Genomic DNA, 72,089 nt, shown 5'->3' on the forward strand with positions numbered 1-72,089 from the left:
CCAACAAAAGTACCTCTCAGAGAGGGTGAACACTTCAACTACGCTAATTAAGCTGAAAAGGACCTGATAAAATCCAAACAAGACGCAGCACACCCCTATATATATACATCTCTCTCTCTCTGTTTCTCTCTCCCTCTCTGTCTCTCTCTGTCTCACATTTCCAATAGACAACTAATCCTCTCAGCTCTCCTCAGGCAGTGTGAGCTCTTCTCTCCTCTCCTCCTTCCTCTCACCTTCCAATTCACTCCTCCACTCATCCACCCGTTCTATTCATCCGTCCCACAGCCTCTCGTCCCTCTAATCCTCTTTCAGGACATTTACCTGCTAATAAAGCCAGAGAGAGAGAGAGAGAGAGAGAGAGAGAGAGAGAGAGAGAGAGAGAGAGAGAGAGAGAGAGAGAGAGACAGAGAGAGAAAGAGAGAGAGAGAGAGAGAGAGAGAGAGAGAGAGACAGAGAGAGAGAGAGAAAGACAGAGACAGAGAGAGAGAGAGAGAGAGAGAGAGAGAGACAGACAGACAGAGAGAGAGAGAAAGAGACAGACAGAGAGAGAGAGAGAGAGAGAGAGAGAGAGAGAGAGACAGACAGATAGAGAGAAAGACACAGAGAGAGAGAGAGACAAACAGAGAGAGAGAGAGAGAGAGAGAGAAAGAGACAGACAGAGAGAGAGAGAGAGAGAGAAAGAGACAGACAGACAGACAGAGAGAGAGCGAGAGATTCACCAAAAGGCTGTTTAACACTGAAAGCACCTCAAAAATTCACTAAAACAGATCCAGAGGCAAATACATACAGTAATGTACAAAATAATATAAACTCGATTTAGTTTCAGACAAATGTATGAAAAGAGTCTTTAGTGACTTAACATGTTTTAAATCATCAGTCACTAGAAAACGCTGTGAAACCAGTTAGGAAATCACAGAGGTGTCCACAAAGATACAGATAGACACAGATTATAATAAAATGAATGAAAAACGCTGAATGAATATATCGAGACAGAAAACAAAACATCTTTTTAAAATAAAACTAATAATTACAGAATAAAATTTTATAATTTAATAACTACAAGTTGACCCTAAGAAACATGCATGAAAATATCTAATGACACTTTTCAGTGTCTACACTGTATAAGTTAATATTATATATAGGCCTAAAATAACAAAGATTACATAATAAGTGATTTTGGACTTGAATATCAGTGTAGAATTGTATGAACACTCAAAGCCAAATGACACGTTTTGTTGATTGTCTAAGTGAAAATAGTTAAAGCCCGTATTGATGCGGTTCCAAATGTTTAAAATTTTGTTTTAATAGTAAAGATACTAAGGAAAAAGAGTGTTAACAGTGTTATTTTCAGCTAATATATGTCAATTAACACAATTTAGATAATTGCTCCTAAACTGAGGAATAAGAACTGTGTGGGCATGTCAGAGTATGAGATGATTGACATTGGTGGCTCCCTGGCAATGTAGCCCAGCTCTGGTAGTCGTGAGTGGTTGAACACTACGCTTGAGGCCCCCCACCATCATACTATATTATAATAATATTTTATTCCTACAGTTAAAGTGGGCCCTCTAGTAAATGAAAATCGCTCATAGTGGGTTCCTGCAACAGGTGGCTTACGCAAGTAGGAAGCAGCATCTAGCTACGCTACAAACAACGGTGTAATAAACCTTCATAAAAGCACCATTAATAAACTTAGAAAACCTTAAATAACCTACTTTTTGGGAGTTTTATGTCGGAGCAGCGGGAGAGCTGTCACAATGTGTAAGGAAGAGGAACGCGAGTAGCTGACGTTACATATGGCTAAGTCTGATTGTTGCTTTGGCAGATCTGACATCACTTGTGCCAAATTTAGTCCCATCCAGCTGAACCTGGACTGAAGAAAATGGTAGAAATACACAAAAAAGACCTTCTTTCTCTGCCAGTTCTTAGTAAAACATCACAAAATGTATAGATAATTGTTAGAAGACTATCATGAAAATGAGTAGACAAGGGTTTTATCACACAAACTTAAAACAAACTTGGCATTTTTTAGTGCACAATTACTATTTATTTGCTGAGATTAACATAATAAAAAAAGGTCATCAAATATAAAATGTGCCATATATTTTGCACAGGCCACGTTTTATGCTTGGTTTTGTTTCCCAGTATGTTAAATTCAGCAAATGAAATATAATTATGTATTAAAAAACATGCAATTTGACCAAGGACGCCCAAACCCTTGCATACACTGTTAGAAATTAAGGTTCTGTTCAGGTACATTTTTCATTCATCGAGGTACAAACAGTGTAAATGTTCCCTCAAAGGTACAACAGTGGTTTTAAGGTCTGATTGTGAACCTTAAATAAGTTTTTCCAGGTGAAAAGTTCGTATTTGTACCTTTTCATAACCGAATGTTTTAAAACAGAACAGTAAAATAAAAGCCTGGAGACGAGACGGGGTGTGTGGAGTCAGTACAGCTTAGAACATATCATTTCAGTGGATTATGGTTCAGTTATGTTCCCTGACTAAAGGTACTGTGATGTACCCTTGAGGGTTCCACCCCAGTGACAAGAGAGGAACTGCCCCAGAGACAGTTTAGTACCTTTTTTATGAAAGTGCATGGCAGTATGTGTGAATATAAATCCTTCAGTATCCATAAATTCATCTAAATAATGGAGTTAACCACTAAGGTCATCACTGCAATCAGCATCTCTGTCAAGTCCATGTTGGACCGCAGACTAAAGCAAAATGAGACATAGCATTATAACTGTGAGCAGCAGCCACCAGTTCCGTTTTTGTCAATGAAGGTACTGAACCCGTTTCCACTCCGAGCTGGTCACTTTCCAAGCCTGGTTTTAAGAAAGTCTCCCTCTTTCACATTCCAGGCTGATCTACTTACATTCCAAAGCAACACTTGAAAGGTCATCAGTAAGATCACATTGTGCTGAGCTAAGAGACCTTAACTTGTGGAAAAAAGAAAAACTAAACCTGTAACAAATCACTCAGGAGGCGGGATTTGCTTTCAAAGGCCCGTTCAGGCCGCACTGCTGCACCGTCATGACTCAGACACTTCGGTTTCTGAATGCAATAAGCAATGTATCAAACTCTAATGAGCTACTTAGAGCTCAAATCAAGAATCGGTGCAACTGGCAGGCTTGTTATTAGCACTGGAACAACTCCAGTGAATACAGTAAAGCCTATAATGATTGATATGCCATCTCTGTGACAACTGATAAAGAATCTGATCATTTGGTAACACTTTCTGGTAACACTTTACTTGAACCCTGCTACATAGCGTTGACATACTATGCCATAAACATGTCATGACAGATGACATATGCAGTCATGAGTTATGACAGATTTTGTTCTGTAACACTTTATTTGAAGGGTGTCTGCATAACACATTCATAACATCTTACATAAACACTTCACAACATGTTCATGAATGTTTAAATCAGCATTAACAAAGCATACATGTTTTACTGACACTATATGGATTACTATGTCATTTTCAAAATAAAAGTCTCTTTTTTTTAAAATAGAAACCCCCATTTTAATACAATATCCTCTATTATTTTCAGTAAAACGTCTCATTTCTGGACAGCCAAAATAAAACTGACCTTGCTTTAGCCCATTCTTCATTAAGTGCTTTAACACTTGACTTCTATTTAATTATTTGTTTCTTCTTAAGCATTCGCATCTTGCGCTCTGTTAATCCTTCTCCTTTTTTACTCTGTCTTCTTCTTTATTTTATTGTGCCAAAGGTTTAATTCAACAGTCCATATGTTGTTGAGGAGAACATTATTTATCCTAAGTTTAACCCCCGCGAGGTTAAATGCCAGCAATGCTGGTGATGGTCTTTCTCACTTATGCTTTTGGAGAAGGCACAAGTATAATTGTGCATTGGTCAGCCTGTTTAATTGACACTTTTTGAGGCTAAATATTGCACTGTTACCCCAAAGACTGGCAAATTCTGTTTTGCTTTTACTTCAAAAGTGATGGAAGCTGAAAAGGCCGAAATGCATGTTATGTGGATCTTTGAATTGCAATGCAAAGTAGTCTAGTAACATTTATGTGGCGATCCAGCATCTACAGGGAACGGATGAATATTATGACCCTGTAAAATTCCTTCGATTCAAAAGACTGTCCATAATGTATATATGAGTAATTTACTGTCCATATAGTAAAGTGACATGCAAAGCGCCGAATGCTTCAGAAAAAAACAAATAAGAGGATATGTGAAATGTGCCTCAGTGTCTTAGCACTTCATGACAAAAGGGATAAAGCGAGGTCATTTTTATTTTGGCTGTCCAGAAACCGAAAATAATATACTTTTTCAAAATAAAAATGAGGACTTTTATTTTGAAAAATGTAATCTCAGTAAAATGACACAGTAGTCCATATTAATGTTATGCAAAGTATGTGTACTTTATAAATGTTGATTTAAATATTCATGAAATGAAGTGTTTATGTAAGATGTTATGAATGTGTTATGTAGACACCCTTCAAGTACTATAACAGTGTCATGATACCACTGCCGGTAAGTGTCATGACAGATATCATAATGTTTAATGTCATGATGGCTAACTAGGAGTACACAGCAAAAACTAGCATGTGACATAAGCTGTCATGACATCAGATATTATGACATCTGTCATGACATATACTGGCAGGGTTCAAAGTAAAGCGTTACTGTTCGTTTTTATAGATGAGAGTATGTCAAACTGTCCATGTTATGGATGTGAAAGCTGGTTAACCATTGGAACCCTAAAATTTTGGGGAATTTTTTTGCTATTTTTTGGGTCAATTACAGTTGCAATTATAAAGTATTTACATGTGACAGTCACTCATGCCATATGTCGTTATTTTCAGGAGACCCTGGGCTACTCAGATATGCCATTGTTTGACATGTAAATGCAAACAGAAATTTGATATCTTTATGAATTTGGGTCATTTCTGATCAAAAACTGTGCCTGCTAAATTCTGTTTGCATATAGAGATCTTGAAAACAGTGTAATTGTAGTTATCTTTTCAGAAATTGTTAGTCTGGAGTGTCCGTGAGCTGAAAGTGCCATAATTTTGATGATTCATTCTGTTGGTTAATATGAGTAAAAATAAACAATTAGCATAAGGCGGACATGTTTTTAATATTGTCTCCCCTCTTGGATTCAGGCTCAGTGCTAAAACTCTGATACACAGCAAGTCAGGCTTTATTTTGAATTATAAATTGAGTTACATATTTAATATCAGATATTTTTAATACTCAAAATCAATGTAAACTGAAAGACAGAGCTAAATATTATTCATTTTATAATCATATTTGTCATATTTATTGTTATTTATCTGTCAAAATGTGTTTTAGGGCCTGTTTGTGTGATTTTGAGGGAAAGAGGGAAAGTGCACTCATTGTGTTGAATGGGACACTGCAGTTTTATCGCCTTTTTTCGCCATTTTATGGCCTTTTAAATGGAGGTTAACAGGATCTGAACGGTTGTTTTCTGAACTGGATTACTGACTGAATCATGGCTAAAATCTACAGAGTCACTCTGGACACACAGGGTTAGTCCTGATGGTCAGCATGATGTGTGAACTGCTGTGTCTCTTCCAATAGCACAGAATGCTACAGTAGTTTTAAAAAGGAGCTATGAAGTTAACATACCTAACAAACACTAGAAGTCAATAGTCACCCAAATCTTTTCTGTAAATATATGCCCAAAACTTCTCTCAACCTGCTTAAAGTGGATCCAGGTCTTCAATAAGGTCGAGTGGACTTGTCAATCTGGTTTAGGACACAGTTCGACTTCATGAACAAAACAAAACTCTTAACTATAAATAGAAACAACAAACAGGAAAGTGCATCTTAGACAACACTTGGCTGCCAACAATGTTCAGCCACGCATGAAGTTTTGTTGTTTACTAAAGTTGACAGTAAGTCATACTGCGCCCTAAACTCCTAGACCTAGAGACCTTCATAAAGACCTGGATATGGTTTGAGCGGCTTGAGAGAAGTTTTTAGGATGGATTTAATTTGCAGAAAATATTTGGGTGACTATTGGCTTCCAGTGTTTGTTAGCAACAATAGCCTTGTAGCTCCAGCGCTAAAGTAAGACGCAAAATTTGGACACCAAATCTGGGCTTAGTGGAACATTGTGTGATTTTTTGGCCAAGCCATTCTTTAAACGGGTCGATGTCATTAACTCTAAACTTCTGAATCTAGAACTTAAGATAATACATGTTAGAAGTATAGAAGTATGTGGTGAGTGGGGTTCTAGGTCTCTTTTTTTGGAGGGAACAACTTCTCTGATCTGCTGAATTTCACCCTCTTTCACTCAGCTCATATATACAGAGCATGTTTTGAGCTTCAGCTCAAACGGGAAACAATAGCTCTCTCAGTGAGGCTACACCATCCCAGCTTAACCCCAGCAGTGACCTCTGAGGAGAGGCCAAACAGCACTTAACCGTGCCCTCAGGCCGGCGCCCAGCAACCGGCACAAGCATTATGGGATGCTGATGATGTTTTAATGAATCTGCCTGATAACTGATGATGGACCGACTCTAATTTCAATGGAGGAAGGAAATGCAAGGGCGCCCTCTAGTGCCTTAGGAAGAAAGGACAAACCAAATTTACGTCACGACAAGCATAGAACTTTGTTCTGGGTGCATAATGATGTTCCTGCATTGGTACTAAATCTAGTTTTGTACTGATCCTGAGACTTATTTAACCAAGAAAAACAGAAAGTTTCTTTGAACGGATCCACCCTGGTCAATAACTTTATGACTTTTTGTCACATAATCATGAAAATAAGTACTGACACAAACAACTGACACAAATATGAAATAACTGAACTTATGGTTCTAGTTCTAGTTCATTGTCCAGCTGCTCGAGAGACAGCTGGAACCGTTAAACTAACCACAATTAATGATTTAATGGCCTTTTTGGTCATTTTATGTCTCTCTTAAGCATATAATTTTACCCATTAGCTAATGCTACCTTGCTTGCCAACCCCCAACTGCTCCCTGGGCGCCGTGGATAGGGCTGCCCCCCGCTCTGGGCAAGTGTGCTCACTGCCCGCTAGTGTGTGTGTGTTCAGTAGTGTGTATGTGGTGTTTGACTGCACGGATGGGTTAAATGCGGAGATGAAATTTCCCCGTTGTGGGACTAATAAGGGTCACTTAATTTACATTTACACAGACAGAGGGGCATTTGGGCGAACTAGGCCAGTTTTAGGAGAGCTCTAGCCCCACCTCACTCATTTAATCCCTCCCAAAGTGAAAAATCTTCACTAGTTCAAATCATCAACAGTACTTTGCATTTATTCTTCATTATTCAACTGTGTGACTGTGTCTCCAAATGTTTCATATACTGCGACAGCAGAGTGCGAATCTAAGCCAATCTGGTGCTACTTTGCTACTCTGCAAAGTAGAAGCTGAGATAGGATTTCAGCTAAAAGTGTACTAAAATAAACATTAGGCCTTCTTCAAAATATACAATATACAGTCTGCATCAGTAAGTAGGTACAGAGTGAATATGTCTAACCACAATATGGACTACGGATAGCTGGCTAACTTTAAGTTCAGAGAAGGAAAAGAAAAGTGGATAGGCCACAGAGTCAAGTCAAGTCAAGAGGCTTTTATTGTCATTCCATCTATGTACAAGTACACAGCGGAGTGAAATTACATTCCTCCAGGAACAACACGGTGCAACATGGAACAAAAGAGTGCAGACATAAGTGTGCAAACAATAAAAATTAAACTAGAAACAATACGATAAATACTATAAATTAAACAGACATTAGACACAGTAAACAGACAGGACAGTGCAGCGCCGACACAGCACTCATTTCTGGACATGAGGTAGAGGAATAAGGTGCAGAGATATTTAACATGCTGTGATCTGTGAGTTACGCAGTCAGATAAGATACATAAACACAGCAGTTACTGAGGCAGTACTTGAGTAAACACAGTGTAAACACAGTGTTAGCAGCAATGTTCAAGATCAGAAGAGATGTGTGTGTGTGTGTGTGTGTGTGTGTGTGTGTGTGTGTGTGTGAGGGGGGTTTTCAGACTATAATTCAGAGTATGAACGTTAGCAGGCTAAAGAGCCAATTGTTTAAGAAACTTTATATATAGTATTAAGTCACACCATACATTCATTCATCTTCTAAGCTGCCTGTCCTCCTGGGTTGTGGGTGGTGCTGAAGCCTCACCCAGCATTTATAATATGCTCATAAAGCATATATGTATGGATATGTATGTTGTCAGAAGAAAACCTCGTATCACCAAAATGGTAACTTTACAGGAGAAGGAAAAAACCTACTTTACTTTTAATGTAAGTCAATGGAACCAGACTTTTTGGCCGTTTATTTCCTTTCTGATCAACACACACATGTATATTCCCATACATGGGGAGACACTGTGATGCTTTCCCAATACTGAATTGTAAATCACTTCAGCTGGAACCCCAAAGCAAACCATCAACCAACTGCTGGATGAAAACTACTGCAAATATTCAAAGCAACATTATGTATTAGCACTCAGAAATCAAAACAGGTATTAAATCTGGTTTATTGATTAGAACAAAGTAAACTTTGGCCAACCTGTTAAGTCGCTGATATAAACTGATCTTGGCCTATTAATTCTTAGAAGATAATCCTAAACAGCTGCTGTTATGAGTTGCCATGGACACTCAAATCAGCTCACAAACTCCATTTCAGTTCAGAAGAAGACAGTGATACAGCTGTTCCACCACTAGATGGCAGTGCTATTACATTATTAAAAACATGCCCAGACACAATGGCACATGCGTTGTGTCTGTATACACAATGTGTATGTATACACCGGTCAGCCATAACATTATGACCACCTCCTTGTTTCTACGCTCATTGTCCATTTTATCAGCTCCACTTACTATATAGGTGCACTCTGTAGTTCTACAGTTACAGACTGTAGTCCATCTGTTTCTCTGGTACTTTGTTACCCTGTTCTTCAGTGGTCAGGACCCCCATGGACCCTCACAGAGCAGGTGCTATTTGGATGGTGGATCATTCTCAGCACTGCAGTAACACTGACGTTGTGGTGGTGTGTTAGTGTGTGTTGTGCTGGTAGGAGTGGATCAGACACAGCAGTGCTGCTGGAGTTTTTAAACACTGTGTCCACTCACTGTCCACTCTATTAGACACTCCTACCTAGTCAGTCCACCTTGTAGATGTACGGTCAGAGACGATAGCTCATCTGCTGCTGCACAGTTTGTGTTGGTCATCCTCTAGTCCTTCATCAGTGGTCACAGGACGCTGTTGGCTGGATATTTTTGGTTGGTGGACTGTTCTCAGTCCAGCAGTGACACTGAGGTGTTTAAAAAACTCCAGCAGCACTGCTGTGTCTGATCCACTCAGACCAGCGCAGCACACACTAACACACCACCACCACGTCAGTGTTACTGCAGTGCTGAGAATGATCCACCACCCAAATAGTACCTGCTCTGTGAGGGTCCATGGGGGTCTGAAGAACAGGGTAAAAGGGGGCTAACAAAGTATCAGAGAAAAAGATGGACTACAGTCTGTAACTGTAGAACTACAAAGTGCACCTATATAGTAAGTGGAGCTGATAAAATGGACGATGAGCGTAGAAACAAGGAGGTGGTCATAATGTTATGCCTGATCGGTGTATATATATATATATATATATATATATATATATATAGCAAAAACTATATTCTTATAATCGGCAGTGGTAGTAGCAGGATTAGTAATGTCAAGTAGTGCTATTGGGACTATTTCACTACAGTACAGTATAACACACATACACTTCACACTGGCTTGGTCAGATGACACCACACAGTGCGTTTGTAAACACAGATGGCTGCGCTGCTGCACCGCGGCTGATATGGTCTCTGTGAAATAAAGCCACAGTCAGAGTATGAAAGAGCAGCTGAGGATAAAGGACAGATTTCAGGTTTGTATAATGGAGAAAGTCACTACAGTGGAAATAATGAAGGGCCATTTTTGGTCTGCACAAAGCCAGAGTTATTGTACCATGATGAAGCAATTTAGCCCACTGGACCAGATCTTGACCACATGCCCTGTGGCAATTGTAGGTCAGCCACTGCAATCAAGCATTCCTTCTACAGGTCAAGTCTATAAAAAAGCGATAGCACTGAAATGTAACCCAGACATTTCATAAAGCCAGCAGCAGCAAAAGAGATTGAAAAGAGTAAGTGGAGAAAGAATATGACTAGCAGGTTAAGCTCCACACATGCACACATACAGTACTTGGTTGTTTTTTTTTTTTTTATGGGTCACCTATAACCCCCCCACCACCACCACCTCCTTGTTTCTGCGCTCATTGTCCATTTTATCAGCTCCACTTACTATATAGGTGCACTTTGTAGTTCTACAGTTACAGACTGTAGTCCATCTGTTTCTCTGATACTTTGTTAGCCCCCTTTTACCCTGTTCTTCAGTGGTCAGGACCCCCATGGACCCTCACAGAGCAGGTACAATTTGGGTGGTGGATCATTCTCAGCACTGCAGTAACACTGACGTGGTGGTGGTGTGTTAGTGTGTGTTGCGCTGGTCTGAGTGGATCAGACACAGCAGTGCTGCTGGAGTTTTTAAACACCTCAGTGTCACTGCTGGACTGAGAATAGTCCACCAACCAAAAATATCCAGCCAACAGCATCCAGTGGGCAGCATCCTGTGACCACTGATGAAGGACTAGAGGATGACCAACACAAACTGTGCAGCAGCAGATGAGCTATGATCTGACCTTACATCTACAAGGTGGACCAACAAGGCAGGAGTGTCTAATTGAGTGGACAGCGAGTGGACACAGTGTTTAAAAACTCCAGCAGCACTGCTGTGTCTGATCCACTCCTACCAGCACAACACACACTAACACACCACCACCACGTCAGTGTTACTGCAGTGCTGAGAATGATCCACCACCCAAATAGTACCTGCTCTGTGAGGGTCCATGGGGGTCCTGACCACTGAAGAACAGGGTAAAAGGGGGCTAACAAAGTATCAGAGAAACAGATGGACTACAGTCTGTAACTGTAGAACTACAAAGTGCACCTATATAGTAAGTGGAGCTAATAAAATGGACAATCAGCGTAGAAACAAGGAGGTGGTCATAATGTTATGCCTAATCGGTGTATATTTACCCATAATTACCTGTATGTGTTGTATATATGTAAGCACTTACAAGTAACTTATATGTATGCCCCATATGCATTATACTCATACGGTTTTCCCCTTTCACTTTAAAACAATACAAACATGGAGCTTTTCTAAAAAGCAGTTCGGGACTATTTTGTTTTGTCCTTTTGTTTTTCTCTTGTTTACATTTTTATCCTGAAAAGGTACTAAAACAAACATACACACTTACACTCTCCGTCCACAGTCTTCACCTCATGCTGCACCTGCAAATGTTAAAGTGGGTAAACACACACGCTCTCACACTCATTAGAGGCTTGCTGGAACCTCTCGGAGATCACCGCTGTCCTCTGTTACCGTGGTAACGCCCACACTGTCTGGGGAGTAGGCGTGTGGAGATCCATCCCAAGATCGTATGTGACAGCACGAAGCAATCCGACCAATCAGGGGAGCCTTGTTTGTTGGGTCTTGTTTTTTTCCCTCTTCAGGGGTGATGCAGGGAAGGTTCTGACCAAAGAAAAATGCTTTTGAATTCCTTTAAGCACAGCTGAGTTGTTTTGTAAACAAAGTCAAGTTCAATAATAAAAAAAAAAACTTCCATACAAAATAAAAACAATATTAAAAATATAATAAAATATACTATAATATACTGTATTCCACTCTCCTATTGAGTCTCTTTCTCATTGTTGGCATAACTGTTTATCACTCATTGTACAAACCATGAAATGAATTGATCAGAATGACAATTTGGTCTAAAGAAACAATCAAAAAGCAGAAATTTGTTCATGTCTATTGGTAATATGCCTCAGTAAGGAGCATTGTAGCATTGTAAGTTAAACTGTCTCAGGAATGTCTTACCTTGCTTATTTTTATTTTCTTATAATTCTATTATTCAATTCTACAGGGTGATTCACTTGAAAGAGGCCCCGAATATTCTGGAATAACTCTCTCTAGAATGAAGCAACCTGAACTAAACAACGTGCAATGAGCTCTTCAGTAGATGGAGCTTCAAAGAAGCTGGGGTGCGTCGGAGCGATGAGGTAGGCGCCGGACAGGTCGCAACGTTTAACCTCTGTTTGCGACTTCTGGGTGCAGACCCCCGTACCCCTTCATATATCTGGCAGAAAATGGAGATCACTTCCAGCATTGCATGTACCGCAATCGATTACACAAACATCAAAGTATGCAGCATATTTTTTGGTTCTGATTGCTTTATCCTAACAGGAGTTACAGCAGAATATTCGGGGCCTCTTTCGAGGGAATCTCCATGTATTACTCTATACCAGCTCACTTCTATGATACTGCTGGGCTGACCTTCATGCATAGCATGAAGTTAAAGTCAGTGGATTCTGAGGGACATTCCAAAAGCTTCAGCTTGTGTTGCTTGATATAGTTTCGTGAAGTGGATTTTGAGGTATGTTTTGGATCATTGTCCTGTTGTAGAAGCCAGCATCTTTTCAGTTTAATTTTCATTCCTGTTTCTAGAATTTGCTAATATGTAATGCAATTTATTCTTCCATCTGTCTGTGCAGTGCTTCTTGGACCACACAACCCCAAGCATACAGATCCACCTCCACAGTTGGCAAGGTGTTCCTTTCATCAAATGCTGCTGCAAAATATACTGGTGATTGTGGCTTTACTCTAACAGTTCATTTTCAAACTGACTCTGGCTTATCTACATGTTGTTTTGCATAATTCAGACATATTATGATGAGGTCACAAGTAAGGTTTTCTTCTGATGACTCTTCAGTGCAGATAATGTTTGTGCAAGCATTTCTGCACAGTGAAACAGTGCACCACCACTCCTGCATCAGCTTAACTGTCCTGCAGGTCCTTTGCTGTCATATTGGGGTTTTGCTTTGCCTTTCTGTTCAGCATATGAGCAGCATTTTCTTGGTCTTCCAGAGATTTCCACAGTTCCCTTTAGCTGCCAACTGGAAGTGCTTTGATATCTTTTTATAGCCTTCCTATGCCGCGTAGGCATCCATGAGCATTATTTTCAGTACCACAGCCAGCAACTTCGAGGAGTCAGTGGTTCTTCAGTTTTAGCACAAGGCTGGAAGAGTCAGAGGTTATTACACTCTGGAATTGACATCAGCTTTAAATTCATAATGACTGACCTAACCAGTCCAAACAATGTCAATTAAGGCCTAACAGGTTTATTTAGTTCTGAAACTTCTGAAACATGATGAGTGTCTAAACGTTTGCAGATACAAAATAACACATTTTTAAGTTAATTCAATTTATAATAAATAAAAATGTACATTTTTTAAATACTTTGCTGCGGGATTACTTCTTTTTATTAAAATCCATTAAGGAAGTTAATGTTAATGACTGAAAAAAGTAAAAAGTACCTTACAATGCTCATAATTACATTAATAAAAGTATTAGCAGTAACACTGTTTTTAGATGTCCTGCAGAAGTAAACTTGACTTGATTTGCACAAGTAAAATGAAGGAAAAGGGGGTAAGTAAGTGAACAGCCACATATTATGTGTTGTTTCTCTTCATCGAACTTTAAATGAAACAATTATAAATGTAGAATTTCCACTTTAATTTGAGGATACTTAATAGCAGTGGGCAGTATGGAGGAAAAATATATCATGGTATAATTTCGATTATTGACAGTTTTATTATATATCACTGTATGGTGTATTTATTTGCACACAAGTTTTCACTTAAAACCATTTTGGATGCTTAAGCAACACTTTTGTAGATTAGCACTGGCCCATTATTCTGGACATAACCCTCACTTTTAAGAAGACCCATATTTAACAACTGAAGTATATCTAACATACTTTTTTGGGTGAAATTATAAACACAGAAATTAACAATATACAGATAAATATCAATATTGCTTTTTTTAATTCTACCAAGATAAAGGCGAGTGTATGTAAAGCCCACAGCTGCTTCCCTGAGCTTGGCAAAAACTGTGCTGAATATTGTTTTGCATCCAAAAGTCATGTGTCTCATATGTGCTTCTCAAGCTTTAATCAAATCTGCCAGATGCTGGAATTTTGTAAATATTATGAACCATTCATGCTATCAGTTTCAGCAGAGAAGCTGCAGAGCCTCTTGGCTTGTAAGCCGAGACCGCAGCATAGCCTGAAGCAGCTGGAGGAGCGCCACAGGTGGTGCACATAAATCGTCTGTATGCTAGGCTAATGGCTAACAGCTAACCCCAAGAGACCGGCTTTTCCTTCCACTCTCTTTTCCCCTGTTATCTAATTAACTCAGTGCAATCTGATGCCTGCACCTTTGACAATAAACTGGACTAACTCACCTCAGGCTGCAACTCGCTACATGACAGATGAGCAAATCAGCGTTTTGCACTGTTAAACTAATATCTTAAAAGGAACTTCAACTGGTACACTGGATGAACGAGTACATTGCCCACTACCAATACTTACATCTCTATCGGGTGAAGCACACAGCCCATTTTTATGGAATCACAAGTGAAAGTTGTCTGATTATATGTGCTTCTCTAAACAGAAACAGCCAAAACTGTGATGTTCTTCAATCTGTTGTTTCTTGCTCAGCTGTCTGTCACTAAGTGCGTTTACATGCACGTAATAATTCAATAACTGCAGAGCATCAGCTTTTGTCAGCAATCCGATCAACGCAAAAGAAATCTGAAAGAAATCAGAGTAAGAGTTTACATGCACTGAGAAATCTGATTACTGACCTAAAATCCAGCTCTCTTTATCAGATTTCTTAATTGATCTAAGAAATCGGAGTATGCTGCTTACATGACCATCTGAGTAACCGGATAACTGCAGAAATCCAATTATGATCGGATTACTGAGTGCATGTAAATGTACTCATTGTGCCATCAGGCTGCACTGAGAGTTTGCATATTCTACTGCTTCGTGACTGAGCTGTTGTTACTCACAGATGCTTCCATTTTACCATAATAGCACTTACAGTTGACCAGGGCGCATCTAGCAGGGCAGATATTTTACATATTGACTTGTGACGATAAACTGGACTATCTTACCTCAGGCTGCAACTCGCTACACGAGAGATGAGGAAATCAGCGTTTTTTGCACTGTTAAACTAATATCTTAAAAAGAACTTCAACTGGTACTTTGAATGAACTAGTATATCGCCAGTTGTGATGTGGTGAGCGTCACACCCCATCACCAGCCCTGATCCATCCTAGAGACTGCTAGTATAACCATCAAGAGTTTGGATATTTAAGTAAATATAAAATATTACTTACTTTTTCCTTTGATGCGCGTCCTTTAGGGGACGTCGGCGAGGGCTGGGGCTCCTCTTATCGTAGTCGGACGGATCCACCGACGTGGGGAGGGGGGGGTCCACTCTCGTGCGGGTCCTGTAAAGAAAAGGAAATATGTTAGAGGGAACATGATCTTTATATCGCTGTTGTCTGAAGAAAACCTTGTATCTCCATTTTTGACGTTTTTCAGTTTTTGACATAATTTGAAAACGCCTGTTGTCCTTTACATTGTATGTGAATTTCACGATGAATGGACCAAAAGAAATGACCCAAAATGACTTGGAAAAAAGTCTGGTTCCATTGACTTACATTAAAAGTCAAGTAAGTTTTTCCTTCTCCTGTAAAGTTGCCATTTTGGAGATGGAGAGGTTTTGTTCCAACAGCAGTGATATGTAATATTTGTATATTCTTACTGGTAAGACTGTCATGGGTTGCAACCAGTTGTATGTTGTTACTGTGTGTGTGTGTGTGTGTGTGTGTGTGTGTGTGTGTGTGTTAGTTATGTACGCCGGGGTTTGGGTTTGGTGTAGGCTGGGGCGCAGCTTAGAATACAAGAGCTCCGGGCCAGCCAGTCAGAAAAAGGTCTCACCTGTACTCACTACTAGCCAGCCGTGTAGCTCGGGTCAGCGTGTGTTAGATGTGTGTGGAGTTCCAGCCTCACAGCTGTTACTCAAATCTACTTGTAAATAGTGTATATATTATTACGTTTTCTTTCCGTTTTTGTCCAGTGTTTTGTTTGTTTGTTTGTTTATGTCCTGTCGTTTAATAAACTCACTTCTTGCACCTATTTCGAGTCCTCAGGTTAGTGAGTGCCGGCCCACCCACACAGACCTTAACCACGAAGCCCACGTAAAACCGAAATCCTCCATCTGAGGGGCATCACCATCTAACACCAATACTTACATCTATATCGGGTGAAGCACACAGCCCATTTTTAGGGAAGCACTAGTAATAGTTGTCCGATTACATGTGCTCCTCTAAACAAAAACAAAAATTGTGATGTTCCTCAATCAGTTGTTTCTTGCTCAGATATGTGTCATCGTTTCATGAGTTTGTGCACATTTGAGGTAACAACAGGTCTACTGTAAATGGGAGATTTTGGCATTTGCATCTAGAGGCTGTTGCTGTTGTTTCTCAACATGAGAATCAAAGAAGTGTCAGTTGACCTATCCATGCTCCGCCTTTTTTCACAGCAACTGACTTTACACTGGCAAAAATCCCATTGAACCTAATGAGAAATTGTTGCTGAGCAACATTGAGATTCCAATTTAAGGTGGTACACGTCCAAGCTGGACTATGTTGTTGTGGCTAAGCTGTGACAGAATTGGTTCAGACTCTTTTTCTTTCCTGGCAATAATTGATCCAGTATTTTCCACATCATATTTCACCCTTATGCAAAAGAAATCAGAGGTCAGAACACTTGAATCCTTGAATATTGCTGAAAAACTGTCAAACAGGCCAAGAACTATGGATATAACTATAGAAGAATGCCATCAGATATATATTTGAAAACCACATGTCACCCTCAAAACAAATACAGCTACAAGCACTTTTAAAAGCATGTAAAGTTCTGAGACCAAGTCTGTTCCAGCTGATGGTATTAAGAAAAAGGAGAAAAAAGAAACTATTCATGATCCAGTATGGACTAGCTTATCTGTGAAGCATGGTGACATGGGCACACATTGCTGCCAGTGGAGCTGACTCACTTGTCTTTATTAATGAGGTGATCACCAACGGCAGCAGCAGTTTGAATTCTGAAGTGAACAGAAGCAGCTTAGCAGCTCAGATCCAACCAAATGGCTCAGAACTCACTAGCTGGCTCTTTACCTAGCAGCAAAACAACAACACTAAATATACACCGATCAGCCATAACATTATGACCACCTCCTTGTTTCTACACTCATTGTCCATTTTATCAGCTCCACTTACTATATAGGTGCACTTCGTAGTTCTACAGTTACAGACTGTAGTCCATCTGTTTCTCTGATACTTTGTTAGCCCCCTTTTACCCTGTTCTTCAGTGGTCAGGACCCCCATGGACCCTCACAGAGCAGGTACTATTTGGGTGGTGGATCATTCTCAGCACTGCAGTAACACTGACGTGGTGGTGGTGTGTTAGTGTGTGTTGTGCTGGTACGAGTGGATCAGACACAGCAGTGCTGCTGGAGTTTTTAAACACCTCAGTGTCATTGCTGGACTGAGAATAGTCCAACCAAAAATATCCAGCCAACAGCATCCTGTGGGCAGCGTCCTGTGACCACTGATGAAGGACTAGAGGATGACCAACACAAACTGTGCAGCAGCAGATGAGCTATCGTCTCTGATTTTACATCTACAAGGTGGACTGACAAGGTAGGAGTGTCCAATAGAGCGGACAGAGAGTGGACACAGTGTTTAAAAACTCCAGCAGCACTGCTGTGTCTGATCCACTCAGACCAGCACAACACACACTAACACACCACCACCACATCAGTGTTACTGCAGTGCTGAGAAAGATCCATCACCCAAAAAGTACCTGCTCTGTGAGGGTCCATGGGGGTCCTGACCACTGAAGAACAGGGTAAAAGGGGGCTAACAAAGTATCAGAGAAACAGATGGACTACAGTCTGTAACTGTAGAACTACAAAGTGCACCTATATAGTAAGTGGAGCTGATAAAATGGACGATGAGCATAGAAACAAGGGGGTTGTCAGAATGTTATGCCTGATCGGTGTACACAGATATGCAATAATGTTATGACCACTTACAGGTGAAGCAAATAACTTTACCTCATAACATCGGTGAACATCAAGGTCTGGGATATATTTGACGACAAGTGAACAGTCGGTTCTTATAATCGATGTCCTGGATGCAGGAGAAATGGGCAGGTGTTGGAAGCATGTTGAAATTTTCTAAAATGTTTTTGTATGCTGTAGCACGACCATTGCCATTTACTGGAACTAGGGGGCGAACCCAAACCTGGATAAACAGCCCCAGCCCATTATCCCTCCTCCACCAAACTTTACTGTAGGCACTACACGTTCCAGAAGGTAGCGTTCTCCTGGCGTCAGTGAATGACTGTCCACATTTCCACGGCTCCAGAGTCCAAGGTTGGTGTGTTTATGTGCTTCCGTGCTAGGCTAGGCCACTCTTAGAGTTTGCATGTTCTACTGCTTAATGACTGAGCTGCTGTTGCTCATAGATGCTTCCATTTCACAATAAGAGCTCTTACAGTTGACTAGGACAGATATGTCACACACTGAGCTGTGGCATTCCATGAAATGCCGTGTTTATAGTCATCAAGCCGTTCTACTGCCAATATTAGTAAATGGAGCTTGCATGGCTATGTGCTTGATTTTTTGCACCTGTTAATAATGGGTGTGGCTGATACTCCTCAAAAATTTGGAGGGGTGTCTGTATATTTTTGACTATGTTTTGTATTTTTATTGACCCTACAAGGGAAACTGGGTGTTTAAGTACATCCAGTCTGGGAGCAGCAAAGCATAGGCAGTGGAGCAGCAAGGCCTGGGGTGGGGGGTTAAGTACCGTGTCCAAGGGCACAACCAGGTATACCCAGACAGTCCTGGGATTGGAACCTACGACCTTCTGATTGCTGGTTCACCTCTCCTGCCACTAGCCTAGTGGCTTGCCTCATAAAAGCAGCATTTGTAACAGAAACCTTCCTTTTTGTTATATATAATTACATTTCTAATAACACACATACATTCATGATATCCTGCCGGTGTGGGTTTCCAATTTCAGTGAAGCATACAAGAGATTTTAGTGCTAATAATGCCACCATGTGATGAATCTTCAGTCTTTATAATGACCTTGTTCATCATTCACATTGCGAACTAATCGCTAAGCCGATTAATCAAGGATGTACATTTTAATCAATTAATATTTTTAATAAAGTAATCCATTTTCATCAAGTAACTGTGAAAGCCTTACTTGCCTCGTCGCTCCAAATATGCCTTGAGTTGATTTTTCAACTATTCCTTTAATCTTTTGAACGTTGTTTAATTTCAAATGTAATGTTCTGGAGTGCAAAGCCCAAACTGTGTTACCATCCAATTACTTTTGGCTTGCACTGTATATGAAATGGCCACACACACACACACACACACACACACAGACCCAACAACTGTCTCTTACATCCAAAAATATTGGCCATTTGCAGCATTTCCTGACCACACGGAGCTCATTACCAAGCCCTGTACATCAAAGCGTAGGACAAACCTGATTACACTAATACACAAACAGCGCCAAAAAAGACAGACGACCCAAATCAAAGTAAAACAATTACAGTCCTTCCACAAACACCACTGCGAGATAATGGGGTGTGTCTGGCTCTCTCAGGCTCTGGACCTATCATACATCTAACAAATTTCAGCTGGACGGTCACCCCTAACGCCACCACCACCACCACCACAGTATGTGACCATTACATCACCAATGAAAAACATTCCACTGATTTCTCAAACTTTCTGCATAAGTAAATCTTTAAGAGAGTGGTTTGATGTGCAATGCTTCATTTTAGGGAAACGTCCAGAGTCAGAACTGTTACAGTGGTGGTGATAGGAACCAGACATCTAAAAGCTCCCTCACACAAAGCTATTACATGAAATGGTTATGAATTTGCTGCAGTTTTGAGATATGATTTTACCCAAAAGCATATTTTTTTTTTAAAGCACTCATAAAGGAAAGGTACATCCAGGGCACTGTAAGGCAAAGTAATACGCTGCTTTATTGCGATGTAGGAGATGCTACTGTGCTTTGTATTGTTTATAGTTACAGCTATTTGTTTACACTCATGTGCACATAAAATAAGTATTTGTATTTGTACTGGACTACCATGTGCACAAATTATCCATTTTTATTCTTATTATTGGTATCATAGATTATTTTGCTAATAGTTTTTGTTTAGTTAACACAAACCAAGCATTTTCTCAGACAGTTCTACTATTACGAGCACGTCTACCAGATGTGAGACTGATTGTACAGATACACCAAAGATAAACTTGTTTAATAAAAACTGTCTGTGAAATTCTGATTGATCTGGCTGTATGCAACACTGATGAGCAAGGGCCTTTATATCCACTGCTTTAGACTAGACCAGGGGTCGGCAACATGTGGCCCCGGAGCCGCACATGGCTCTTTTACTGCCCTGTTGTGGCTCCGCAGCAGAATCAGATTAGTAGGTAAAAATAAAATAATCCTCCTTTACAGTAAAATAAAACTCTGCTGATCGTTCAACACAGTTTAACAGTAAATGGTCTTAAACTCTGGAGTTCATGTAGAACTGCTAATTCACCCTTTAACCCTGAAGATCAGCACAGACTGCTGGTCACCATAGCAACACAGACAACAGTCTCGCCTAGCTAGTAGCTAACGAAACGGCAAAGAGAGAGATTTAAGACAAACATCGATAATTTGGAGATGAATGGACTTATTTGCATTTATAATCACTCCAGCTGGTTTCCTGATACGTTTAATCTGCAGTGAGAAACTGTCAAACAAGCTGAAGTCAGTTTCTCATTCGAACCGTTCTACCTTAAATAGTGCAGCAGTTACATTCTGGCGCCTCAGGCACCATTTAAGGTGGAACGGGTCAATTCGAACAAGATGATGTGAGAAAAGTGGTTACAGCTGAGCTAAAGGTTAAAGCAGAGTGAAGTAAGTCTGTGTTTTAGTCGTTATTAGCACATTAGCACATACTGAGACACTGAGTGTCTGTACACGCACTCAATAATCCAATAATCCAATAACTGCAGAAAATCAGATTTTGTCAGTAATCCGATCAACAAGTTACATGCACTTGAGTAATCAGATGATGGGGAAACTCCAGGTCTGTATGAGTCAGACAATAATTGGATTTCTGCTTTGCAACGAGCCAATAAACTCACAGAAGACGGCATGACGTAAACATAACGTAAAACTCAAACGTCATGTTGTGGCTTTTTTTAAAAAATGCACTACTTTACCTAAAAATATTAACCTACATCATCTAGAAAATGAAGAATATTTAAATCCTTTATTTCTTGTTTGGTTTCAGCATCACTCCAACAGTGTTTTGCTGCGTCTCGCGACATCCACCGTCTGATCTCGCGCATGCGCAGACTGAGAAATCCGAAAGAAATCAGAGTAAGAGTTCACATGCACTGAGAAATCTAGATCCAGCCTCTAGATCGGAGTATGGTGTTTACATGGCCATTTAAACAATCGAATAACTGCAGAAATCGGATTATGATCAGATTATTGAGTGCATGTATACATACTCATATTTACAGCCAACATGGTAAAATGGACATATGTTGTGGCTCGCAAGGTGGTTTGATTTGGGTTGCCGACCCCTGGACTAGGCTATTTCACTGCAGTACAGGTTCTGTTCAGCTTGGGAAAATTGAGTATACACAGGAAAATGAATGGTCATTTGGGTTTTTTTAGTCCAACACATATTTTGGAAGGGACTTAAGGTGAAAGAAGGGGAAGCCAAGTAGTCCATTTCATTCTGAAGTGGACCAGATCAATAAGTTTCAAGCTGTCATTATAAATATCCTTTTTATGAGACAGTTCTTTACCCTTTACTCCCTTGCAGAGCTGGCTGAAGGGAACAAATCGCTTGCTATTAATCTGATTCTCAGCTCGGCCTGGAAAATAGTTTAATATTAATGATTCCGAGCAGGAGAACGATTCTCGTCTGGCCTTTCTCTCAGACTTTTTAGCCGATGCTAATTGAAAAAGCCAATTTACAGACAAATATATGAGCTGCTCTTCGAGTTGCTTTCATTCCTCACTGATTATTACAGAGACGGAATCCTGAGGCTGAGACAGGCCGTCAAGAACACTACATTGATTTGGGCTGTTGTAGCTGACTTTGTCTTATACTGATCATTCCGTCTGAATAAGCATGTCGGAATCGATGCTGGTGTTGCTGTAGACGTTTGGTGGGCATATATGTGTGTGCGCATTGCTTGATTTTATAGCTGAATTTTAAAGGCTCATGACACATTCTGAGCCTCATTACTTAATGCGCACAGAGGACGGACATGTCACAGACAGCTGTCTGCTCAGTATTCACTGCTGAGGAGTTCTTAGCACAGACTTAATGCAGACACTTTGGAGAAGAAACTGAATTACTAGCAGTTTCTGTTGGTGAGAATGGCTACGGAAATGTAAATATTGAGACAAAATTATGTATTATATACAAAAAAACTGGGGCAGTATGTGAGATATTTAATGTTTTACCTTTTAAACGTTATTGTTTTTTGTAAATATACGCTCATCCTGAAACTGATGCCTGTAACACCCTTCAAAATATGTGCATTTTAGATGAGGAACTTTGTGAAATGTTCAAAAAAGCCCTTGAACACGCGACGCAGTCGTCCTTGGGTAATAATCCAGCATTTTAAAAACAATGGGCCTCATTCACCAACATCTTCCTAATTTCTTTCTTAAATTTGTCCTTGAGAAATATCCTAAGAAAAAGGCATGACGTGTTCCAAAACCGCAGAATTGTTCACACATTCGTGTAAACAACTTAGAATCTTCATGCGTAAGTGGGTTTTACGAAGAAATTCCTTCCTAAGAACGTTGGTGAATAAGGCCTCAGTAAGGTATTTTTAGGTACCTCAGCCTCTACGGTACATAACATCGTCAGAAGATTCGGGATTCAATCCAGAGAACTCTGTGTGCATAAAGGGAAAGGCCAAAAACCACAACAGAAAATCCTCAGATGGCACTGCATTAAAAAGCCAGCATGCTTCTGTGACAGACATCACCACGTGGTCTCAGGAGCACTTCTGTTTATTGCTGCATCCACAAAAGCAAGACTGTACAATGCACAGCAGAAGCCAAACGACAACAACGCCCAGAAAGAAAAACTGTTTCATGTTGCGGACTGGCCTTAGCTATATTTGGAGTTTTCCATAGACAACTAGCTATCAGGAGAGTTAAGTAGGTAGTATTGTTTAGCTTTGGTGTTATTTAGTTCGTTATGGTGGCGGAGGAGCATCTGCAGGCCGCAAAATACCCTGCTAGAAGAACTAGCACCGGCCAGCATGGCTGTTCACTAGCAAAACCAGCATGTGGATGCTGTGGGAACAAAACCTTGTATCTCCATTTTTGGCATTTTTCAGTTTTTGACATAATTTGAACGTTTCAGATGAACAGACCAAAAGAAATGGCCCGAAATGACTTGGGTAAAAGTCTGGTTTCATTGACTTACATTAAAAGTAATCTAAGTTTGTTCCGACGATATGTTATGTTTTAGACGCTGGTATGCTGGTCAAACAGTATGACCATGCTGGGTGACCAGCCAGACTGTTTTTTTCAGATTTGCCACTATTTTACCACTACCAACATCACACACACACACACACACACACACACACACCCACACACACTATCTAAGCTGCTTATCCTCCTGGGTCGTGTGGGGTGCTAAAGCCTATCTCATCGGTCACTGGGCAGAAGGCAGAAAACACCCTGGACAGGTTGCCAGTCCATCACAGAACATGGGTAGCAGTTCACTGGTCATTTAGAATAACAAATAAAATATCTATATTTCTGCTGTAGACATAGTGACCCCTGGTTCCTATCAGCACCACTGTAAAGAGATCAGAGTTTTAAGTTTCTCTTCAATGAATAATTTCACATCAAACCAGACTGAATGACTTTGTTTACATCTCAACGATCGAATTATGCAGAAATGTGGAATAATCCTTCTTTAATAGTCTTTAAATAGCAATTTCCCTTCCCTCTGAGAATTATAACGTTAACCTAAGCACAATGTTTAATCACAGTAGTTTACTGGGGGAGTTAAGTGCTTTAAGACCAGGTAGCCTGTCTTAAACCTCGTATCCCCATTTTTCTCAGTTTTGACACAGTCTGAAAATGCCTGTTGGTTCTGTACATTGTGTGTAAATTTCAGGAGGAACGGACAAAAAGAAACGGCCTGAAATGACTTGGAAAAAATCTGGTTCCATTGATTTACATTTACATTCAAAGTAATGTATGTTTTTCCTTCTCCTGTAAAGTTATCAGTTTGGAGGTACAAAGATTCTGTTCCAACAGCAGCAATATGTTGTATTTTGGATGCTGGTATGCTGGTCAACCAGTATGACCATGCTTTTTTTTTTAGATTTACCAATATTTTACCACTACCAGCATTACACATAAAAAAGAACATGGGTAGTGGTTCACTGGTCATTTAGAATAACAAATAAAATGTCTATACAGTGAATAATTTCACATCAAACCAGTCTGAATGACTTTGTTTACGTCTCAACGATCTAGTTATGCAGAAATGTGGAATATTTTTCTTTAATAGTCTTTAAATAGCAATTTTTTCTTTACCTCTGAATTATAACGTTATAAGCACAATGTTTAATCACAGTAGTTTATGATTTAAGTGCTTTAAGACCAGCTAGGCTGCTTAATCCTTTTTTTTTGGGGGGCGGAACCACGAGACCATGGGAGAAGCCACAAATACAAACGCATCTAAAAATACTCTCTCTCTCTTTCTCTCTCTCTCTCTCTCTCTCTCTGTGTGTGTCAATATTGAGCGTCCGCGACCTGAGGAATCCTGCGAGGCTGGTCACGTGGGGACATTTCCAATTGCGCTTGTAAAGGGGGGAGGAGGAAGATGAGGAGGAGGAAGGTGATGGTTTGGGTGGGGGGGTGGTGGGGGGTGTGACACTTCTGACATATAAGGCGCGCTCCAAGGACGAAACCCCCACAAGCGCATAAGCAGCGCGTGCAAGCTGGAGCCGGGGCGAGCTCGCGCACTGCGCAATTGCGCGAGGCTGAACGGAGACGGAGGAGCTCGAGGTGGACAAGAGGCGTCGTCGGACCGGACCAGAACGTAACGTAAGGCGCGCGCGTGCGAGGGTTTCGCGGGACTCGGGACACACCTGCATGGATTTTCCCGCCGCGGGCAGGACTAGCGGGAGCCGGGCGGCATGGAGAGCAGCGGATCGCGCGAGCCTGGACACGGCGCCTCGGAGGCAAGAGGGACTCGCGTGCAGCACCGGCGCGAGGGCTTCGCGATGGAGCAGCGTGTGAAAAAAGTGGCTTAGCATGTCCAGAAGTGCGGAGATCTGAGCGGACGACCCCACTCCCCACGCTCCTCCACGAAACCATGCACGCGGCGGACGTCGCGCTCTCCGTGCTGCTCGCGGCCATCATCGTGGTGTCGCTGCTGGCCAACGTGCTGGTGCTCGTGTGCTTCGTGTACAACGCCGAGATCCGGCGGCAAGTGCCCGGTCTGTTCGTGCTCAACCTCACATGCTGCAACCTGCTGCTGGCCTCGTCCAACATGCCGCTGACCGTGGCCGGGCTGCTGGGCCACGCGCCCCCGCCGGGCGGACACGTCCTGTGCCAGCTCGCCGCCTTCCTGGACACGTTCCTAACCTCCAACTCCATGCTGAGCATGGCGGCGCTCAGCATCGACCGCTGGGTGGCCGTCGTTTTCCCGCTCAGCTACCACTCGCGCATGCGCCGGCGAGACGCCGTGCTCGCGCTCGCCTACGCGTGGCTCCACTCGCTGGGCTTCGCCGTGGCGCCCGCGTGCCTCTCGTGGCTCGACTACCACCGGCCGACGGCCTCGTGCACGCTGTACAACCCGCGGGCGCGCGCCAGCGACGGTGCCGCCTCCTCGCGCGCGCACTTCGCCGCCTACACCGTGGCGCTGCACGCGCTCACCTTCCTGCTCGTGCTCGTGGTGCTGTGCGTCACGTACCTCAAGGTGCTGCAAGTGGCGCGTTTTCACTGCAAGCGCATCGACGTCATCACCATGCAGACGCTCGTGCTGCTCGTGGACATCCACCCCAGGTAAGGCTGGACTAGGGCTCGTGGGAGGACGTTACGGTGGGTTCAGGTGAAGTGGAACGTTTGCACTTGCTAAAAGACCCTCTTTGGTGTGTTAGCGTAAAGGGGTAGTCCACCAATGTTTCAAAATTTCGGAATAATTTAGTCCTTGAGATGTAAACAAAGTGGTTTGATGTGAAGCGGTTCATTGTAGAGAAACTTACTGACTGGTGTCTTTACAGTGGTGCTGATAGGAACCAGGTGTCACCATGTCTACAGTGTTAGTTACTATCCAGAACTAACACTGAACCTACACAAGTCTTCTGAGTTAATATGGAATGTTGATGATGGAAAAATACTCATAAATCTGAAAAAATAAAGTTTTCTTTGGGGACTGTTTTGCCTCACCAACACCTTGCATGTACATCTCTGCCATGAATTGATCAAAATACACTTCAAGCCAATCTATGTCAAATATCAAACCGTTCCATTTAATAACTTTCTTTGAGGGAGCTGTTAGAGGCGGACGTTCGGTTCCTATCACCGCCACTGTGAACGGTTCTGACTCTGCAAGTTTCTCTAGAACAGAGCGTTTCACACCAAACCACTCCGAATGACTTTGTTTACATCACATCCATTTAATTAGGTAGAATTTTTGGAAAATCGGTGGAGTTCCCCTTTAAGTTGGGCAGCTGGAGAGATTATGAAAAGCTTAAAGATATCATTCAAGTACAGGTAATGACATAACGATTATTTGCTTACTGTGCCATAATACATAAACTCTGCTTTTGTGACATAATTTGTTTACAATTTAACCCTGCCCTCAAATATGACATCACAATATGCAATGTATATGAATTCATATTCAGCACATATACTGTACGTTGTATAAAATGACAGAAATTACTAGTTGCATTACTAGTAACAGACTTCAGAGTCACCTAGACCACAAAATTACAGCAGTGTGGCTGAATTCTGCTGTACGCTTACAGTAATGAGCTGTAATTACAGTGAACACACACTCTAATACACACTTCACTCGCATCACAATAGGCAAAATCATTTGTTCATTAGCACACATACAGCAACACTACTTGAACCAGCTCTATGGTTTTAGTAGATGCAGGAATAGAACTTAGGCTTGTCTCAGAAAGTGAGAAGGGTCTGGCTGCAGACATGCCCTCTCAGCCTGACCTGCACTGCCAGACTACTGATGATATCAGTGCCGCTCTGCCGCGACAGTGTTTTTGTCGGTTTTTACGAGGAAAAACAGCAAAACATGAACTGCTGGGCAACAAGAGCTACACTGAACACATATTAACGCTGTCGTACTGACAATAAGGTAATTAAATATGGAAACTTTCACAGTAAAACCACAACGATAATACGTTTATTCGCAGAAAAAACAAAAAGGCTGCTGAAACTCATGAAAGCCAGGCTGATGATCAGAACCGGTTATCAAAAAACTGTAATATTTATTAAAACAGAACTTTAAGGATTCTAGGAGGTTGTGACGACGTACAGCCAACGTGGTACCGATTACTTCTGCTGTCTCATCATAACCTCCTAGAAAGTTGTCAGACAACGTTGTTATAACATTCTGAGGAATAACATTTCAACGTTGTGACAATGTAGAGACCACCAAGCAGACGACGCTGTGGGCACCAAAAGAGTCACAACGTCACAACGTAACTGTGTTTGCAGGGCCGTTAGGAATAAAACCTGATGGTTTAGCTTCCTAACGGGAATTGGCTTGATGGTTGCCAGTAGAGGCCATTAGAAAACGATCAAATGTATCTGGAATCAGTCCCAGAAGACCTGATTAAATGATCAGAATCCTTTACACTGTGATACCAACCCATCAGGAACACACAGGATACCATTAGCGACTACTAGACACCACCAGGAACCAGCAGACACTTTTAATGGGTTCTATGAATTTTTTCACCAGGAAGGTGCATTAAATGTAACTTTCTAACCGTGTTATGGACAAAAATGGATGAAGTGATGATAGAAACAGCCAAAGTTGGGCTGCTTCTGCCATTGTGGCAGAGAGTGCATGTGCACGTGACGTCACTGGGACTGAGAGCGCATGTCTGCATCCAGACTCTATTGCAGATAGTGGTAGCCTTAAGCCCAAAGTCCAGTCTGTACAAAAGAACAGAGCCAAGGAACTCTCCTATTGGGAAGCCCTCACTTTGGGCTTAATGGGTCCAGCTTACTGAAGAAACTACTCTGTGTATAACATTATGACCACCTCCTTGTTTCAACGCTCATCGTCCATTTTATCAGCTCCACTTACCATATAGGTGCACTTTGTAGTTCTACAGTTACAGACTGTAGTCCATCTGTTTCTCTGTATACTTTGTTAGCCCCCTTTTACCCTGTTCTTCAGTGGTCAGGACCCCCATGGACCCAGAGCAGGTACTATTTGGGTGGTGGATCATTCTCAGCATTGCAGTAACACTGACGTGGTGGTGGTGTGTTAGTGTGTGTTGCGCTGGTCTGAGTGGATCAGACACAGCAGTGCTGCTGGAGTTTTTAAACACCTCAGCGTCACTGCTGGACTGAGAATAGTCCACCAACCAAAAATATCTAGTCAACAACGTCCTGTGGGCAGCGTCCTGTGACTGCTGATGAAGGACTAGAGGGTGATTAGCTCATACTGTACAGCAAGAGATCAGCTATCGTCTCTGGTTGTACATCTACAGGGTGGACCAACAACACAGGTGCGTCTAATAGAGTGGACAGTGAGTGGACACAGTGTTTAAAAACTCCAGCAGCACTGCTGTGTCTGATCCACTCGTACCAGCACAACAGAGAACCATTATTTTGAGAGTGTATTATATTTATTAACTCCTTAAAATCCCAGGCTTATTATTCAGTAACTACGGGACGTCAATGCAAACTGGCTGAGCTATTCTGAGGTTATAGAAGTGTGTAATAAAACTGTGGGCCCGTCGGTGGTCCCTGGCCATTTAAGGGGTTAATATTCATATTTATAATGGCCTGATAGATTTCAGGAGTGAAAACAACAGAGTTCGGGCTGCCTTTAAAGTGTGGTTAGCGGGACATTCTAGGGGCACCAAAGAGACAGGGGCCCACAAAGACTGTACCATTTTTTTCCTTTTTTTTCATTTTGTTCAGATTTTCAATTGAAACATTCATTAAATAAGAATTAAAGACTAGTCTTACATAAAGTGCCAACAGTGTTTCATCCTGCATTCTGCCCCCCTCCCCCCCGCCCCACCCCTCTAGATAGTACTGGGCTTTGAGTAACGTTTCTATGCATTATTAGTCCAAAACAGTTCATTGAGTTTTGCTTCGATAGCCAAGATGCACCTCTTTTGAGAATCAAGAATTTCAGCCACTTGCAAACAGCACATTGATTATGCAGCTATATTGCTTATATTCAGGCCCAAGAGTAGGAATTGTGGAGCTATTACAGAAAAAGAAGCAAGGTTTGGAACATTTTGTCATGTTTTAATGCTGAGACAGGTTAAGGGAAATAAGGTGAGGTGAGGACCCCGTGCATGAGATTTTCAAGGGGCCCAAAATTCCTACACGTGTGTTTGGCACATTCCAGCTACATACACATCTGCCATAGGTACACAGCAACCCTACTGAAAGTTAACCCTCTTCAGTTGCCTAATTTATTTATTATATCACATATATTTGGTCAGTGAGGTAAATACAGCTAATTCCATGCTTAGATAGCGTACTGTGTGTATTTATAGCTTTGTTACGCATGTCATGTCAGGGTGTTTTCAAATTTAGATGAACTTAATTAATATCTAGTAATAAAAGAAGACATCTGGCTTTCTAACTGGAGCCAGTGAGAGAGAGAGAGCGAGAATAATTATACCAGCTGCTCCGATGGGAAGTCGTGTTGATAATGGCCTGATTCTCTTTGGATGGGAAGCTTGGGGTTTAAAGCTGTTCTGCCTGTTAAGCCGCAAAGGGGCACTTTGTCAGTCCAGTCTAACACACTGACGAGTGTGGTCAGCATTCTGTGGTAGATTCTCAACAAGAAGAAAACCAGATTTTCTTACCATTCTTTATGCATCTTTATAAACGTATGCTGTATTTCAGCTTTATTCAGAGTAGTTTTTAGCCCTGCGGAAACTGATCACGATGAAACTGACCAACTGAATGATCCTGTCACAGTCCCAACACGTCTGATTTGACCAGTGGTGAAACGTTACTATTAGAGCTAACGATTAGAGCCAGTGTTCGACAACCCAAATGTTCTTGGCTGTAAATGTGTCTCAGTATGTGTTAATGTACTAAACGAAAACACAGACTTACTTTGCTCTGCTTTAAGTTTTAGCTCAGCTGTAGCCGCTTTTCTCGCATCTCTGGCAGGAAACTTTTCTGCAAAAGCGTAACAGTTTCTTGTAAAATGTCTCTTAACGTTCGATTTTTTACAAGGCTAAAGTCGCTTTTCATTCGCCAGCTTCTTGTTCAAATTTTCTTGTTCCACCTTAAATGGTGCCTGAGGCGCCAGAATGTAACTGCTGCACTATTTAAGGTGGAACAGGACAGTTCGAACGAGAAACTGACTTCAGCTTTGCGACCTTTTAGTGTTTGACAGTTTCTTGTTGGAGATTAAACGTATCAGGAAACCAGCTGGAGTGATTATGAATGCAAATAAGTCCATTCGTCTCCAAATGATTGATGTTTGTTTTAAATCTCTCTCTTTGCCGTTGCGTTAGCTACTAGCTAGGTGAGATTGTTGCCTGTGTTGCTATGGTGACCAGCAGTCTGCACTGATCTTCAGGGTTAAAGGGTGGATTAGCAGTTCTACATGAACTCCAGAGTTTAAGACCATTTATTGTTAAACTGTGTTGAACGATCAGCAGAGCTTTATTTTACTGTAAAGGAGGATTATTTTATTTTTACCTACTAATCTGATTCTGCTGTGGAGCCACAACAGGGCAATAAAAGAGCCGCAAGTGGCTCCAGAGCCCTGGGCTAGGCCTTCAGCATGGGCCATAAATGTCAAAATTTGGTAAAAATGTCAGGAAAAAAACATGCTGACTTCTGTTGATAGCACAAAGGTAATAATGTTGCCTAAATGTGCCAGAATGTAACTGCAGCACCATTTAAGGTGGAACAGAAAATATAAACAAAAAACAGTTTGGATTAAAAACAGACACTTAAACCTCCTAAAAAAATTAAAAACATTGTGTTTTACTTGAAGATTGTGAACAGAAAGATTAGCCTATATTTCACCCATATTTTGCCCTGTTTTCCATTTGTAACAAACAAATGATTACACTGCTGCTTGTATTCACAATCAGTGACGCAGATTTTCCAGAAGGCCCAGATTGACATTTTTGGTAATAAAAACACTTCATGCATTACGACTTCAGTTGAGCCCTAGAAGTCCTAACCAATAGGAGACGTCACTTAACTATGTCTACGTAGATACCACAGAGAAAACCAATTCCTGATTGTCAACACTGCCAACTATTAATTAAAAGATTGTTTTTAAATGAATGAGTAATACAAGTTGATAGGAGATTTGTTACATGTAAAAATATTACTTTCAAAAATATTTAGTGGGTTTTTTCCACCCTGTTTCATTCATTATTTGGACACACATTTTAGCCAATTTTAGCTTTTTGTAGATTTCAGACAAAATTCTGGCTGCCGATTTGGTCATAGTCTGGCCTGCTGGTCAGCAGGAGGCAAAAAATGGGATTTAAGGTTTGACCAAAATAACACCTCTGTAGGTGGAGCAAGGACTGGTCAATGTAGGTGGAATTCATTCCTTATAACCTGTAAAAATACAGTATTAGAGATTAGATTGACAAATGCTGGAGTATTCCTTTAACCATCTCTGGATAATCTTAGCAGTATTGTACTTCTGAGAAGCCATCCTTTGTTGGTTGGACTTTTCAGCAGGCCTTGGTCTGGCAGCTAACCTTGCATTTACAACAGCAGCGATGCGACACCACAAAGTGACTGGAGGTCATTCATTTTCAATGAGAGCTGGCGATGTCCAGGGTCAGGAGGCAGCGTGAACGTTGGCGACACTAAGTGGGTGGAGTCAGTGACGCGACAAAGTTGAGAGGGGCTTAACTTTATGCAAATAAGAAGCGAAACAACAAGGTACACATAGTACGTGCTTTATCTCCGCCACTGTGTACGGTACCTTTTTTGGTTCCGAGATAATTGTTCCTACTACAGGTGGAATAATGGCGGCGCTGCTTTCGCCACAAATAGACAGTAATTTCAAATACTGGTTTCCTCACATCCTGACTGCACAGACACTGGGATTAAATAAAAATAAGCACACAGCGGTTTCTCACCAGGATTTTTATTTTTCGTGGGAATTCATCTGATTTGTGCTTGGCGTCAGTGAAACCATGGCAACCAACAGTCTGCTCTAGTTCAGAAACGCCCACAGGCGATGAGCGACCAGCGATTTGGGCTACAAGAGGCGAAAAGTCGCTGCCGGTGTGAACGCAGGGTAAGACTTACATATCGTGAAGCTGCAACCACTAATGTGAACAAGATAACCCGTTAAAGTCAGGGGCCGTAACTCTCGAGAATTCCGTTCTGGGAGTTAAAGTCGAGATGGGATGATGTTCCAGCTTAGATGAACCAGTAACCTATGTAACTGGTTTTATAGGTGTTTTACTCTGTTCTAAAGTGTGTGCATAAAGTGAAGTACCTGTTGAACACACCTCAAGTCACGGTCCTGCAGAAGGGTCCGCCCACCCAGTCTCCATGGTAACAGCTGTTGAGTACCCTGTTATTACTGATTATTACCACAACTTGGTGGTATTCATTTGGATATATAGTCTATTCAATGTGTATTTAGTGCTGGTCAGTCAGTGGGCTCAGGTTAAAATGCCCACCATAATTTAGCATTAGTTAATGCAACTTGAGTATAAAGTAAGGTAATGATTGATACTGCTAATAAAGGCCTATTCAGATGGGATTGCCCGGGTTATATTGTGGCTTCTTAAACATCTTAAACCAGCAAACGTCAATATAACAACAACAGCGGCAACAAATGTCCTTTAAATAGGGGGACGAGGGCACAGCACAGCTTGCATACCATGGCCCTAAAGCCCCTTATGAGACATGAAGCAAGTGGCAGGCGCTACAATATTAATCCAGTGTGAATCAACAGTAAAAACACTATCGTATTCTGTATTGAGGCACTCAAATACACATGCTCTCTGTGGCTAAAATTAAGCTGATATGAAATGTTGCTGTCCTGTGTTACAGTTACACCTCAAAACATGTAAAGCTACAGAAAAACCTTTTATTTTTTTATGCTGTGAGGTTGATTGTTTGCTGTGAATTCGTAAGCTAAAGGTGATGCTAATGACACTCTGCTTTCACTTAAGACAGCAAATGGTTAGGGTAAATTAAATAATGCCTAAATTAAATGATTTATTATGTGTTCTTTTCTTTTTTGATGTGTAAATCAAACAGCCACTCTCATATTTGTCATATTTACTGAGTTTTCTTATCTTGTGTGATTTGGTCATAAACATTACAAACGTCCTGTGGTAAACTGGCATTACCCCACCTCCCTATGGAAAACAAATCAAGTCCAAATAGGGCTTTAAGAAAGACGGACAAGATTTCATCTTTTGAAGTGTCATTTCTAATGCAATGAAAGCAATAGATTGAAGCATTGGTTGGTTTATTGGTTTATTACAAAATCCATGAGTGGAAAGCCAATTTTTAAGGTGTGAAAATGCACCAGAAACAGGCCATTTAGTAAGAAACTGTTTTCCACAGTGAAAAAAACATGAAATGCAATGCACACATGACTACTTTTCTATAGTGACATGCAGAATATGTGCCAGAATGAAAAACAAAACCTCTGTTACATTATTCTTACATGGCGTGATATCTTTACTGAAAAACTGTACATGAGGATTTGGATTTTAAAGATTAAATGCTGCACTGGTGTCAGAATTGAGTACAATCCACTTTAAAATGAAATTAAGGCACAACTATATTACTTTCCACCATGCAGTATTTTAAACAGATTTTCCTCATTGAAATGTGTTCATAACTGTGAAAACAGTGAAATGCAATGACATGACATTACGTTTCCATAGGTAACATGCAGAATACATGCCAAAATGAAAAGCAAACCCTCTGCTACATTATTTTCATGTCGCTTAATGTCTTTTATTGTACCTCAGATGTATTTACATCTTTGTAATGCAACCAATAATGCAGTGCACACATGAGATTGCATTTAAACAGTAACAAGCAAAAACTGTACCAAAATGAAAAGTGAAAGATCCATTACGTTGATTTAATGTTGTTTTAAGTACTGCAGTGTGGAAAGCAGTACAGTTGTGCCTTCATTACATTTCATGGTAGATTGCAGTCAATTCTGACACCAGTGCAGCATTTCATTTTTACAATGCAAATCCTCATGCACTGTTTTTCAGTAAAGAGGGGATGCTTTTTCTCAAAATTGCTGCCCCCCCCCCCATGTCATGCCTTCCTCCATCCTGACTCACCCAAGGACGCCATTTGCCAGAACCCCCTGGGAGATCAAGTGACGCAATCACCATTCTCAGTCACCTGCTTTCTGATCTGTTTCACCTGCTGTTTGTCATGTGACTATTCTTAGTTTATAAGCCCAGGCTTTACACTAGATACTTCACGAGCTATTGCTTCTCCTAGTAGAGCTACTGAGCGTTTCCTGTGTGCTAATTTTGTCTTATTGTAAATGGACTTTTTCCATTTTTTTGGATCTTGGTTGCCTGATCATATCTTTGTTATGTCTGTCCTTTTCAGTATTTTGTCTTGGATTTGACCTACGTCTGTTTACCGACTATAAGTGTTGTCATACCCTTTATAAGAAAAGCCTACTTTCTTGTTTTTTTACAACAAGCGTCTGGCTGGTTCTGTCACGTTACACCCAGTAAAATCTGGCCATTTCCATCCCTGATTTTAAGAGTATGTTCTTTCCATTAAATATATACTTTCCACATAAATACATGTGATTTTCTACAGATTGTACATTGTATTGCCTGTTTCAGTGTTTTGTGAGAAGACATCAGCTCAGCCACGTGTATGGCTTTGCTCAAACACGTCTCCCACTCACACTCTCAGGCAGCAGAGCAATATATCATCCGTCTCCCACTTGCAGGTTACCAATATTAAAGTGTCGAGCGGGGAAAAGTTTCCATTTGCAAAGGCACAGCGCTCTTACTTTTATTGCCAGCTTGTCAGTTTATACAACATGTAATATTCTGAACTGGGAATATAAGAATGTGATTAAAGAATCAAGCAAGCCAGCTAGTGAGTTTGCTCAAATGCGAGCACCACTTAAGAAGCCAACGACGCCTTCCTAGTCAAGGCAGAATCACTTCAGACAGCAAAGTTATTCAGTTTGCTTTTGAATCAATTAAGGATCATTTACATATTTTCATGATCATAATGTAAAAATACCACACTGGTGCATCTGGATGTGCCAGATATACAAACCACACAGGTGCTAACCAAGCTCAGAGTGGCATGGCTGTAAAAAGGGGTGGGGTTTAAGGGTATACTTTTCTGAACGTATCATGGATGTTGTCAGTACTTAACCCCTTAAATGGCCAGGGCTGCAAACTGTTGAATTCACTCCTGAAATCTGTTAGACGTGACTATGAAAACATGAATATTAACCCCTTAAATGGCCAAGCCCCACCGACAGGCCCAAAGTTTTATTACACACTTCAACCAGTTTGCAAGTCCATGTAGTTACTGAATAATAAGCCTTAGTGTGTAAAAAGCCTGAGATTGTAAGGGGTTAATAAACACTGCATGTATAAAAGAGAGCATAATTAGGCCTATTTGGATGGATTTAGAGTGGTGCAATGTGTGAAACACTGAATAAAAGTCATTGTATACATAGTTTTAAATGCAACATTTCTGGTTCTTTTTTGTCTGTTCCAACGTATCAAACTCAGAAGACAAATAAAGATTGTGGTACATGTTGTGTATTGTAAAAAAAAGCCTTGGGGAATCGAGATATTATATTTTTGCCATATTGCCCACCCCTAACAGGGTTGGAATGAACACATTGTTAACAGGCATGGTAAGGCATACTATAGTAATATCCAGTCAGATCACCAGGTGAGCCAGGTGTGTGCCAATAGCTTAGCACAGTTACATCCTAACAGTAGGGTCTGAGGGTCTATAGAGGAATAAAATAGTATTTTATTTTATTTAGTAATTTTTATGTCATTCTGTTGATTTTGCTCCTGTACTTAAGTAATAGCACGTCATTATATGCGCAAGGATGTGTCATTACATGCGCAATAATGTGCCATTACATGCGGAATAATGTATCATTACATGCGCAATGATGCCTCATTATATGCGTCATGATGCGTCAAGTGTCTGATTCATGTTTTAGTCATTGTTATGGATGAAATAATTGAATCAGTTGTATTTAATAATTGGGTGAAGGTGCCTGTTGACCTCTTAAGCTGGCTTGCCCTTCTTTAGCTGGCGTCATGCTCATATTAGGAACTCTGGACCAAAGCAGGAGTTCCTAAGCAGTTTTCAATGGGAACAATGAATGGCCATTATTGGAAAAATGTTCCAAAGTCAGTGTGTTTTGTCATGTGTACGTTTTCCCCCTGTCCTGCTTCTCCACCCTAACCATCCTGAATATCTCTGTCCCTACTCCATCCTCACGCACTTCAACACCGCCCCCTCCACGTCCCTGCATTACCCGACATCATCCCTGCACCGACATGCCCCATCACCATCCCTGCACCATCCCCATTCGCCCCAACAGTGTCCCCATGTTATCTTTTATCCCATCACGTATCCCATACTGCCCCATACATAGAAATATGTAAAGTTTGCCATCCTATACATTATTTTCAGGTTGAGGTTGTTTCCTACTCTTAGAGTTGTACCAATTCACTCTTATGACATGGCAGTATATAATTATAACAGTTATATAACATAGTTATAACACCTGAAATGTTACTTTTTGTTGTTAAACTTTTGACTTAATGACCTACTTTATTAGCTACTTTATATCTGACCCATTATCTATCATGATTACCTATCATCTACCTATTACCTATTTTATTACCTACTTTGTACCTGACTATCTACCTATTACCTACTTTGTTAACTGACTTTATATCTGACTATCTGCCTATTACCTACATTATTACCTGTTTTTATGTCTGACTATCTAACTATTACCTATTTTATTACCTACTTTATATCAGACTATCTACCTATTATCTACTTTATTACCTGACCAACTATTCTATTTGTAGAACACTAACCAACTGTATCTTACATTATAAAGAGAGCAACATTAGTCTGCTGGATTTAGTGCGACACAGTATGACAAATATTGAATAGAAATTGTTGTGTTCACAGTTTTTGATAGAATTTATTAATATGTAGCACTACTGGTTCTTTTTTTTTTTGTTGCAACTGATCAGATGTCTGAAAAAAAATATATCGACATATTGTGTATTGTCAATTTCTTGAAGTATCACTATATTTATTTGCCAGATTGCCCACCTTCAAGTGAACGTAGTCCAAGTCTTTTGGAATATACTGCCTCAGTCACTGAGAAGACTGCAGTGAGAATATGTATTATCATATTTGAATTGCACATATCTAACAAACCGTACTTTGATAAGACAATGATGGGGCTTATGCTCAAATAATCAATGAAAAGTATTGTTTTCAGCAAAATATTTGGAGCCAGATATATTTAATTTTTTTGTACTGAATGACAAATCATAGATCACTGATTTGAATAATCAACATAATAATGTATGGTTTACTTTGCCTTTACTTTATAAAGCATATGCTGTTAGTTCCTTTTAACATACTGTTTTATTTGATTGACTGTTGTTCTGTTGTTCTTTATTCCTGCTTCTGCTGGAGTGAAGGGTTTGTGCACGCCTTCGGGCAATTACTGAACACTCCCCTGAGGAGCTGTTGTTTGGAAATAAGGGTTTTCAGGCAGCGATCAGGATCACAGCAGTGCACCCAGCAGCTGTTTAGAAGAGCATTTTCTTAAATCTAGTTTAGAGAAGTCTTTACAGCAGCCGGGCAGGTGTGTGAAAGTTCCAGCTGGGTTCTGTAATGAGATCGTGATGTTCTCGGCCTCTGTCCTGCAGCGTTCGTCAGCGCTGTCTGGAGGAGCAGAGGAAGAGGAGACAGAGAGCTACCCGCAAAATCAGCACCTTCATCGGGACCTTTGTCGTCTGCTTCACCCCTTACGTCCTCACCAGGTCAGTACACTGAGGCCCAGTCCCATTTCTTCTTTTTACCCCTACCCCCTTGTTTTCAAGTGTCACCCTTGTAGTTGAAATCTTGCCCTACGCAATGTGACCCTCAAATTAAAAAAAAAAAAAACATTAACAGCTACCAGCGCTGCTCTGTAGGCGACCCGGCCCGTCTGCAGTAACAGCAGAGGAGGATAAAGTTCAGCTCCTCACTGCTGGGCTTTAGTTACATTTAGGGCATCATATGCCTTCAAAGAGGGGGGCAATTATTTATTATCACCCACCCCTAATTCTTCAGTGATATGAAGTTGAAGTCAGATATTCACCAGCTTCTTGTTCAAATTTTCCCGCTCCACCCTAAATAGTGCAGCAGTTACATTCTGGCGCTTCAGGCTTCAGAACTGCTGGACTATTTAAGGTGGAACGGGAAAGTTAGCTAGCTAGCTACCGAGACATTAGCATATTATTAGCGATTTTTTATGCTTGTTATGAAGAAAACGACCATAATACACTGAAACGACATTAAACTAAGATAATACAGTGATTATTGTAATTTTTAACAGAGAAAATTCTCACATTTGTGTGTTTCTTTGGTCTCTTGTTCTCCATCTTGCCGGTTTTCCTTTTTTCTCATAACTCTCTGTTTGGAGTCTCTGAAAAACCTCATTTTGGAGGGTCATGTAGCCCCAACACTTCACCCTCCCCCTCTATCTCAACAAAAAATTAGGACATTCTACCCCTAGACGTGAACGCACAAAACAGAGGGTTAGCTGTAAGCTAAATCTGTAAATCTGTAATCCATTCTTTCAGAGTTTTGCAGTACATTTACAGTGATGTGGACTGTAGTGTGGCCAGAAATTATATCAGGATGTAATTTCAACTTCTGATGGTTTCGGTATACATCAGTATACTGTATATATATTCAGCTGTACTCAAAACTTTGAACACATGAATACATTTCATGATGAATGGACCAAAAAAACGACTTCTAAAAAATTCTGGTTCCATTAACTTACATTAAAAGTAAAGTAGGTTTTTTCCTTCACCATGGTTTTCTCCCGACAACAGCGATATATATATATATATGTATATATATATATATATATTTTTTTTTTTTATTTCCTGTAACAAAGTTTTCGAACGCTACCAGCACCTGACCTCCTCCCTGTTCCCAGTCCTACCTCTCAGTCATATCTCTTTTCATCATGGGGGCTTCCATTTCTGGCTTAAAGCAGAAGCCCCCCAGCCCAAGTTGTCAAAGTTCTCGAAGTTCTCTCAACTTCTACAGTCATACAGTCTCTTCTCACACCACAACCGTATGTTGAAAACATGGTACAAACTAGTAAATACCAGAAAACCTTCAGCAAAGCAAAGCAACCGGAACTACTTTTCCAGTGTGTCAGCCCAGTGTTTTGAAAGTTGGGTAAGAACTGCTTTTGTAAGACATTCTGTCCTGTCTGTGTCATCCTAAGACCTAATGTTTGTAGTTTTTATTTTGTTATACAATGATATACATATTTTTAAACACTTATTTTATCAAATGCTAAACATCTCAGCAGAACGAGATGACCCTAGGCAGAGACGCTGTGCATGCACCTTTCAGGTGAGCCAGCAATATTTGCACTTGACTTTTGAGTTAAACTGACTGAGAAGCTCCTGAAAGCAGTGTCTGAGGAAATACGTCACATTATATAACATGTATGAGCTGAGAGAAGTTCAAAGGATGAGCTCACGTCTGCCCCTCAGACTGTGGCTATCTTTAGCTCGATTTCACAACAAATAACTCTTAGATTTGCTAGGTTTGCTTGTAGTATAAAAGGCTTAAAAGGAATCCTACAACATTTTACAGTCTAATCAGTATCTGTTGCATCTGTATCATAACAGTTTTACTGTACTTACCTACCTAAATTCTGTGAATAGACACTTGATTATACATGACTTTGTTTGAGGCCATGAAATTTTGATACTACAACCATTTTGTTGAAAATTCATAAAAATATCCTTCAAAAATGTGTGTGTAGGATAAATATGAATAATGATATTAATTATATTAATATTGTGGAAGTTAGCATCTGCTAGTGATAGAAAGTTTAATTCATATTACTGACCTGGTTCTTTCAAAGTCACTATAAACCTTGGAGAACAGCTGGGGTGAATGCAATGATGTCAAATCAAGACCAACATTACTAAATTATACATAGAAACAGAGTTAAAGCTGCAGGTAACAGGCTACTCCAATAATGTCTAGATATAGATATTAAGATAAAATATATATCTTTAATGTAAAATCCACATATCAACTAAAAAAAGTCTATTTTTAAGCCAGGGCTAAATGCTAATGTGAATCAGAATCTAACACCTAAGAAATCATTTAAATGGTAATGAAAATTAGAAACAGCGATTAAAAAGGCTTTGTTTTCTTTACTCTCTTGCGCTGGTCAGCACAGGCACGTTCAAACAGTCTGAGCAGCAGCAGATCAACAGTAAAACACTCAAACCAGGCCTGCTTCGTTCCTTTGGGAAACCACAAAATATAATATTTTCATAATTTTACACTTCTATACATTACACTACTATACATATTACTGTTTAACAAGCTAAAAATTATATTAGTCCTCTATTTCGCTCAGTTCTCTTTTCCAACAGGTCGATTTTTGCCTTAGAAGCATCAACATCATAATTACTTTAATTTAAGAGTATAAATAATGGCAAATTGTATCAAAAATGGACCTTTTCTTTCAGTTTTTGAGAGATAAGGTTGAAAATGCTGGATGATTCCTTTAAATGAATTTGTTTTGAATTTCGTTATGTGCACCATATGAACTGTTATTTCCCTCTGTGGCTTCAGGGTGGTGGAGCTGTTTGTCACCGTCCCGATCAGTCCGTACTGGGGAGTGTTGTGCAAGAGCTTGGCCTACAGCAAAGCTGCCTGCGACCCATTCGTCTACTCCCTCCTCCGGCACCAGTACCGCCAAACTTGCAGCGATATCATCAACCGCTTCCTCAAGCGAAGATCCCTTAACACTTCAGGCCAACGGCAGGAGAACGGCAAATTGAAGAAACCTGTGAATTCAGGGAACTCTGAGATATCTGAGAAGCCTGAGAAACCAGATAAAGAGGAGAAAACTGGCACAGGGTCTGCTGTTTAAGAACCTTGACAATGGAGATGAATATGTAGCAACAAAAACCACCACAAAGATAAAGCAGCTAGTCTGCTCAAAGAGAAGGAGCGGTGTAAGGGAATGCAGGCTTCAAACATTTTCTACTTTTCTACCTTCAAAAGTTATTCGACGTTTATGGGTTTCAGAGAGTGCTAATCTGTAAAGAGTCACATCTTTTGAAGACTGTAGTATTTTGGAAAATGAGTTTAAACAGTTTTTTTTAATGGTGAAAGCTGCTAGATAGTGAATGGTAGGAGATACACTATATGGCCAAAAGTATGTGGACACTCGACCATTACACCTATATAAGCTTGTTAGAGATTCCATTCCATTCCAAAACCATGGAGTTGCGCCACCATTCAGTCAAAAAGAGCATTTGTGTGGTCAGACACTGGTGTTGGACGAGAGGGCCTGGCTCACAGTCAACGTTCCAGTTCATTCCAAAGGTGTTTAGTGGGGTTGAGGTCAGGGCTCTGTGCAGGCCACTGGAGTTCCTCCACACTAAACTCGTCAAACCATGTCTTTATGGAGCTGCTTTGTGCACAGGGGCTCAGTCATGTTGGAACAGGAAAGGCTCTTCCCCAATAGATTGTCTAAAATGTCTTTGTGTGCTGTAGCATTAACTTCACAATTCACTGGAACTAAGGGGACCATCCCCCTTGAAAAACAGCCCCAGCCCATTATCCCTCCTCCACCAAACTTTACTGGTGGCACAGTATGGCACTATGCATTAGGTAGCATTCTCTTGAAATTCCCCAAACCCAGATTCCTCTGTTAGACTGCCAGATAGGTGAGGCGCAAACATTTCCACTGCCTCAGAGTCCAGTGGTGGCGCTTCACACCACTATAGCCGACACTTGGCATTGCGCATAGTGATCTTGGTCTTGGTGGCCCTGCTCTGTGAGTTTATTTTAAGTCGATTGCATGGCTGTGTGCTTGATTTTATACACCTGTTAGCAATAGGTGTGGCTGCAACACCTAAACTCAATAATTAGGAGGGTGTCCACATACTTTTGGCCAAATACTGTACAAGGCAAAGGCCTTTTTTTTCATTTTTAATTTGTATTGTCACTGGATATGTGTTAGAGTGCCGCTGAGTGTCATTGGGTGTGTAAAAGGTGATTTGTGGGCTCTTTCTAAACACACACTTTGATTTCAAGGGTTGAAGATATTTGCTGTATTTATTTGATATTACTTGAGGAGTTCTGTTCTTAATTATGCCTTTTTCCATAGGGGATAGCAACATGCCAGGAAGAGGTAAAGTACTACTTGGATCCAGTGCACAGTCAAATTGGTGTAGTCATTTAAGAGGAATGAAAGGGGGATAAAAATCATATAGTCCCATGATGCGTCCAAAAATCAACATACAGCTCCATAATGATTGGCATCTTTGGAGAATAGGTGAAAAAAATCATAAAAATGTTTGGTGAGACTGGAGTAATATGTATGTATGATTTGCATCACTGTCCTGCTGGAAGAAACAACCACCTATATTTTAGCTTTCTGCAGCCAGATTTACATTTAAAATCTGCTATTTCATGAAATCCATGATGGCATGCTATCATTCTAACAGGGTTCCCAGGGCCTTTGAAGAATAAAACAGCCCCCAAACACCACAGATCCCCCACCATACTTAACAGAGTGGATGAGCCTCTTTTCTTCTTTTTATGCCTAACCCACCTTGAGTGTTGCCAAAAAGTTTCATTTGTGTCTCATCTGTCCGTAGAACCCAGTTCCAACATTAAGCAAAGTACAGGCCGTTACATTTGTGGTTATTGGCATGGCATTAGGTGGTGTCTGTTGTTTTGGAGACGTTTACTACTATCTTCTGCCAATAATTTCCAATTATAATCAATATAGGGATTTTTGCCTCTCTAATCATCTTCCTCACTGCATGAGGGTAAAAAACACTTGTGTTCTCTATCAGGCAGGTTTAGTAGAGCTCTGACTGTTTTAAACTTTTATTTGTTGTCCTAACAGTGGATATATGGGCAGTTTCAGGCTATTTATTTATTTATTTATTTATTTATTTATTTATTTGAGATGGACTGATTTATGAAGGGCAGCGTCCTTATATCTCATTTTATTCTTATATTCCCCTTATTTTCCCCCATGCTAATGAAGGACTAAGAGAACTTAGAGTCAAAGATAACCGCTTAAGCATTCCCAAACACTCATTCCTGTGGAACATAAGTGAAATATAAAAGGAAAAAAGTTGCGTTTTCCTCACAAGAATTTCTAGGGGTGCGAATAGTTGTGGTGAATGCGAAAATCAATGAAGAGTTTTTGCTTTCTTAGTCTAAATTTACCTCAAAATTTAGTTTTAAGTTAATTTTTCTCTCATATTTTCTGTGTGAGACTGAGCTAATTTAAAAACAGAAGATTTTTTCCTGACCTTTTAATCCATCTTTCCCAAGGTGCCAATTATTATGGAGCTGACTAGCTGTGTTCCCATTACTCTATTTCAGCATGGATTATATTGTGAAACTGAGACTAGAAGACCTTCAAAGCGGCAGGTGAAATGTTATGTAGTCTGATCTAAATCTAATTATTGACATGCAGTATTTTTTCTTAAACAACTTCTTTAGGAAGTGTTAAAGAAATACTCCAGAATTTTCCAACCCAATTTCTACTTTCTGCATCTATAGCATACTTAAGCAATAGAGCACGAGAGGGAGTGTGTTATCGAGAAATAACATCACGGCTGTGATTTGGTCGCCGTAGATCATCACAGCCGTGGTGTTATTGGCGATAACACACTCCTCGAGTGTTCTATTGCTTTTATACAACAGTTAAATAAATAAAGTAATAAATTAATAAACTGGGCCGTGAACGCGGCGTTTAATATGTTTTAATGTTCGCAGTTCCTTCACCAAATTATAGTTCCTTAACGAGCAGCTTGTTGCTCCGTCAGAGTAACGAGCTCCGCCCACTCGCTGCACAGCCAGCAGTTCGTTCTCCAGCTCCTTACACTGAATTCCCAAACTGTCATCACCACTGAGCAGCTTTTCAGTCGGCAGCTGTGACAGAAGAACAGCTAAACAACCTGGAATCAGCCAGAAATGAACCCAACACCATTCGCCAAACGTGTAGTCTGATCTTCAGAGTCTGGCCAAACTGGACTGAGCCATAAAACTGCCGCAATATCAGGTTTAGCTCAGTTTTGTCAGTTTTTGCCAGATCAGTATTAATGTTGTTTTGTTCCAGCCAGTCTGTAAAGCATCTTACAGCCCATTTAGTTTGGCGAATGGTGTTGGGTTCATTTCTGGCTGATTCCAGGTTGTTTAGCTGTTCTTCTGTCACAGCTGCCGACTGAAAAGCTGCTCAGTGGTGATGACAGTTTGGGAATTTAGTGTCGTCTCATCTTCAGAGTCTGACCAAATCGGCTGTCGGTCAAATGTGATCTTAAAAGTATCCATTTTCTGTTTGTGGCAAAGTACGAAGTAAAAACGTTCAAATGGCTTGAGCATCTCCTACAGCTGTCAAAGTCGTTGCTTAGCAACAGCGTCTCAGTGGAGTGATACAGTGTTTGTTAAAAACCTGTGATGTTATGATGAAATAGAACGCTTCTCAACCAATCAGCTTGCGTGGCCAGAACTAACTGTTGTATAATGTCAGTTATCACAGACATTCGTTTCGACTATGGCAAACTCACTTCACAGAAGTCACTGGGCAGCTTCTGAATTCCATGTTTAAAATGTTACCTTAACACAAACTACGTTGCACTAATAATGCCTGAAGGTCTCACTTTCTATCACTGGAGCAACACAGTAAGAGCTGTAAGGGGACATGTTAAACTTTTGGTGCTATCATTATCTAACAGAGCTGTTTTCCTTTAGCAGGAGGTAATGTTTATTTTTACTGCATGTAATGTGCACATGTGATACACAACTACATGCTTACCTGAAGTTTTATATGGGGGGGCTTTTCATTAAAGCTTTCATTTACAGTGCTCTAAGTTCTAAGTATTAACCCATTAATCCCAGGCTTATTACATACTAAAGCCCTTTTGGAGCTGGATTAGTTTTATCTGGGGAGGTGTTGTAATTTCAGTGATTACCAGTGAGATCTGGGATTTTAATCCAGTATGAATTTCCCATGGCTGTAGTTTTCACAAGTCTGCTAAGTAATACTTCTGGAGTGAATTACCTTCTAGAATGCACTGAACTCAGAGCTGCCTCTGTAGTACTTATCCTGTTTGAATCTACATCACACAGTTATAACAAAACCAGGTAAGAAAACATCATTATGGTCATTAATTTCATTGCAAAGAGTTAAAAACAATTACATATCACTTTGAAGGTTGTACCTCTAGCTACCTGGTTAATACCTAGAGTTTAGCAGACGAAAGCATTATCGACTTTTCAGCCACAGTGACTTACGGTACATCTGTGAGCTAACAACAGGCTTGTTGGCTGTTGTGCAATGTTGTCCGGCGCATTATCGTCCCCTACTTTGAGCTCTGCCTTGGAAATTCCATGTTTTGTTAGTTCCCACCCTAATAAGTCTACCCACCAATATTTAGCCCAAAACTTCTCATGGTTGTCCCTAGAGGTTCTCGTTACGAGATTGCAACACTTGTAATGAATACAGCTAGTCCCAACTTTAAAGGAACTAATTATGCAGATTTACAGCCTAATTTACAAACATCTATGCTCAAATCACAAATGTGTTCTACAAAAAATATGTTTTACTCATTTACTGATGGAATTCAGCAACTGCCCATTGAGTTCCAGTTTAAGTTTCAAGTCAACAGATTTACACTCTCAGAAATAAAGGTATTAAACTGTCACTGGGGCAGTGCCCCTCTTGTCACTGGGGTGGTACCCTCAAAGGTACATCCTTAGTCAGGGAACATAACTGAACCATAATCCATTGTAGTTATATGTTCTAAGTTGTACTGACTCCACACACCCCGTCTCGTCTCCAGGCTTTTATTTTACTGTTCTGTTTAAAACATTCGGTTATGAAAAGGTTCAAATACGAACTTTTCACCTGGAGAAACTTATTTAAGGTTCACAATCAGACCTTAAAACCACTGTTGGAGCTTTGAGGGAACATTTACACTGTTTGTACCTTCATGAATGAAAAATGTACCTGAACAGAACCTTTATTTCTAACAGTGTACAAGGAAAGAAGAAAGTTTTGTCCGTGATAATCAACCGTATGCCACAGATGTGGACAGTGATTAGGTTCCTGGAGTATTCTTGTAAATATCAATTGATTATTAGATCTGTATTGGATATGAAGAGAAGGAAATCTGATAGAACCATAGCCCATCTGTAGCGTAAAGTCAGTAAAGTTATGAACATACTGAGCAGTGAGCGATGGATCTCACAGTGCCTTAGAGAACTCTAGGAGATTCTGAACGCAGAGCAGGTGTGAACCTACAAACTCGTACTGCAGCCTAAAGAAGCCCTGGAATAATGCACTGAGGAGGAGCTTTGGATGAGTCATGTTCAAAGTAACAGCTTTAACTGGAATTACATTCCTAAATTTTGAACGTTGAAGTTATTTCAGCAGAGCAGGTTTTCACACATTTTCTTGAATCTGCAGATAGAAGTGGATTGGAACATAGATACTGTTACCACCTTAGTCCTTGTTATTGCTTATGAAATGTATAGTCCAAAGCGTTTATCAGACAAAAGTGCCAAAAGCGGCATCACATGGAAGCTAATTTATTCCCTGCGGGAGACGAGGGTACCTGCCAAAAGGAAACTGGCACCGAGATTCTGTATTGATTCTGTGTAATGTGGTGTACAGTCCAGTCCTGTTTCATACTGAGGTTTCTTTGTTTATATAAATGTATTTTTATGCATTAAGAGATTAACACAGGGTAATTTCTATCTATTTGAATGTGAGCGTGATATAATTATCATATGTCGTCTGTTTACGCACATTCCTATTCCTCTTTCTGCAATCAGTGTTTGTAACTTGTGCAATCAGACTGCTGTCAACATGGGGGGGCGGGGCTTGGAGAGGGTATTTATAATACTGTGTGAAAGTCAGAGACGACCCTTTGTATTTTTCATTTCCAGGTAAAATGGGAAAAAGTCCAAGTTATTCATTTTTCAGTGTTAGGAAAAAAGAAATCATTTAACAGAAAATCACACAAAAGCCTCAACAACCAAATGTAATATCTGTGTTTGGTGCATCCGGCCTTTGCCTTTATTACAGCTTCCATTCTTTTCAGGAGACTTCAGTTTTTTAAAGAAATCTGCAAGGATGTTATCCTGCACCTCCAAAGTTCAGTCATAGAAGTTGGTTTATTTTTACACACCTCCAAAGTTCAGTCTTAGAAGTTGGTTTATTTTTCCACATCTCCAAAGTTCAGTCTTAGAAGTTGGTTGTAGAGTGGATCTCGTTTTCTCCTCTATCTCAAAGATGAACGCTTTAAGTGCTGTTTATCTGATGGTGACAGTTTTGGTGACCACCAGGTCTTGCACAGTTGCTAGGAGTCCAACTTCCTTTATATCTCAAGTTTTGGAAACTCGTGTTTTTCTTTTCACTTTTTTATGCAAATAGATGATTTTATATCTAATCTCCTCGAAAAATGAATAAAACTTGTACATAATGGCTGTTTTACGGAGCCCCTAAAGGGATGTGGTGTATTTTTTTAGGTAAAAATCTGGTGTGCACTAGAATCAAGTAAACACCTCCTGATACTCCCCACATAATATCCTGTGCGCACCAGATTTTTACCTAAAAAATACACCGTCACTTCAGGACATTCAGGACCTTCATTCCCTGTTTTGACTGTTAGTGTGATAAGTAATGGGTGGTCTCTGACTCAAGAACGGTGGGTAGATGACAGTTCTTTTTTGTTTCTTGTGCAAACGTGACGCCTTAGGAAGAAAAGTGTTTATTTTTGTTATACAAAAAAATAAATTGCAGTATTAAATTTGCTACATCTATATATTTGTGATTTTACTGGAAAAATAAACAGAGTCTATTTGAAAAGGATGCCAAGAACAGTGTGTCACGGTGTGTCTGAAGAAGTGTGGAGAACACAAATCACAGAAGAAATTTATGCTTTTGTCATGTATGAGAGACAAGCAAGGTAGATCCATCCTCACGTTCCACCCTTTAAAAAGAGAGAGAGTGAAAGAGAGAGAGTGACGGAATGTGGGGGAGATAATTAGTTCCTGAAATGATTTAAAACAGTTTGCCTCCCACCTCTGTTCAGCTGAAACGATGACAGTGCTGTACTTTTCTCGAGCTGGAGAAAGCTCACAATAGAGAGAAAGAAAGAAGCAAGAGGGTCTCTGTAATTGCAGGTTCAGGAGAAAAGAAGAGAGGGGGGAGAAAAAAGGGATGAACACTGGAAAAAGAAGCAGAAGCATGAAGGCGGACATCAGAAAAGGGCTTTGGACAGTAATGAAGGCACAATAGAATGGGGGGGCGATTATTACTGCCTCCCACGTCAGAATTTCACCACATGTACGTGAATAGAAGCTCACGACAACAGATTCGACAGAAGCGGAATTCAACTTGAAGCTGGTCTCATTAAATCTTGACCTTTGCTGTCAAACGTGCGTTTAAGAGGACGTCTTTGACCGCTGATGTCATTCTCGCCATGATGTCATTTCTTTAAAAAAGATCAGCGAGTTAAATTAGCCGTTCCTCATGAAGGTTGAGCATGCAGTGTTCCGTGTTCATGCACAGGTTGAAGCGGAATTCCAGCTATTTTTCCCCAAAATGTTAAAAGTCATTCGAGTCATTCAGAGTGGTTTGGTGTTTGGTGTGGTGTTGTAGACAAACCACAGCTGTTAACTCAGAATTTCTCACAGTGGTGGTGATAGGAACCAGACGTCTTTAAAGAGTTTAAACTCCCTCACAGAACATTATTACATGAAATGGTTGGTATAGTGTAGAGGGTAACACCTTTGCCTTCTATGCTGTAGACTGGGGTTCAATCCCCCACCTTGGGTGAGCACCATACACAATACAAGTAAGAGTCCTTGGGCAAGACTCCTAACACTACCTTCACCTACCTCGAATTGAAGTCGCTCTGGATAAGAGCGTCCGCCAAATGCCATAAATGTTAGTGGTTATGAATGTGCTGTGTGGTGCTGGATAGTTTGTTTTATGATAGTTTTAAAATTAATTTTTGCCCTAAAATGTATTTTTATGCTTAAAAAAATCATTCCGCAATTTTGTAGATCCAGCAGAGTGTAACGGTGGCAGTAGTTCAGAGACGAAGAGCGCTGATAGGTGGAACGGTGAGAGTCCTGAGTCATGTGATGCAGCAAGGAGTTCTGGGAATTGGAGTCCTGGGCGGCCCCATTGGCTGTAGTTTCAGCCAGGCCAGAGGGAGGCATGACACATAGTGTACTAAAACTGGCTAAACTTAATCTACATTTCCAACTACATTTAGTTGGGCTTAATTTAGTTCTGTTGATTTAATTTGGTTTAAAAATGATCCCCATAGCTTTAGTACAATATGGACCTCTGAAGCCTTTTGAACTTGTGTGTTAAGTCGCTTTAGAGCGACTCACTGAACTTCAGTTCAGTGGGTAATGCTTTACTGTAGCTAAGTGTTCATAAGGCTACATGACAATTATATTAGCTTTTCATGACAACTGACATAAACACTTATACAGGCTTATTCCAATGAGTGGTAGTTGTCATAAAGACTGCTTTGGTCAACTTCAATATCAACATCTATTTTTGTTGACATTAGGTGTTAACCTAACACTTTCAGGGGTGGAATGATAGCACGTTATAGCTGCTTTTGCTCTGCATGATTCCGGCTCGATTTGCCTTTTTGTGTTTTCCATTAGGCAAACCTGATACCGGGTACTATTTTTGGTCATTTTGGTTTGGTATTTGCCTCTTTGTAATGCAACCAAAAATGCAGTGCACACGCGTGAGATTACATTTAAACAGTAACATGCAAAATTGTGCCAAAATGAAGAGTGAAAGACCCATTATGTTGATTTATTGTTGTTTTAAGTACTGAACAGTGGAAAGCAATTCAGTCATGCGTTTATTACATTTCAGGGCAGTTTGTACTCAATTCTGACACCAATGCAGCATTTCGTCTTTAAAATGCAAATGTTATTGCATTGGGTTTCATTTAAGCAATTGTTAAGCAATGTAAAATCAATGAAACAGGTTTTGTTTTTCACTTTGGCAGGTATCCTGCATGTCACTATGGAAAAGTAACGTCATGTGCAATGCATTTCATGCTGTTCCGCTGTGCTGATTGCTCTTGCCACGAATTCCTCTCCATAATTTCTTGCCTTAACCACAAATTAAAGTAGTTTTGAGACGTAGAAATACAAAAAGGACATGTAGCGACTCACAGGAGATGAACTGGAGTCATTTGGAAAAACACAGTGGCCGGTTCTTTTTTTCTCCCTCTGAAACAAGCGCAAAAATGAATGACTTTCACAAGCATTTAAGGTGATTTATTGGTTGCTTACTGACGGTTACACCACTGGACAGTTTCAGGCTTTTTAACAAAAAAAAATTAGCATGTAATTATTCATGCAGTGCAAATAAAAAGACTACATTAATGCAAATGAATGCAACAAAATTTAAAGATTTTTTTATCTTGACCATCACAATATCCTTATTAAATAGAAAAATCACTGGAGCGATCTCCGGACACTTCTGAAGCGAATTTTTAGACGTTCTGCTGCACCTCTTGTCGGATTAAGTGTGAAAGATTCATGAACCTGGTGCGATTCTGATGCCGCTGTGATGCTCAGCAGTGAAAAAAAAGAATCCACATGAAAAGAGGTTTAAGGCAGGCGTGTCAGATATGATAGACTGCACAGACTGTTGTTGTGTTGTGCCGTAAACAGAGCGATCGCAGAGGCAGGAGGAGATGGAAGGATGGGTGGAGAGGTGCAGGAATGGAAGGATGAAGGAGATGGGGGAGGGATTCCTCTCCGTCTTTAAAGTCGGTTGGACGGATGCGCCCCCCACTGAGCTCTACCTGTGTAGGTGGAAGAGCGCGTGGGCCGCACCTCGCTACTGATGCAGCGACCCAGGAGGAAACACACACATACACACACACACACACACACACTCTCTCTCACACACACACACACACACTCTCTCTCACACACACACACACACGAGTAAACCTCCCTTAACTCTTAAAAACTATCACACTATCACTCAAATACACCCACACACCGCTATGATCAAACCACAGCTCAGAGGGAAGCCTGGCCTCAGCAGCACACCAAGACCAATTAAAACTGTACAGAGAGGGGGAGAGGAGAGAGAGCAGATAAAGAAAGAAAGAATGTACAAAGTAAAGAAAGAGAAAAAGAGGAATAGAGAGGTGGAAAATAAAAATGTAAAGGGAGAGATAGAGAGAGGGAAAGAGAGAAGAAAAAGTAGGTGAAGGAGGAATAGAGCAGGAGAAAGAAAGGAAGACTGGAGAGGGAGAGAGAGGTAGAAATAGAGAGAGTGGGATAATAAGGAAAGAAAGTGAAAAGGAAGAGAGAGAAAGAAGAGAGAGAAACAAAGAGAAGAAACAAAAGTAAAGATGATAAGAGCAAACAGGAAGAAGGAGAAAGGAAAAGAAAAAGGAAAGAAAAGAGAGAACCTAATGGGTAAGGAAGAAAGAAAGAAAAGAGGGAATGAAATACAATGAAAACCAGAAATACAGAAAAAAAGGCAGTCAAGGGTAGAGAAGGGTATTCAAGAAGAGAAAGAAAGAAAGAAAGAACAGATTGAGGGAGAGAAGCATATTGAGAAAGAGAGACAAAGAAATGGAACAGAGGGAAATGAAAAGATTAAGACAAAGAACATCTGAAAGGGAAAAGAGAGAAAAAGGGAGTAAGAAAGGAAGGAACGAGAGAAGAAACAAAACAAGGGTGAAAAGAGCAAATGGGAAGAATGAGAAAATAAAGAACAGAAAGAAAAAGAAGAGAGAGAAAGAGTGAAACCAAGTGGAAAGGAAGAAAGAAAGAAAGAAAGAAAGAAAGTAAGAAAGAAAATAAAAGCCAGAAAGATTAAGAAACAGAAAGAAAGAAAGAAAGAAAGAAAGAAAAAGAAAGAAAGAGGATAAAAGCCAGAAGGATTAAGAAACGGAAAGAAAAAAAGAAAGATGGAGTAAGAGATGGAAGAGAAAAAAAGAAACAGAAGAGAAAGAAAGAAAGGAGGAAAGAGAGAGAGAGAGCGTGTGAGAGAGTGAGAGAGAGAGGGGGAGAGTGAGAGAGAAAGGGAGAGAGAGAGGGGAGAGAGAGAGAGAGAGGAGAGAGAGAGAAAGGGAGAGTGAGAGAGCGTGTGAGAGAGAGAGAGAGAGAGAAAGGGAGAGAGAGAGAGAGAGAGGAGGGAGAGAGAGGAGAGAGAGAAAGGGAAAGTGAGAGAGCGTGTGAGAGAGAGGGGGGGAGAGATAGAGAGAGAGAGAAGGGGGAGAGAGAGAGAGAGAGCGTGTGAGAGAGAAAGAGAGAGAGAGAGCGTGAGAGAGAGAGAGAGAGCATGAGAGAGAGAGAGCATGAGAGAGAGAGGGAGTGATTGATCTGTGGTGAAATCAAACAGAGGGGCTGATGCTCACACTGTCATCTGGTCTGAAGGGTCTGCGCTGGTCAGCTGCTGCAGCAGGACGATGGCTTCCACTTTTAACCTCAGCAGAGCGGCTGAGCTGAAACATGACGGGCCACCTCAGCTCCGCGGCGCTGCCTCCAGCCTCAGATGACACAGCTGTTGACTCACCGAGCGAGGGTCCAGATTAAATGTCACTCCATTGTAATGCCTCTCACCCTGCAGCAGCGCGGGCAGTTATCACGGGCCAAAATACGAGTCCACTCCGAGTTTAATTCCACTGAGCCTGACAGGCCGCTTTAGAAATGACGGATCGCATGAGACGACAAACCAAATCAGCGCCTCACACACCAGCGGCACGAGTCACTGCTGAGGCAGCTGCCTTGTGTCTCATTATACATTAATCTTTGCATAGGTAATGCATTCTATAGGAAAATGACTGCATAATATTTATAAATATGGATCTATGGATCACATTAATCAAACCACGCTGCCACATCTAAAACACCTTATATGAGCCAATAAAAATAACATTATTTACTGTTTAATGAGTCACATCTGCATTTTAAATACATAAGCAAATATCAATTGCCTACTTAAGTTACATCAAAGCGCCACTGAAAGTAATTTTTATAACAATGAGTCATATATAATCACACTATGACATTCATAGGTGTAGCAGCAGCATTCAAACACAGCACGAGTGCGTTTACCTGCCTCACCTTATTAACAGCACTGCGAAAAAGTCAGAGACCACCCTTTTGCTTCTTTAATTTCCAGTCAAAATAGCCAATTCATTTTTCAGCTTCGGAAAATATATAACAAATGTAAATCAAACGTATATCACTGAAATCTGCAGGGATATTTTTCCACACCTCCAAAGTTCAGTCTTAGAAGTTGGTTGCATTTTCTGTTTTCCACGATCTGAGTGATCTAGTGCAAATGTCCTGCCTTTTTTCTTCTCAGTAAGTGCAAAATACAAGGGGTCCTGAGGGGTCCTGGACCCCCTAGTTCACCTCTTGGACCTCCTGTGTAAATCAAATGTTCTGGGGGATCCTTGAAAACGTACTATGAACTGATGCTGACCATTAAAAAATAGACACTCAAATACAAATTAAGGGAAAAGTTCATTGTTTAGCTGCTTCACCCACAGTCAGTCAGCTTCTGTCTTTGGTATTCTTAACTGACTAGAGATGCAGCACTGGTCTGCCACAGGGTGGCGCTGTAGCAAACTGGCTCACCTAGTTGGAATAGCCAGCCAACATGGGACCCCCTAAATACCAAGACATTTTGTACACTGTAAGTAATGGCTTCTTGCCAGCTACACGTCCTTCCAGACCCATAGCGTTCTCACAGTGGCAGGATGGACAGAAACATCTATGGATTTCCTTCTCTCTCTAAAAGATGAACACTTTAGTACTGTTCACTTACATATACCAACACAAACTGTGCAGCAGATGAGCTATCATCTCTGACTTTACATCTACAAGGTGGACCGACAAGGTAGGAGTGTCTTATAGAGAACACACCACCACCACGTCAGTGTTACTGCAGTGCTGAGAATGACCCACCACCCAAACAGTACCTGGTCTATGAGGGTCCATGGGGGTCCTGACCACTGAAGAACAGGGTAAAAGGGGGCTAACAAAGTATCAGAGAAACAGATGGACTACAGTCTGTAACTGTAGAACTACAAAGTCCACATATATGGTAAAATGGACAGTAGATGTAGAAACAAGGTACCTAATAAAGTGCTCAGTGAGAGTATGTAGCAGTATAATCACAATACTAGTATTTTTAATAGTGCAGCTTGTTTCTTATGTTAGCCAAAAATATCTGAAGTGCTTTTAAAATGTAGAAATAAATAAAAAAAAACTACATGTAGCTGAAATAAGTGCCTCAAAAACACAACATGAGGCTGACTCAGAATGAACATGAATCATTTGGAAAGAGATAAACACAGTGGTCAATAGCACTTCCATCTCTTTTTCTCTCTCACACACACACACACCCACACACACTGTGGAGAGTGAAATCGATTTGCTCACCTGAGCGTGTGTGTTCACCTGAGAGGTGTCAGGATTTGAAGCATACTACTGCATCTTAAGCAGCGTGACTGACAGCTCACGGCAGACAGGAGTACGGAGAAGGTCAAAGCGATCGCTCACAACCTTCAGGAAGAAAAAGTTGCACAAAAGAAATGGATTTTGCATCATGAAAATGCTACATTTCTTAGCCTGTTGTAGCTTTCCCAGAAGCCTGTAACTGTACAGTGAACAGAACCATATTCAGACCACGTTGTTTTTATTATTTAATAAACCAAAATAAAAATAGACACTTTATTAAAGAACATGCATATTGCTGTTGTCGGAAGAAAACCTTCCAAGATGGTAACTTTACAGGAGAAGGAAAAAACCTACTTTACTTTTGATGTGAGTCAATGGAACCAGACTTTTTTCCAAGTCATTTTAGGTCGTTTCTTTTATTCCAGTCATCATGAAATTTACACACAATATAAAGAGTAACAGGTATTTTCAAATAATGTCAAAAACTGAAAAACGTCAAAAATGGAGATACAAGGTTTTCTTCCGACAACAGCGACATGTGAAGCCTACATAAAAATAAAGTTATAGATATCAATGCTGCAAAAAAAGTTTTTGTGCACCTGGATGTCATTACAAAATATATTGCCATTGGTTGGGAAGATGTGATGCAACAAGTAGCAATCAAGGTGAAAATGATGTAGCTTTTTGCACTTAATAGTCTGGTAACTGCAGAAAATCCGATTTCATCAGTAATCCGACCAACGCATTTACATGCACTTGGGTAATCAGATAATAGAAAAACTCCAGGTCATATTTCTGCTTTGCAATCATCCAAAAAAAACTCACAGAAGAAGACATGATGTAAATATAATGTAAAACTCAAATGCCATGTCATTTTAGAGGAAAATGTAACGAAACATATTTCAATTCTTAATTTCATCAAGCATGTAATTGGTTTCAGTGTCAGTGTTTTGCTGGCATCTTGCAGGTGCTGTGTTAAAATCTGTTTGCTGTTTCCAGGCCAGTGCTCTGTTTTTGCACATGCGCAGACTGAGAAAAAAGAAAGAAATCAGAGTAAGGGTACACGCACTGTAAAACCCGATCACTCCAGCTCTCTTTATTAGATTTCTTACTCGGATTTCTAGGCCTTAATCAGATCTCAGAAATTTGAATATGCTGATTAAGTGCATGTAAATGCATTCAGTGCTAACATTGTTAAACAACACTCGAATAGAAAAGGTTACAGAGTCCTAACAGAGACCTTAGACATTCCCCAGAAGTACAGCTCATTTGATAATGGGATAATCGGACTTGTTTACAAAGTAGGAATTATATGATGCAGACCAAACTACTGCAAACGCTACACAAACACACAGCATTGACTGACAGCATGTGCAAAATCTACACATTTTTATCTTCTTCATTTATTACTCATTTATTATTTATAAGCTACACTGAGATAACTAGTAGTTAGCTAGTGATAAACGGAAAACTGGTGGATGCTTTTATCTAATGTAACAGTCAGCCAATATCCTACAAATTAATGCTAGCTAGGTAAGATAAGGTCAGTATTTTTCACTGCCCAGTGCTTGGATATGTCCTCATCCTCCTTAAGTGGTTTCTTTATTCTTATCTTGGCAGTTCTTGTTACTGCTGTCCATCTTCATGTATGAAAAACGTTACATCAATAATGGAAAAAAGTAATGACGTCTGTAGAGCTGCATGTTGTGTCAACTAAGTACCAGATTCACACCGTTGCACTGAATTTGTTATGCTAATCTTTCAAGGCTGATGTTAATTTCATATTCAAATCTCTGTTGCACCGTAAATAGTGCAGCAGTTACACGCTAGCGATTTTACAGGTGCCTGAATGTAACTGTTGTCCCGACTCTCCTGATTACCCACTCTGGCGTTGAGGTCACTCCTCAACTAATTGGACAGGTGCACAACACACAACAAGAATTCACAACACTCAGAAGCAAGAATTACAGCTTAAGTTACAAATACCTTTGACTGAATTCATGAAAATGTTCTACAAAAATATGTTTCGGATAAACGTTTACCAAAGAACTCAGCAGCTGCACACTGACTTCTGTTCCGGGTTAACAGGTTTTCTGTTCTATTCTAAACCCAGGCAAACATGTCAAAACATCTGTGCTGATTAACCATATGAAACAGGTTAGAGATTAGGTGGAAAATGCTGTAGTATGGCCTGATATTACTTGGACAAAGATCTTGTTATATTAACTTCCATTAAAAGTTAAGACTATTTTTTTTTCCTTCTCAGGCCAAGTTACAATTTTGGAGATAAAATGTTTTGTTCCAACAGCAATGACCAGCCTCCGGAGAGAAAACTACTGATTGGGCCTGTCTGAGAGGGTTCCTGTGTGCAGCGGTGGCTCCTTATGCAACCTAGTGGCTCTAAATCTCAGCAGGACTCACTTTCTTCAATTCTCATGAAGAAAAACCAGCCACAACTTTCAGGTCCAGAGATGGAGAGAAAGAGAGAGAATAGAGTGAGACACTTAGAGCTTCAGCACAATCTTGATGAGACTAAATCTCTCACTGGCAGTCCAGCCCGGTCCTAACCACACCAAAAAAAAACAGCCTGAGCTTCTGTCCACATAAATCCACTGCACTTGAGCTTTAGGTCACAAACTGATGAGTGGACATTCTCCCTCAGGATTTTCTGATAGAGAGCAGAATTCATGGTTTCATCTATTATTACAAGTCGTCCAGGTTCTGCAGAAGCAAAGCAGCCCCAGATCATCACACTACCACCACTATGTTTCACTGTTGGTATGATGTTCTTATGGTGGAATGCTGTGTTATCTTTGCGCCAGATGTAACTGGACCCATGTCTTCCAAAAAGTTCCACCTTTGACTCATCAGTCCACAGAATATTATCCCCAAAGTCTTCTCTACATGATTTTTTGGCAAATGTGAGACGAGCCTTCGTGTTCTTTTTGGTCAGCAGTGGGTTGAGCTGTGCAGCTCTCCCATGGATACCATTTTCACCCTGTGTCTTTCTTATTGTGGAATCATGTACACTGACCTTAATTGAGCCAAGTGAGGCCTGCAGTTCTTTAAATGTTCTTCTGGGTTCTTTTGTGACCTCTTGGATGAATCGTCAATGCACTCTTGGAAAATTGTGAAATTTTGGTAGGCCAGCCACTCCTGGGAAGGTTCACCACTGTTTCAAGTTTGCTCCATTTCTGGATAATGGCTTTCACTGTGGTTTGCTGGAGTCTTCGCAATAGCTTTTCAAACCTTTCCAGACGGGTAGATTTCAATGACTTTGTTTCACATCTGCATTTGAATCTCTTTAGAACGTGGCATCATGTTCTAGTTTTTGAGGCCTACTAGCTGCTTCACATTGCCAGACAGGCTCTTTTTACATGATGTTTAGATGCAAGAGAATTTGGTGAGCTAGTTGATTCAGTAGCTAAGGGGGGCAATTACTTTCACATAGGGCCAGGTAGGTCTGAACAGCATTTTTTCTTCAATAAATGAAATTTTCATTTAAAAACAGCATTTTGTGTTTACTTGGGTTACTTGGGTGCTGGTGGTGTGTTAGTGTGTGTTGTGCTGGTCTGAGTGGATCAGACACAGCAGTGCTGCTGGAGTTTTTAAACACCTCAGTGTAACTGCTGGACTCAGAACCAAAAACAACCAGCCAACAGCGTCCTGTGGGCAGCGTCCTCTGGGCAGCGTCCTGTGACCACTGATGAAGGACTAGAGGATGACCATCGCAAACTGTGCAGCAACTGATGAGCTCCTGTTTCTGACTTTACATCTACAATCAGTATGGTAGGTGTGTCTAACAGAGTGGACAGTGAGTGGACACAATGTTTAAAAGCATTTTAGGGTATAGAAGGCATTTTTAAATGAAACACACCATATATAAATGATACACATATGAGGTAATCCACCGAACAAGGGATTGGAAAGTCAAAGGAAAATAACAGGAAAAACAGATCAAAACAGAGTCGATCATCAAATCAGTGTGTCTGGGTTTAGATGAGATAGCGAGCGAGCGAGAGAGAGAGAGAACCAAAATAATATTGTTATGACAAATTCCAATAGATCTGGTGTTGACTTGCCAATAAATAAGAAAGTTTGCAGTACACAGATAAGACACGAACTAATCAGTGAAGTAAATGTTTATGGCGAGACAAACACAATGCTAATTAACGTTAAATTAGTTCCAAAAATGTTTTGTAGAAACGTCTCTCACTCTGTGATTATTGCTCACTGAAAGCCCCAAGAAACACTCATTATCCAGCGTAACAGTGCTGTGTTAAAGGGTAATTTACTGTTGCAGCCCTGTGAAAGTTAAAGCTTAGTGTGGGAGTCAGACTGAACTTAGAACGTTTACCAGCTACCTTACAGCAAAACCTTAGACCTCAGACTTTCTATACAGCAGACAATGTTTGTACTAGTGATTCACTAGTTGACACCCATCCATGTGTATATACACCAATCAGGCATAACATTATGACCACCTCCTTGTTTCTACGCTCACTGTCCATTTTATCAGCTCCACTTACTATATAGGTGCACTTTGTAGTTCTACAGTTACAGACTGTAGTCCATCTGTTTCTCTGATACTTTGTTAGCCCTCTTTTACCCTGTTCTTCAGTGGTCAGGACCTCCATGGACCCTCACAGAGCAGGTACTATTTGGATGGTGGATCATTCTCAGCACTGCAGTAACACTGACGTGGTGGTGGTGTGTTAGTGTGTGTTGCGCTGGTCTGAGTGGATCAGACACAGCGGTGCTGCTGGAGTTTTCAAACACTATGTCCACTCACAGAGACGATAGCTCATCTGCTGCTGCACAGTTTGTGCTGGTCATCCTCTAGTCCTTCATCGGTGGTCACAGGACGCTGCCCACAGGACGCTGTTGGCTGGATATTTTTGGTTGGTGGACTATTCTTAGTCCAGCAGTGACACTGAGGTGTTTAAAAACTCCAGCAGCACTGCTGTGTCTGATCCACTCAGACCAGCGCAACACACACTAACACACCACCACCACATCAGTGTTACTGCAGTGCTGAGAATGATCCACCACCTAAATAGTACCTGCTCTGTGAGGGTCCATGGGGGTCCTGACCACTGAAGAACAGGGTAAAAGGGGGCTAACAAAGTATCAAAGAAACAGATGGACTACAGTCTGTAACTGTAGAACTACAAAGTGCACCTATACAGTAAGTGGAGCTGATAAAATGGACAATGAGCGTAGAAACAAGGAGGTGGTCATAATGTTATAACTGATCGGTGTACACTATATAAGTCATCCATCTGTGTCTCTGCATACTTTGTTATTCCCCTTTTTACTGTGTTCTCCAATGGTCAGGACCCCAACAGGACCACCACAGAGCAGGTATTATTTGAGTGAGTGATCATTCTCAGCACTGCAGTGATGCCGACGTGGTGGTGGTGAAACTACCTGCCAACACAGATATCATCAGGCAGCCCTGGAAAAGACATTATGTTACGATTCATATTTGATAAAAGTTGTTGTCTTGTACGATTTTCTTTGCAAAAAAATCATCTCTCATTTTTTGTCATGTTTCTGACACTGCTTGACATGAACCAAGACAGAAGAAAGTGCAGACTCAACACACGCTGTAACTAATAAATGAAATTTTGAATAACATAGCAAAACAAAAGTAATGCTTCTGAACGTGTAAGGTGGGTAACAAAGTCAGGCCTAAAAAAGTAAAGTAAAAAAAGAGACAATCCTTATGGCTGATACAGATGTAAAAGAGCCCCTTCTCTCCAGTACTGTACACACCCACAAGCAAATCCAAACACGCACATCTTGTTATCGGAGGATATCCCCACGATCCCAGCAATTAGTTCTGTTTCCATAGCAACCTAAAAGACCATGAAGAGGAGGCCAAAACTCATCAAAACCTTCATCTCTGGAAAACACTGCATTTAGCCCCACACTTACAGCCAGCATTGTCAAATACAACGTAAAAAACAAGCTAATTTGGAAGATGCCGCCACCAATTTGCAAGTGAAAACTACGTCAGACCACTCTGGAGGTCGGGGGATTCTGTTATCTCTCTCTCCCTCTCTCTCTCTCTTTCATTGACCGATCAGGCATAACATTATGACCACCTCTTTGTTTGTTAGCCCCCTTTTACCCTGTTCTTCAGTGGTCAGGACCCCCATGGACCCTCACAGAGCAGGTACTATTTGGGTGGTGGATCATTCTCAGCACTGCAGTAACACTAACGTGATGGTGGTGTGTTAGTGTGTGTTGTGCTGGTCTGAGTGGATCAGACACAGCAGTGCTGCTGGAGTTTTTAAACACCTCCGTGTCACTGCTGGACTGAGAATAGTCCACCAACCAAAAATATCCAGCCAACAGCGTCCTGTGGGCAGCGTCCTGTGACCAGTGTCCTGTGACCACTGATGAAGGACTAGAGGATGACCAACACAAACTGTGCAGCAGCAGATGAGCTATCGTCTCTGACTTTACATCTACAAGGTGGACTGACAGGGTGGGAGTGTCTAATAGAGTGGACAGTGAGTGGACACAGTGTTTAAAACCTCCAGCAGCACTGCTGTGTCTGATCCACTCATACCACCACAACACACACTAACACACCACCACCACATCAGTGTTACTGCAGTGCTGAGAATGACCCACCACCCAAATACTACCTGCTCTGTGAGGGTCCATGGGGGTCCTGACCACTGAAGAACAGGGTAAAAGGGGGCTAACAAAGTATGCAGAGCTCTGCTCACATAATTTCTTTTTTTTTTTGTAGTTTTTTAAATGCATTTAACAATTAAGGAACCCGAGAGGTCTACAGAGATATTTCCAGGAATGCCCCGCACTTCTCCATTATTAAAAGGGTAAAGGGTAATTAAAAATCAGTTCCCAGCTTAATTTAGGCTTAACAGGCGGACAGAAACCGCTAATTAATGGTCACATTACAGGCGGGCCAACTCGACAGTAAGTGGCTCTAAAATATACAGCACCGACTTGTTTGTGAAATTGCATAATGAGAGCCCACGCGCAGGAACGCTGCTTTAATGTCATCTGCAGAGATCAGGCTGACTAAGAAAATGCTCATTTTTATGTGGTACAACACGAGCAGTCTGCTCTCTAGCCCTGCACTTGACACCTCCGCTGAGAGAGCCATCGGAAAGAAAACAAACAACTACATAATCACAGTCGCTGTCTTCTTCGCCAGGGAAGACCTTTTTTGTGCACACACCCACACAAATACACACATCCATGACTCAAACTCGCCCGTGAATGACTCACAACTTGACTTGGACTCAAGGCTGAAGCCGTTACATGTGTTTCAGTCAGTTTTGTTACAGTCCAGTGATGCACAACTACTAGTGATACCATCAACTCCATACTTGTCCATAGAGGAGTCTCGACTGCACTTAACTGGAATCTGGACAGCACCAGAGTTGTAAAGGGGAACACTTGGATGCTGTTTCATAAAAGTAATAAGCCGCTCAAGGCCATGTGTTACTGCGATTTTATCAGGGCGAACGGGGTTTTAGACACTCTGCTTCACGTCGTGCCTAACAACACCTTTTTCCCGTGGTCCAGTTGCAGTGATGCACGGCTTCTCATGGCTTATTGCTTATATAAAATGGTGGCCAACATAAAATATGATAAAATCCACAAATTTTCAGAAAAGAATTTGAGTCATTATAAATAATAATCAACATAAACAAATACTCCTCCAAGAAATGTAGTTTCTTTAGAGTATGATATTGTTGCCAAGCAACCATGGACTGCTGAAATAGGAGAAGAACCTTTCTGTCTCCAATATATAGTAAAATTTCAACTTTTTTATCTTTTTGATCGTATGATAACAGCACTGTTTAATGCAAAAACTTCCACTTTATAAGTACTTTTTGATCATCAAATTGGCAAGTCTTATACAGTGCCAATCCAACAGCGCCCCTCTTGTCACGCTGGGGCTGACTCTCAAACAACTCTTTAGTCCCCACATAGGTATTTTAATACTATCTCCTGCGTCCCACCACTGCATAATATAGCAAAAAATAGTCATTTGGGATTCAGCTACATCCACACTCGACATATAGTCGACCATTTGGCTGTAGAAGCTGGAATTCCAAAATTTCCATAGTTAGCATGTTACTTAGGGAGTACAGAGTACGTTAGCTTCAGTTGTAAGTTTTAGCAAACGCAGAGGATCCCTTAGTGGGATTAATACTAGCAGCTCTGCTTTTGAAAGCTGGAAAATGGGAAAAATGTACGTGAAATCCATTACATACCTGGGTACATTTGACATTACAGCCTCAAACGCAGCAGGAATCTAACAATATTACCAATGTTTAGTCTGTTTTGTTTGTATTCAACCCAGTTATACACCAGGAAGTACAGCCAAACTGTGTGTTTAACCTGGGAAGCCAGGCAACGTTTGTAAAGGCCCTGTCATCAGAACGTTTTAAATGTTTAAAATGTAACTTTGATAATGAAGATATGCTGAGAAACTGTTTATCAGTGTTATATTGAAATATATATATATATATATATATTAAACTGGAAAACAGTAACTTGACTTTTCTGAAGAAAACGTAGAATGAGCTTAAGCAGTGTCCAGAGAGAGGCTAGGGTGTTGCTAGGTGGTTGCTACGTTCTTGCTGTGTGGTTGTTATGTTAGTCCAGGTGGTTGCTAGGATGTTCCAGGTGGTTGCTAGCTAGTTGCAGTGATATCCCAGGTGGTTGCTTTTGGGTTGCTAGGCTGTTGCTATGTGTTCCAGTTAATTCCTAGGTGGTTGCCATGGTATCCCAGGTAGTTGCTATGGGGATGATGTCCCACATGGTTAATAGGGTGTTGCTAATGGACTTGTATCATCGTGATATAAGCTGGGTGCACAGGCTTTTGCACTCAATTCATTCCTATGGGAAAAATTGTCATTTAACAATGATTGTATTAAAACTGTGCGTCCAATCAAAGAACTGTATACAAGCACACCATTCCTGATCACACTGAACATTCTAGAGTTAGAACAATGTAAGTATCTCAAAATCTGGGGGATAAGCTAGCTAACTGCTGGGCCATGCTCCTGAAACTGAGGTGCATTCCTTTATTCCTACAGTCACGCCCATTTCTTCTTTTTACCCCTACCCCTTGTTTTCGAGTGTCACCCTAACCTCTTGGAACTGAGTTACAAAGGGTAGTGGTTGAAATCTTGCCCTACGGAATGGGACCCTCAAATAAAAAGAGCATTGCTTCATTAACAGCTACTAGCGCTGCTCTGTAGGCGACCCGGCCCGTCTGCAGTGACAGCAGAGGAGGGTAAAGTTCAGCTCCTCACTGCTGGGCTTTAGTTACATTTAGGGCATCATATGCCTTCAAAGAGGGGGGCAATTATTTATTATCACCCACCCCTAATTCTTCAGTGATATGAAGCTGAAATCAGATATTCACCAGATTCTTGTTCGAATTTTCCCGTTCCACCTTAAATGGTGCAGCAGTTATATTCTGGCGCTTCAGGCGTGAGAACTGCTGGACTATTTAAGGTGGAACAGGAAAGTTAGCTAGCTAGCTACCTAGACATTAGCATGCTATTATTATTTTTATGCTTGTTATGAAGAAAACGACCATAATACACTGAAACGACATTAAACTGAGATAAAACAGTGATTATCGTAATTTTTTAAAGGAGAAAATTCTCACATTTGTGGGTTTCTTTGGTCTCTTGTTCTCCATCTTGCCAGTATTTCTTTTTTTTCTCATAACTCTCTGTTTGGAGTCTCTGAAAAACCTCCGTTTGGAGGGTCATGTAGCTCTAACACTTCGCCCTGCCCCTCTATCTCAACAAGAATTTGACATGAACACACAAAACAGAGGAATAAGGGCTAAGTGGTAGGGGCGAGAGGTGAAATGGGAGCAGGTGGGAACAGGGAACAGGTGGCTAATGCAAATAGGAAGCAGCATCTCGCTATGCTACAAAAAAACAGTGTAATAACTCTTTGTCACAAGCAGCATTACCAAAATAAGAACAGATTGAACAAGCTATTTACTGGGAGTTTTGTCTGGGACTCAGAGCAGGGGAGAGCAGTCACTTTATTGAGGGAGGGGAATGTGAGTAGCTGATGTTATATATTGCTAATTCTGATTGCTACTCTGGCAGATCTGACTTCAGCTGCAGCAAATTTAATTCCATCCAAGTCAAATCGCACAGAAGAAAATGTTATTTCAAAAATCTCTCAACAAAAAAAACCAACAGCTTTCTTTCTCTGCCAGATCATAGTAAAAACATCACAAACTATGGATAACGGTTGATAAAAAAATCATACAAATGAGTCCACAGGGGTTTTAAACAACAGACCAGCCATTAGTCTTTAATTGTTTTGACTCTTTCCTCCTAAGTACCACATTTATTGCATGTAGCACTTCAGCTCTGCACTTCAGACTGAAGGCTCTTCTCTGATGACTCATTATTTGAAGCCATGACAGGTTTTTAAGCAGGGTTTACTTTTATTAAGTGTAATAACAGCAGCTAATAACGATACTACACTGAAACTCTCTACTAAAGACTCAGAGCCCAGTGATGTGAGACTCGACTCAGACTCACATGAAGTGACTGGTGAGCATCTCAGCTACGCGGTCAGTGCCATTATAGTCCAGAGTAATTGAGGCTGATCGTTGCAAAAGCGTCGGGTCACTGATTTTGCTCCTGAAACAAACACACACACACACACACACACACACACACACAAACACACTCAGGTCTCGGTAAGAGCCGGGTAACTGACTGTGCTCCTAAAAGCCCTATAGCTGTCTGTCTGGGTCAGATCTACAGGCCGTAACCTAGGAAACAGAGGCTCTGACGGCCGGCTTTTGTTATGGGTTCCGTCGAAAGGCAGAAGTGAAGCTCAAGGAATGGAGGTTGTTCCTTCTGAAAGCCAACAAGGATGAGCAGCATGTAGCACAAAAAGTAGGCAATTTTGGTCATTAAAGGAACACTCCAACCTCATACACTGGTCGTGGGGCAAGTGGGGGGGTTAGGACGATTCCAAGGGCCCCGACGAGAAAGGGGTCAACAAAGATTGCACCTTTTTGCAGGTGATTTTTAGGCTTACTGAAATATTCTTAATTAAAAGTCATTACTCATTAAACAAGCTTTTGATGCAGATCCAACACTAAGCATTTTGCATTCTGTCTGTACTTTTTCAGTGTTTTGAATTCAAATAAGAATCAAATCTGCGTTTATCTGTCTCACTCTCAAGTCTGGACTTCAAGTGAACAATGTTTTGCTTTCTCAATAACCGTTTTTTTTACTGGTGAGTATATGGACCATTGTACTGAATTGGTTCAAACTGCAGTCCCACAGTAAAAACATTAAATGACATATTGAATACATTTACAGTGATTATGTTATGAAACCAAGGCATTAACTGAGCTAAAAATTCATTCAAAATTTAAACAAAATCATCGTTTATGGGGTACTTTCTATTAGGAGGTGGCTGTCTCAAACCCTAGGGTACTTTATTATTACTTTCTAACCACTAAAATTCCCTGAACTTGTGATAATAATATTTTTAAATACTATTTTTTGCATTTTGTTCAATATTTTAAGAGCTGTGAAGTTTGATGTTGAAACTTAAATTTAAAATGAGTTTAATATTGGACCAAAAAAATGCTGTCCCACATGTTCATGTCACTACCAAAACACAAAGTGTTTTTGGTCCGTAGGCAGAGCCTTATTTTAGCCACACCCCTGTATTTTAGAGCAGGAAGTAAGACTGCATCCCTGACCCTCAAGGCCACATGGTGAGCATTTAGATTCCATTGTTTTGAAAAATATGTGCCCCAAAGTCTGAAAATCAATAAGGAACATTAAGAATTGTCAATACTGAAACATACTTTCTGCAATGAAATAAACTCTTTTGTGTCATAATAATTTTTTTTTTATGAGATTTTATGTGTAACTGTTCAAAGCTGTGTTTGCTATTCATGTACAGGCTAGCAGGCTTATTTAGTGAGTTTTTGTCACAATTGTCACTACCGAAACAGTCATTACTGGAACATTTGGTAAAGTTTGGTTAGTGTTATGATTATTTTGGTCAAGACAAAATGAAATGAAAGTGTTTGTTCTAATAAAATCAATATAATTAAGGTATAAAGAGGTTAAAAAGAGCCATTTTGTCCTTTCAACAAAAAGCCACAACAGTTTATATCCATTTCATTGAAGTAACATTTTACCATCATGGCTGAAAACAAGTCTTAATATGTGCTAAAGTCCTAGTATTGACTAAAAAATGTGATATAAACAAAATGCAGACTTTGCTCTGCTTTAAGCTTTAGTTCAGCTATAGCTACTTTTCTCGCATCTCCAGCAGGAAACTTTTCCACAAATGTAGAATAGTTTTTTGTAAAATGTCTCTCAATGTTGGACTTTTTACAAGGCTGAAGTCGCTCCACGTTCGCCAGCTTCTTGTTCGAATTTTCCCGTTCCACCTTAAATGGCACTTGAGGCACGAGAATGCAACTGCTGCACCATTTAAGGTGGAACGGGAAAATTCAAATGAGAAACTGATGTCAGCCTCTCAACTTTTTAGTGTAAGACAGTTCCTCGTTGCAAATTAAACATCAGGAAAACAGCTGGAGTGCACACTCCTTAATCTTGTGGAAAGTCTTCCCTCAGAAATGTGGAAGCTGTTATGGGTGCAAGCCTAGGGTGGGGAAGGGGGGGTGCTCAACTCCACATTAACGCTCATGGTTTCAGAATGGGATGTTCAACAAGCTCATATAGGTGTGATGGTCGGATGTCCACATACTTTTGACCACATAGTGTACATATGAAAACCTTTCTGAAAAAATACAAGGTGTGGCAAATAGAGATTAGGTTGATAAACCCCTTAATCCCTTAAAATCCCAGGCTTATTACTCACTAATGCTTGTTATTCAGTAAGTACATGGGCTACAATGCAAACTGGCAGTTATTCTTAGCTTACAGTACAAAAACTTCGGAATCGCCAATGGGTCCTGGCTATTTAACGGGTTAAAGACAAATCAAAGGCAAAGTATGAAAAGGAAAGATTATCAGAATATGAGAGAGGTTACATGAAATGATATCCGTACTGGAACAAATATGATTAATAATAGTGGAAATTGCAAAGAACATAATCATCAAGATTCTTACTAGACATCATTTCTTATTAACAGCCACACAAATCTCTTTTTAAGCCTCATTCCATTAACTCTACACACAAGGATTTTGTCAGTGACCACAGTGAATGCAGCATGGCTGTCCAGATACTGAGCCTGTGTCTGTCACTGTACAGAGTTGGGCTGCATAAAACATTGTTTGTTATTGTGATATTGGCCTTTGCAATACTGTGATTGTAGGAGACTAAAAAATGCAAATGGGCCCTCTAATCCAACAAAGGGTAATTATTTTAGCCAATATGACGCAGGCCGATTACAGAGTTACCAATGCTTTTTCAATATATATCAAAGCATATCATCATCAATATACACATATATCAGCCATAACATTATGACCACCTCCTTGTTTCTACGCTCATTGTCCATTTTATCAGCTCCACTTACTATATAGGTGCACTTTGTAGTTCTACAGTTACAGACTGTCTGTTTCTCTGCATACTTTGTTAGCCCCCTTTTACCCTGTTCTTCAGTGGTCAGGACCCCCATGGACCCTCACAGAGCAGGTACTATTTGGGTGGTGGATCATTCTCAGCACTGCAGTAACACTGATGTGGTGGTGGTGTGTTAGTGTGTGTTGCGCTGGTCTGAGTGGATCAGACACAGCAGTGCTGCTTTTTGTGTCTGTCAATTAAAAGTCCTTTGCAGAGTTTTGCAGTTGTGACTTTATGATATGTCATAAAATTCTGAAGCAGCCGCAGCAAAATACATATACATCAGAAACATGTTTGTAATGAAGGAATGCGGGTCCAGTCATCCTATTAAGTGACTAGATGTCCTATTTCATTATTCTGCTGTAATATTAGTAATGTTTATACTGATGTGTATGAGGTGGCCTGTGGGGGCCGGTGGTCATGAAATATTTGTAACCCGTAAAACAGGTCTGAAAAAGGTTAAGAACCTCTGCTCTAGGCCTTCTGGAACGACTAGGTACATCACTGACTGTGAATATGAGCAGTAGCCTGACCAGCCGTGGCTCTTAAACAAAGGATTCACTGTAAAACTGCTACATACAAGGTAAAATACATGTTAATATGTTGTTACAAGATGATTTCATGTCCCGTGTGATGTAGCAAAATAAAGTCATCCAAACTTTTACATGACTAATAGGTCATGACTATAAAATAACAAGGTAGATGCACAAACCTTAGATGCGCATCTCTGTGCTTCTTTTTTTAGCAGAGGAGTTTTGTGTGTGTCAACAATGCTATTTAAGTATCTAACAAGATGTAAATATGTAGCAAGATTTTATTCCAAGTCATTTTGGAGCATTTCTATTGGTCCATTCATCATTCAAACAATCTAAAGGGCGGCTTGTGTTTGCAAATGATGTTATAAATGGAGTTGAATATGGTTGGAATAGCCGAAGAATAGGAGGAGGAACATGTCTGAAACCCCTCCTCCTTCCAATCTAACACCCTATAAATTCACATCACCTTCCGTCTCCAGCAATTCCCACCACCACCCCATCTCCTCCCTGATCCTCAGTCCTATGACAGTCCTACCACTCTTAGGAGGGGGTCCAGACTTCCAGTGACAGGCAGAAGCCACCTAGAACCAAATTCTCCCTCCCTTCAATCAGTCTTCCCTCACTACCACATGTCAAAGGCATGGTCCAATCTCGCAAAACATGTTTCAATTTAAAATGGATTATATGTGTGCTTCCAAGAACACTTCCAACAAAATCTTGCTCCATTGGAATTCCAAAGTTCAGCGCTCACGATGGAGGAATGAGTCAATATTACTGCCAGAGAGCTGATCAGTGGAATGAAGGGTAGCTAAAGAGAGAAAGAGAGAGATAATGAATCTCACCATGGCCGAGACTATTAGGCGCTGGGTTATAGCAGCTGCTAATGATGGCAGTGGGCAAAGGCCTCCAACAGGCTTATTAGCATACTAATCATTACTGACACCTCGATGCCTTCTGCACGTGTCTAAAGCGATTCATTAACACATAGATCATTTGAGGTTTCATTTCAAATATATTCCTCCACAGCTAACGCGCGCAGTTCGGTTTCGGAGCTGACATTTACGACGACGCCACAGATTTTCTTTGTCCTTTGGGTTTAACTGTCAACAATAACAGACGGCAGCAGAAGAGCAGCGCAGGAACACTGACGCGGTGTTAAATGACAACTGCGTCAGGAGGGTGTGAAAAGGGTATTTCAGTAATGTTAAATTACCTATTACAGTTCCAAGTCAAAGCCATCAGGAATGATGACCAGCGCGTTATGACTCAGTGAGCCACGAATAACAAGTTAGCCAGTTGGCATAAATCAAAGAAATGCTGCTGAGCGCGTGTCACAGGCCACAAGAACAAAGAGCATAATAAGCCCCTCATGTCAGGGCAAAAGCCTCCTAATATGTGATTAAATTGAGATTCAATGTATTCTCAATTTTGTCGTTCCTAGCTTGAGCACACAAAGCTCTCTTGTTGTAGGTAATATAATCTTATATAATACAGTGTGGGAAACAAAAAAGTTTTTGTCATTTAATATACTTAATATACATTTAATATACTTCCAGTGCATAATATCTACTTCAGATCTACATATATAATGTCTTTTTATAAGTATGTGTTATATATTAAACTATATTAAACTGTATATAAAAATATACACATGATCTTGTGTCTTCACGTCAGATCCACTTACCATATAGATGCACTATGTAGCTCTACGATTGCAGACTGTAGTCCAGACCACCACAGGACCTCCACAGAGCAGGTATTATTTGGGTGGTGGATCATTCTCAGCACTGCAGTAACACTGACGTGGTGGTGGTGCGTTAGTGCCAGTGCTGCTGGAGTTTCTAAACACCTCAGTGTCACTGCTGGACTGAGAATAGTCCACCAACCAAAAATATCCAGCCAAAAGCGCCATGTGGGCAGTGTCCTACAGAAATCCAGAGAGGCCATGTTGCTATAATTTTCTCGATTGTCATCTCGAGATAAAGAGTTAATACCTTTGTTACCTTGAGATCACAAGATAATTAACTCATTGTCTCAAAATAGCAACTTTGTTATCTTGAGATCACAAGATAATAAAGTCATGATCTCAAGATCCAGAAAATTATAACTAACTTATAGTGTCCTGTGACCACTGATGAAAGGCTAGAGGATGACCAACACAAACTGTACAGCAGCAGATGAGCTATCGTCTCTGACTTTACATCTACAAGGTGGACTGACAAGGTAGGTGTGTCTAATAGAGTGGACAGAGAGTGGACACAGTGTTTAAAAACTCCAGCAGCACTGCTGTGTCTGATCCATTCATAACAGCACAACACACAATAACACGCCACCACCACGTCAGTGTTACTGCAGTGCTCAGAATGACCCACCACCCAAATAGTACCTGCTCTGCGGGGGTCCTGACCATTGAAGAACAAGGTAACAAGGTATGCAGAGAAACAGATGGACTACAGTCTGTAATTGTAGAGTCCACCTATATAGTAAGTGGAGCTGAAAATAAACGGGCAATAAATGTAGATATTTGTTGCTATGCAGATGATGCAGTTTTTATGTACTGCTTGTTGTTGTTTACAGACTCTCTGGTCTAAATCTGTCTTTTTTATGATCCATACATTTACTCAGTGTTCTACAATGCTGACGATATCAGTGATATTCTCAGAAAATTTATACTGATGTAATTTATTATGCTAACAATATCACCATGTCTACCAAAATGGAAGGAATATGGTGAACATGATTCAGAATAGTATATTATTGCCTGGACATGTAAAGTTATTAAAGAATATATAGCCCATTTTGAATA

At 40.6% G+C, this 72,089-nt stretch overlaps 1 protein-coding gene across 1 annotated transcript; it reads left to right on the forward strand.

The window, feature by feature from the left end:
• The first annotated feature begins 25,491 nt into the window (after nucleotides 1–25,491).
• gpr26 (G protein-coupled receptor 26) lies at nucleotides 25,492–41,838 on the forward strand. The gene is made up of 3 exons (XM_036593729.1): nucleotides 25,492–26,183; nucleotides 38,303–38,416; nucleotides 41,259–41,838. The coding sequence occupies exons 1-3, from the start codon at nucleotides 25,492–25,494 to the stop codon at nucleotides 41,557–41,559; spliced, it is 1,107 nt and encodes a 368-aa protein (XP_036449622.1). The 3' UTR covers nucleotides 41,560–41,838.
• Nucleotides 41,839–72,089: the final 30,251 nt, after the last annotated feature.

This window comes from Colossoma macropomum, unplaced genomic scaffold, assembly GCF_904425465.1.
Source record: "Colossoma macropomum unplaced genomic scaffold, Colossoma_macropomum, whole genome shotgun sequence".
Lineage (NCBI taxonomy): Eukaryota > Metazoa > Chordata > Actinopteri > Characiformes > Serrasalmidae > Colossoma > Colossoma macropomum.

Bases quoted from the DNA above. Each gene is read 5' to 3' on its own strand.
- gpr26 (XM_036593729.1), top strand. From the start codon at position 25,492: ATGCACGCGGCGGACGTCGCGCTCTCCGTGCTGCTCGCGGCCATCATC. The intron at 26,184-38,302 runs GTAAGGCTGGAC...TCTGTCCTGCAG, and splicing joins CTCGTGGACATCCACCCCAG to CGTTCGTCAGCGCTGTCTGG. The intron at 38,417-41,258 runs GTCAGTACACTG...CTGTGGCTTCAG, and splicing joins ACCCCTTACGTCCTCACCAG to GGTGGTGGAGCTGTTTGTCA.